The following is a 60,948-nucleotide window of genomic DNA, read 5'->3' on the forward strand; positions in this document are numbered from 1 at the left end:
CACCTTGAGACATAAGATATTAAGTATTATTTACTAGCTACGGTGCCCTTCAGACCGAAACACAGTAATGTTTACACATAACTGCTTCACGGCAGAAATAGGCGCCGTATCCATAATCTAGCCGGCATCCTATGCAAAGGAGCCTCCCACTGGTAAAATTGCTTATTAACTTCTAGATTATCTCTCTAGATTTCCGGTTATCTCATCATTCTTTTCTGTGGTGCTTCTCTTTTGCAAAACGTTTTAGATTCCACTTAATAAAGTACGATTAAATTGAACATTTAAAAGAAAGATATAATAGTAGAGTGAGAATTAGATGAATACAAAGTGAGTTCGTTGTTGCGTCACTGCAAATTAGGTTAGCCAGCTATGGCCGTGTGAACGCGTTATGCAAATCCAGTTATCTGTTCCAGCGTCCAGTTAATTCAGTTCTTTCCCCTTTAGTTCGCGTCATACAGCTGCAGGCAAACAACGCTCTTTTGCATTTTTATGAAATATTTCGCTTTTCCTTTGTCAGTATTATGAAGTAACATTTTTTCAACGTCATGTGTAGAATTATAAACGGCATTTATTTTCTAAAAAATTGATTACTTTAGAATTCTGTTTGATGTCATTTCTAATATACTAGACACTACTACCGATTCGGAAACAAATGGCGCTCGGAAATAAAATAATCATAATCTAGTCCCAGGCTGTCGGATCACTTAGATATTCAGATGTGAAGTAGTAGGATTTACGACAGAGCCTTTTTTTAATAAAACATTTAAATTTATTTTTAGATAATGCCTGAACAGTAGCTGGGGCATTATTACAAAAGTGTATACATTTACCCTTAAAGCTATTATGTATCTTATGAAGCCTACTAGAATTAGTCTCAGGCAATCCATTATTTATTTATTAGCAAGACTAAAAATATACCCACAGACTTTATTACAATGCAAAAAAACAAAAAAAAAAACAAAAACTGGCTCCATGGGCTGAATTTCCATGAGACCGAGAATTTTACACAATAAAACAACTTAATATATATAAACAAATCATAATAACATATCTAAACACACATACACACACACACACACATTCTTAGAAGTTATATTTTTATTTTATTTTATCTGATTTTGATAATTTGATTGACTATATAGGTAATGATATCCTGTACCGAGAAGTCTCTGACAGCTGAAGTTCATACTAGTTTAGCTGTCTTTGCTCCCTGTTTTGTATGTAAATAATTAATAATATAATTTAGAACTATTTGTAACTTGTAACTACTAACTATTATTAATTATTGTAATGTTTGGGAAATAAAGTTATTATTATTATTTCTAGTGTTATATATATATGTCAATAATGTATGTCTTTTTTATTATATGTGAGCGTTAATTTGTATTTGTAAACTTACCATTGAAAATGACTAAATATGTTGAAAGTTATAACAGTCATTTATGTACTTATAAGTATTTTGTCTTCAAATGTATTACTGCCACCGATTTGCAAAAGAATGTCTCTCAGAGAGAGGATACTCGTTCAGTAAATAATCAAATTGTTAATAGTGTTGATTTGTTGTAAATAACTCTGTGTTTAATCGACTTCAAAAAAGGAGGAGGTTCTCAATTCGTATGTTTGTTTTATCTTTGTTACCTCAAAATTTTGGACTGAGTGAACCGATTTCGATAATTTTTTTTTATCAGAAAGGATATACTATTCCAAAAATAACAATAATCGATTGTTTAAAAATACGCTATTTTTTTCATACTTTTTAGTGCACATCATATCTATTGTTTTGGAATAGTGTTTTTGAAGTCGGCTGTTTTTTTGTTATTTTTTTTTTTATAATTTTGTGATTTGGTTTTTTCAGTATTTCTTGAAGTGATCCATATTTGCAGTGGAGTTTGACATCAAAAGCTATCACAGTAATGATTTTTAAAGCAGACATATTCTGAATATCATAGCTTTAAGTACATACACGTATCTGTATTCATACGACTCTTGCCTGGAGCACTTGTAATAAAAAATATATACTGAGACATTGTTAATTTATTTATGCAGCGCTTTGCGAGAGCTCATCGGTATGATGTTTGGTCTAAGTTAATTAGTAATTATCTGTTTTATAATTGGTGTTTTTTTTACTCAATGCAGGCGACGAGTAACGTAGAATCAATGCCTGTCGGGAAAAGTAGCTCTTTAAGTCGTAAAAATACCGTTGTGTTACACCCATATGACAGGCCATGCCTAGCTTAGGGCAAGATACTACAATAACTGGGCAAAAGAGACTTAACATCTTATGTCTCAAGGTGAGGAGCGCAATTATTGTAGGGCCGCTCAGAATTATTAGGTTTTTCAAGAAGATCAATTACCATCAGCTGAATGTTCTGTTCGTCTCATCATAGCGTTAGTGCCTTTGCCATTGTGCATACATAATATGCACTGATATTTCAAACTACCGACAAAACTGGGATGTAAAGATTAATTACTTAGCTCATTTAAAAGAAATATAATGAAATGCCAAAATATTTTCTCCACGATAAAACCACAATTCACAATCTTGTTTTTAAATCGATTGGAAAAATTGATGACAAGTAGTGCCGCGTTCTTAGCCGCGCGTTATCCATTCTCCACCATTCCTTGATGGAATCACTTTTAATTACGTTTTTAATACTGTGTCCATTATTATAAGCAGTATTTTTGAAACTTCCATGATATGTAATAGTAACACTACGAAAAAGAACTGACTATATGTTAATAATTTATTAAGTATTCCACATAACCCAAACTATTTTGTCAAAAAACTTTTTATGTTAACATAAGCTTGGGTTATGTTGCGCGCGCAAACATATTAATTTTGATATCAAATATGCAAAAAAAGTCAAAAAAAGACTGTAATTCAATATATGTAAACATTTTCCAGTATTTATATTAAATCTCTTTTTTTGTGAAAATAAGGAACGAGACGAGCAGGACGTTCAGCTGATGGTAATTGTTACGCCCTGCCCATTACGTTGCAGTGCTGCTCAGGATTCTTGAAAAACCCCAAAAATTCTGAGCAGCACTACAACTGCGCTTGTCACTTTAAGATATAAGATGTTACTTCTCATTTGCCCAGTTATTTCACTAGCTACAGCGCCCTTCAGACCGAAATGTTTACACATTACTGCAGAAATAGGCGCCGTTGTGGTACCCACAATATCCCCAAATAAGCCGGTATCCTGTGCAAAGGAGCATCCTACTGGTGAATATAATCTATATACACTCTATAAAAGAACAAACTTTTTCCCCAACCTATTATATGTACAGATCTTGTGACTTGGGCCACACGTCATCGCTGACTAGTTGAGTCTCTCGTCGCGATGGTACCCACTGTTTACACAGCACTGCACTACGCCGCAGTAGCTGATATTGAACCTCCCTATGCTGCTTTTTTTGTCGCGCTTATCTACGTAATTAAACAACTGACAATGCTTCCATATTATACTAGCTTTTGCAAACGCGATTTTGCTTTGTGAATTATAGAACAAAGGGGAATGATTCTATGAGCATATAAAATACTTCATAGACTTGCCTTTAACTATATATATAAACAATATAATACAAAACATTTGCCCGCAGTGATTTTATATCATACATATAGGCAAAAAAATGAAAATGAAATATTAATTAACCTACTTCATATAAAACAGATATATTTTAAGTATTCATATTAGAAGTTTATAAACATCATCTTTATTTTATGACAATAAGGGACGAGACAAGCAGGACGTCCAGCTGATGTTAATTGATACACCCTGCCCATCACAATGCAGTACCGCTGAGGATTCTCAAAAACCCAATAATTCTGAGCGGCAATACAATCATTGTGTTCGTCACCTTGAGACATAAGATGTTAAGTCTCACTTGCCTGGCCTGTCATATGGGTGCAGCACTTCGATATTTTTAATACGATATACATACTTAAACATCATCATCATCATAGACCGAAAGACGTCCACTGCTGGACAAAGGCCTCCCCCAAAAATTTCCACGACGATCGGTCCTGCGCAGCCCTCATCCAACGTATTCCGGCGATCTTGACCAGATCGTCGGTCCATATTGTGCGGGGGGGCTACCTACACTGCATCTTCCAGTACGTGGTCGCCATTCGAGGACTTAACTGCCCCATCGGCCATATGTCCGTCAAACTATATGCCCTGCCCACTGCCACTTCAGTTTCATACTTATACATACATTAATACTAATAAAAATCCATGACTCCGGAAACAAAGATCTCGTTTTCAGGTGGACTGATCGTGAAAGTGATCTGCTAAGGTCACAAAAATTTAGGTTAAATAAAATAATTATAAAAATGTAACTCTTAGCAAAAACCTTGTATCCTCAACCAAAATAAAAAAAAAGAAATAATAACAAAGTAAATACGCAAGTTGGATAAAACCCTGTAAACTAGAAATATTCTATTGCACCAAATATATTCTCATCTATGCAGTTAGCTGCAATGTAATTTGTCGCCTCAAAGCCAAAATGGACGCAATCAAAAACGATCAGCCTGAAAGCCTTCGTACAAAGTAAGCTGTAATAACTAAATGTAGTGACAAAGACTGTGAATGGAACAAAGTGGCCAATTACCGAACATCCTCTAATGGAGGGAAAGTGGTCGGTTACATTTATTTACCACAGAGACTTCTGTTTTTCACGTAATTATAGTTTAAAATTGTTTGAAATATACTGAATTAAACTAAACTAAGCTTTTCTACCAAATACATCTTTATGCGTTTCTTATGCTTGTTCATCTGATTGTATTAACATTTTGAAATTTTATTGTTATTGGAAAATCAAATCACAGAGTAATTTAATTTAATAGAGATTTCTATATTATCCAATTTGTATAATATTGCGTCAAGGCAGTGTAGTAACAACAAGGCCACAGTATCTCTGGACCTCACTGGAACGTGAAGCCGAAGCGGGGAACGATATTTTCTACTTCTATCCCATGGTGTAAGAAGTCGTCGGTGAAATTCTGTGGATGTGAAAACTACTAGCCAATTGAGGAATTAAAAGAAGAACCTATTTCAGAGATCTTGACTAGATGATCAGTCCATCTTTTGGGGGCCTACCAATATTGCGTCTTCCAGTACGTGGTCGCAATTAGAGAACTTTACTGTCCCAAGGGCCATCTATCATTGCTGCTATGTGCTCTGCCCCCTAGCACTTCACTTTCGCAATCATCCGGGCTTTGTCGTAACCAATGTTTCTCTTACGACCGTTCCCAATATTCACTCTATCTCCGGTTGTGGCTCACCTTATCCGTTCACGCTGTCCGTCAATGGGAGGACGTATAGCTTACCAGCGATAGAAGTTTGTATGGAAATTGCAATTCACGTGTCCCAATATAAGGCGATAGGAATGACTTATCGGGTGTATTGGGACAGCTTCAGATTATTGACAACTGACAGTAAAAGTTACTTATTTGTCTCTATATATAGATAGTATATTGGGAACGACCGTTAGGGATCTTCTCATTTCTGGTTCAATCTGAAATATTGAGTTACTTAATTATTCTCTCCCAGCAAAAGTCGCTCTACTCTAAACAACATTAAATAATATTTCAATACATATAATATTTAGATATCATGTAGTCTATATAAGTATATATTATGTTCTGTTAAAATACCGAAAACGATAAGTTAAACAGCTTATAGTACGTTGTGGTGTGCAGAAACACATGGTGAAATTCGTGAGGCACCGTATTTCACACGTATGTGCAACACGTGTATTTGTGTGTGTGTTGTGGCGGTTGCATATTTGCCACGTAGCGAAATTCGCGTAAGTTGTCTTTTTGCCCAATGACCGCTTTCGGTCTAGAAGGCCTCGATACTGAAGTTGTTTTGAATACATTATTTTTTATAAAAAATTCTAAGGACGAAACATTAAAACTCACAAGTCATCTTTACCGAGAGCCGGCGCTGACAACGTAGAAGAGATTAATTGCAGCAATCGACGGTTTTAATTAGTTCCATAATTAACAGGCGCAAGGCACGCCTTCTACACCAACTAATACAAATTACGTTTTATAAAAATTACTGACGGACTTCGATTTAATTGCAGCCTTGCTACGACAGAAACTTGCTTAAGAATTTCCGAGTTGCAACGGTTAGTTTGATACTATAGTTCAAGCTATGTTAGATGTATAAGTGGCCATCATCTATGCGTATATGATTACTTTTCTAACTTACTTAATCATTAACTTTTCATTTCACTCAAGGATCGAATAAAATGAGATATAAAAATCACCTATCGAAAAAGTAAGCTGAAGTGATGGTGGGCTGGTCACTTTAGCCATGGAACATTTACTTATTTCTTTATTTTTTCATATACACCAAAATTGGAAGTGCCGTTTGGTACACTACGCCCTGACCAAGTTCTGACTCTCATTTTGTTTAAAAGATATTATATTTTGCATGGTATTATAGCTTGTTTCGATAGTTTTCATAATTATTCTCTCATATCATCCGAATTAGAAGCAATCTACTAATGCACGTAAAATAAATGAACTAAAATAGACGCTGCGCGCGCGCCAATATGTCGCCGATGGCATATCGCGACGCGGGGGACCTTGCCGATCGTGGAAGGTTCATAACATTCGTAGAATTTTTCATTCACAGATTCGTTCTTTTGAAGATTTCAAAAGAAAAAAATCATGCTTCCCGATTTATCTTCTTCAACACCGGTAACATTTTTATACGAAGACTATGGCTCTTCTCCATGTTAACATTTTTTTTATTTAATTTTACACTTACCATTCTACACGTAGTCATTTCTGATAATTCGTTAAATAATGCGGAATCCATCAAGTGCAATGGTTTCAACACTTCATCGGCAAAAATGATTATATTTGGCTGATAACAAAACCTAATACAGTACGAATTTGCTGATATTATGTAATTTTTTTGAAGTAAAACTTGTTTAGGCGCGACTTGAGGATAACCCAGATTTATTTTCTAAGTAGGAAGTAACTGAACATTTATTTCAAGTTTCTCAGGAATATTTTTTAAAAATGTGCAAGTGTATTTGTCTATCTATATGTATATAAGAGATTTCCACGTATATAGTCACTCATCACGATATCTCTGGAACCATTAGGGCTTGAAATTTGGTAGGAATATTCTTTTCACCGAGTAGAGGTCAGGTAACAACGGATTTTCCAAAATTCCATCCGCAAGAGTTTTTTTTTATTATGAACAGAACAACGTCTGTCGGGTCAGCTAGTTTATTAATACTTTTGTAATAAATAAATTATTTATCAAGTATTCAGAGAATTTCTGACGTTTGCAACATGCGTAATCAATAACAACGTTATAATGACACGTGCTAATCTAAACTTCAATTTCATATTCTTTAATATTTTAGAAATGAGTGAACATTTTCAAAATTTGAAAGTGGTATTAATTAATTGTATATAGAATACTAGCTGACCCAGCAAACGTTGTATTGCCGATATTAAAATCGCGATACAAAACTAACTGTTGATTGGTATTTTTAATGCTGACTCATAATCAAACCAATTAAAAAAAAAGGTAAACAAAAAAAAATTTTGGCGTGGACCACCCATAATATTAAGGGGGATGAAAAATAGATGTTATTCCGATTCTCAGACCTACCCAATATGCACTCAAAATTTCATGAGAATCGGTCAAGCCGTTTCGAAGGAGTTTAACTACAAACACCGCGACATGAGAATTTTATATGTTAGATAAAATAAAATAATAATCAGTTAAATCAAATGGTTGAAAAGAAAGAACATTTTACTCTTTCATAAATAATAATAAAGATAAGAATAAATGAGAAAAACAAGAACGTGTTTCTTTTTTTATTGTTGAAATAATTTTCTTTCATAATCTTTAGTTATGGTAAAATATAGAAAATCTCACTTATTAAAATAATATAATTACAAAAGATTTTTTTTATTCTAGGAACAGAAAATGTCAACGCTGCACTTAAGATGAGGTTATGTTGAAGACCGTATAACTTGCTTTTCTTTTTGTTAATTTTTTTAGTTTGTTAAGTTAAGAATTTTGTTTTTCTTTTGTTTGAGTGTTAATGAACTAAGATTATAATAGGACTGACACGTACGCACATATAAGAAACTTACATTCTATTACTTATTATTAACTTCGTCGTGGTGACTGTTATATTCCCTGGTAATTCTATTCAAGGGATAGATATACGATGAGGAGAATCAATAATATTATGTATTTATTTAAAGAGGCACATTATAGTTCTAGCAATGTTCTACGAGACTTACCCCCTTATTCATAATGGTCCGCTAACTTTAAACAGCCGCTAAGGAGTGTTTTTTCTCATTCTAACTTAGGTCAATAGAAGAAGACAGAGTGCGAATTAGCAATGCTATAAGTTAGCAGACTATTATGAATAAGGGGGTTAGTGTTAATAACTTTGTTGAAGAACTCTGAAGCCAAATACAAAATGATCGTGTTTCATTCACGATATTTAATTCGTTTCACTAAACCATAATACTTGAAGCTTTTTCGAGGAGAAATATACTTTCTGCGGCGTAATTCGTCACAATCGGTAATTTTACAATACCCTTGAGATGGCTTTGAGATAAAATGTCGCTAACGAGCTGCTTCCTCCCTCTCCCAGTTTTAATCCACGTCAGTCGCAGCTTTGTACAATCCCTGTGTAATTATCCACGGAAAATATTAGCAAAAAGAACGAAAGAATTATTTATAGTCCTGCAGAGATTTTTACACAGTAATAAATACATGAAAAAAAACTTCTATATATAATTTTTATCTAGTGGAGAGATAATAATAGATATAAGACCTCATTTATTTCATAACTTATTATTTTACATTTCAAATGCAAGTTATATTATCTTGCTACTGCGGTGCGTACTCATTCTAATCACCACAAATTTATGGATATTTTATACTATTTTATTAACAGAGAATCTTTGGCTTCTAAAATTATTAAGCATCAAGGAATATTATACGGTGCGACTAGTATACTCTACTTATTTTCATAGCATTATGTCCTATGGTATATTGTTATGGGGCAGTGCAGCCGATATTAATACCAGCATTGTGCTGCAGAAGAGGGCTAATCGCGCTATTTATAACCTAGGTCCTAAAGAATCATTAAGAGATTTTTTTTTAAATAAAGATTTTGACTGTTGCTTCTCAATATATTCTTGATAATGTTCTATATGTTCAAAAGCACATTGAGGAATTTGCTAGAAACTGTGACAATCATAATGTAAACACGAGTAACAAACATAAACTTATGTTATGCCTACTACTCGGCTGAGTCGAGTTAGTGTTTTGTGGGGCGATGTATATGCTTTTACAACAAAATCCCAGAAAATGTTCAAAACAAAAGTATAACCATATTCAAAAGAATTGTTAAAAAACGTTAGTGTAGTAAAGGTAATACTTTACATCCCAGAAAATCATTATAAACTATAACATAAATGACTTTATTAATGATTTATTGATAGTTTGGTAATGGAGCGACCTCCCTCAGGCTATTAAATAATAAGTTTAATTGTACAATATTACTTTGTCAATATATTTTTTGATGAAAAAAAAAAGCCCGCTGAGTTTGATGCGCCCATTCTTCTCAGGTCTGAGGCATTCTCTTTGGAATGGGTGGTAGTTTTTGACTTTCAATAAGTGATGTCACATCCTATTTTGAATAAAAATATATGAATTTGAATGCAACGAATTTTGGTGGATTGTGGAATCATTGGTTAGTTGCTAAATTTAATAGTAGATATCTACACTCGCCACGCGTGACTTTGAGCGGGATAACTTCGTCTAGAACATAACAGACATGCGCGGGCAGACGTCGTTGATAATTACAGTAAGTAAACCTGTTTATAGCATTAAGTTTGATTTTGTTTAGGGCTTGCTACCGACTTAAAACCTATCAATAGGTAGTACATACAAATAATAGTATTTTATTAATATTACAGAATGATATAAGGTCGCATAAGATATGTATTAAACTCAATCTTTATTAAATTATTTTATAATTTTTAATTTTTGAAATTAGTTTTTTTTAATAATATTATTACTTTGACAAACACTTTATAATATTATGCGGCTTTTTGAAGCTCATGTCTTTCCATGTTCAAAATGAACCGAGTTTTTTGAAGCCAATTTGGATTTGCTTTGTAATTAAACGTGCTGAAAGTAATCATTCGAAACGTCCAGCAATTTGATACAAGGCGAACGCTAAGAGAGTGGTGTCGAATGGCGATAGTACGACAAACTGAATTTTGTGGTTGGTTAATGCGCAAATCAAAGTCTACTGGGAGTTAACAAGTTTCAATTTAAGCTATTCCGCAAGCTCCTCAAGAGAGACCTCGATTGAAGATGTAAGTTTCTTCCGTTCACTGCTGAACGATTTTCCGAGAGCTCAGCATGAAAATTAAATAAAATTATTAAAGAACTTCATAATAATTATAATTATTTTTATTAATTACAAGAATTTATTTAGTTTAAGATACATAATTACTTAATTAATGTTATATTCAGTTTTTTTAATCATTATGATAAGAATTTAATTGAAATGCGTTTATATTATAAATGAGATTGATAAGGTGAACGTTAGTTTGTGTCCGATAAACTCAAAAACACCTAATCTAAAAGTTATTAAGCCTATAAATTGCTTTAACAATAAAATAATCCCTGAGATTGTAGTAGTAGGTTAGGATAAGTTTTCGTTTATTTATATGGGGACGAAGCCTGGATATAAATGCAAGCGATGAGCAAAGAGCTGGAAGCATTCAAAGACCACTGCTGCGAATCTAATGAAGAAATCGCGTTTGCAATACCACCGTGCTGAAGTGAATGAGAAAATCCACAGAGTTTTAAATGTGTTAAAAGGAGATATATCGAATATCTGGGCCATATAATGCTTAATTCGAAATATGACCCGCTACACCTCATAATGCAAGGAAAGATAAAAGGTAAACGAAGACCTGGCCGCAGAAGAACATCCTGGCTTAAGAACCTTCACCAGCAGTTCAATAAAAGTACAATATCACTACTGCTTAGGGCAGCGGTGAATAAAATCCAGTTAGCGTTAATGATTGCTCCGATAGGAGATAGCATTCGAAGAAGAAGTATAAGCCTAGCATATGCTTCAATGTAGATCATTCTTGTCCGAATAAAGTTATAAGTAATTTTGTAGCTTATTTTCGTAACACTCGCTTGCTGCATTACTTGACACTGATGCAAATCTGTTCGAAGATCAACAACACTGCAAGTAAAGTAACAACTTTTTTTTTACGGAAGAGATGACTAACGAACGGACGGGTCTTCTGATGTAAAAGCAGCATGTGACTGCAAAAAACAGGCGTATCGAACTTGGGTTGCGACGCTGCGCAAAACGGATCCGAACTGCAAAGTTTTTAAGAGGAAATATAACCGTGTCTCCAGATTTTTTGAGCGGCAAATCGCCCTTGCGAAATCGAAGCACATCGTCAAAATCGGCGAGCAGCTTTCCAGTTACCCGACACGCAAGTTCTGGTCGTTGTCGGAAGCTGCTCTTGGTAACTTCAACCAGCCATCCCTGCCGCCGTTGCACATGAGGAATGACAACCTGGCCCATAAGGCAAAAGAGAAAGCCGATCTCCTGTGCGCTCTTTTTGCCTCCAACTCGACTCTTGATGACAACAGAAGAACACCGCCGACCATCCCGCGGTGTCAGAGCTCTATGCTTGAAGTACAGTTCAGACAGAAAACTGTTAGGCGAGCTCTGTTTTCGTCGGACGTCAGGAAGTCGAGAGGGCTGGATGGCATTTCTCCAATCATGCTTAGAACGTGTGCCGCCGGTGCTAACGCGTTTGTTCCGGCAGTTTAATTCAAAGGGCTTAGTCCCTGACTCATGGAAGTCAGCCCTTGTCCATCCGATCCAAAAAAAAAGGAGACAGTTCGGATCCAGCAAACTACAGGCCTATTGATATTACGTCCCTGCTCTCCAACATCATGGAGAGCATAATTAACCGCCAGCTCTTGGTATACCTAGAGGGTCATCAGTTGATCAACGACCGACTTACGGCTTTCGCCATGGTTGGTCGGCAGGTGATCTTCTGGTATACCTAACACATAGATGAGCGGCGGCTATTGTTATAGCGAAAGCCTGGATATAGCGAAGGCCTTTGATCGTGTATGGCACAAGGCGCTCCTCTTAAAACTTCCATCATTTGGGCTTCCCGAGAGCTTGTGCAAGTGGACCTCCAGCTTCCTCACTGGGCGTAGCATACAGGTCGTTGTCGACGGATATTGCTCGAACCCGAAGCCCGTGAATGCTGGAGTGCCCCAAGGCTGTGTGCTATCTCCTACGCTGTTTTTTCTGCATATCAATGATATGTTGGACACCTCCAACATACATTGCTATGCAGATGACAGCACTGGTGATGCCGTATACACGGGCCATGCAGGTCTCTCTCGGTAAATCGTCGACCAGTGCCGGGAGAAACTTGTGTCTTCTGTCGAGTCCTCTCTCGAGAAGGTCGCGGAATGGGGTAAATTGAACCTTGTCCAATTTAACCCCCAGAAGACTCAAGTTTGCGCGTTTACCACTAAAAAAAACCCCATTTGTCGTATCACCGCTCTTCGCGAACAATTCTCTTAAAGCCGCGCCTAGTATCGGAATACTGGGTCTCGAAATCTCGAGCGATTGCCAATTCCGTGGCCATCTGGAAGGCAAAGCCAAACTGGCTTCGAAGAAGCTAGGTGTCATCAATAGAGCACGGCAATACTTCAAGCCGGCCCACATTCTAGCGCTCTACAAAGCGCAGGTCCGGCCACACATGCAGTATTGCTGTCATCTCTGGTCTGGCACACCCCAGTATCTGCTCGATCCATTTCACCGCGTGCAACGTAGAGCAGCTTGAATTGTCGGGGACTCAGTGCTATGTGAACGGCTGGATCACTTGGCTTTGCGTAGAAACGTCGCTTCATTGTGTGTCTTCTACAGCATTTATCACGGGCAGTGTTCCGAAGAGCTGTTTAACCTGATTCCTGCCGCCGAATTCCACCTTCGCACGACACGCCACAAGTTAGGATATCATCCCCTCCGTCTGGATGTATGGCAGTCCTCCACAGTGCGGTTTTCAAGGAGCTTTCTCCCTCGTACTACAAAGCTGTGGAATGAGCTTCCTTGTGCGGTGTTTCCGGGACGATACGACATGGGTACCTTCAAAAAAAGCGCATACACCTTCCTTAAAGGCCGGCAACGCTCTTGTGATTCCTCTGGTGTTGCAAGAGAATGTGGGCGGCGGTGATCACTTAACACCAGGTGACCCGTACGCTCGTTTGTCCTCCTATTCCATAAAAAAAAGTGATCACCGCCGCCCTCATACTCCTGCAATACCTTCTCTTGTGATACCTCTATCACAAGAGCGTTGCCGCCCATGTCGTATCGTCTTGGTAATAACGCACAAGGGAGGTCATTCCACAGCTCGGTCGTACGTGGAATAAAGCTCCTTGAAGCTCCACATAGCCAGATGGTGGGAATGATATCCTACTTTACTACCTATTCATTTGATGCGTTGCAGTTCCATCTAGCGTCATGTTATATAAGAACACCTTATTATCAACAGTTGCATACAAGACTTTATCTACACTCATAATATGAATCCTCTAAAGATTCTGCAACAGTTACAGAACAGGGTAACATTAATTTTGCCAGTCCTTGTAGTAACCTCATATCATTCATTACTGATTGTATACAAATAAACTTAGTATTAATTAAAGAATTATTAATTGAATCGCTCATTTTTTGTAAAAAAAACAATGAAAATTCGAATAGCGTACTTTTTTTAAACGAAAATTTTCCCTTTTTTGAAATTCATACAGATACCACGCATCGAGCATTAAGAATGTGGCTGTCTGTTGAAACTCTTGCGCATGAAAGGGAACGAAAAAAAACAATGGAGTGTTATTATGATATTCAGTACAACATTACATCATTCGTTTGGATGATATTGTAATGGTTATTAGGACATTGGGTGTTTAAATGTTGGTAATAAGCTCACTGTTTCAGAATCTTTAATAGAGGATTTAAAGCATGGGTGTAGATATTATTTTAGATCGGGTTGAGAATTTAAGTGACGTAGTAACTGCTATAACTTTAACTATACATATTTAATTTGTACCAAAATTTATGGTATAGAGGGATTCGAACTGAATGATCGAAAATTTAACGACGTACTGACATACTATACTACCATGTTACATTATCTGAACAAACATCACTAGAATATTATTGTTAATAAATACGCTACGATTAATTATTTTTTCAGTGTTATAGATTGATGTAAAGTTCAGTATTAAATATGTTGTGTTTTGATGGTGATAGTTATTATTGTAATGATCAAAAATCAATGATAGAATCTGGGTTAAGTAGAAAAAGTGTTTACTTTTCTGGAAGTACTATTATAGCGACATAGAACAACAGAAACTCCAGTACTATTAATAACAAAAGTCAAAGCGTTCCAATGCAAACCTCAAAAACAAAGCAGTGATATCACAAAAATACCTAACGGTAATGAAACTGCAAGCCGTACTGACGCAACAGGATCAGTGCGAGGGGGTGAAAGGGGAACGGGAGGCGCTTCACGTTCCATCTAGGTCTAGAGATAATATGGCCTTGTTATAATTACACTGCCTTGACGCGATATCACACAAATTGGATAATATAGAAATCTCTATTAAATTAAATTACTCTGTGATTTGATTTTCCAATTACATTAAAATTTCAAAATGTCAATACAATTAGATGAACAAGCGTCAGAAACGCATAGAGATGGTTTTGGTAGAATCGCTTATTTTATTTATTTCAGACAATTTTATACTATAATTACGTGAAAATCAGAACTCTCTGTGGTAAATAAATGTAACCGATCACTTTCCCTCCATTAGAGGATGTTCGGTAATTGGCCACTTTGTTCCATTCACAGTCTTTGTCACTACATTTAGTTATTACAGCTTACTTTGTACGACGGCTTTCAGGCTGATCGTTTTTGATTGCGTCCATTTTGGCTTTGAGGCGACAAATTACATTTCAGCTAACTTGCATAGATGAGAATATATTATGTATTATGTGCAATAAAACATTTATAGTTTACAAGGTTTTATCTTACTTAATATGTTAGTATTTTCATTGATTAATGGGAGTGTTTTAGGATACAAGGTTTTTGCTAAGAGTTAATTTTTTATAATTATTTTATTACACCTAAAGTTTCGTGGCCTTTGCAGATCACTTCCACGATCAGTCCCCAAGAAAACGAAATCTTTGTTTCCGACTCATGTATTAACTGTATCGTTGTGTCGTATAATAATAATTATACTTACCGGCGCAAATACTACAACACAGAATAAAAATGAGAATAATTAGTTTTAATAAATATACTATAAAATTTGTTCATAAATCATCAGTTGATTACAATGTGATGTGAAATTATTGTTAAAAACATTAATCGAAAATACGTGCACGTGCACCGATCCCTATAAATACGGCCACACTGTCGACACTTAAGGAATTCAGTTTTAAAGTCAACAATTCTGACATCAGTTATGCTGACCTCACCTTTTTAAAAAAACATTACGAAAGTTCCAACTTCATCATAGCTGCGTTACTACTGAATAATAGTATTTTCATTCTCGTTATCACAGATTTACCAATCGCATCTCATTCTTCACCTTAAAATAATAACAATATCAACTTTTCACGATCACTTGCGAACTCGGTGTAGTAAAGTGGAATTTTGTTTAAATAACGCGCATTTAAACCTCTTAATAAGTTTGTATGTAAAAGTAAAATCTATCAAAGGATTAGTAAAATTAAAAAACTCTATTCTGCTCATATAAATCTCAATAAGCCTAACATGAATTTACTATTCATGTAAATTAAAAATGCATATCGTTTTGCAATAACGCAACGTTGAATAGAAGCAAGCTTTCGGCCGCAACTCACACATCAAATATGAAAAGGCTCCGCGGTAAGTGCTACTCTACGAGGCTGTATTTAATAGCAAAACCTAAATGTAAGCTATCATATTCCAAATTTGAATCGATAATATATTTACGTCAATGGTTTTTTTGTTATTATTATATCTGCAATCAGTCCCCAAACTATGAGACACAATACACAATCTGTGTTGGATTTTCTCGGATTTTGTGGGAAGAGTGGTCCATCGTCCTTTTTTCCCTTTACTTTAAATCCAATTCGCCAGTGCTAATGCGCTTGAGTCGCTTTGAATGCTTTAAAGTTAGAACTCCACTGCCAATGGGTTCGGATGAATTGCTAGGCGTTCTTTGTAATTTGAAGAATATTTTTTGATTTCACGCTTTATTGTTTTAAATTTAAGTTCTTCATTAAGCGCATTGTTTTTTAGGAATCATATGGGGCATTCGATAGATTTCTAAAGATGCCATTTTGGGCTCTCTGTATTATTGAAGTTGAATGCTGATCACCAAAGCTGGATATAAGTCTAGATTATCTTTAGAACTACCTTGTATTTAAGGAGTTTATTGTCTAGACTTAGTAAAGTCCAAAGTCGTCGTACGATTACAATGTTATGTTCTGAACTAAGAATAGCATTCGGTGTATCTATTATTGAGATTTATAAGCATGGAGATTTGTTTCTTGATATTAGCTGTCATTTAAAATCAACTTTATCAATCACTTATGATTTAGTTAAGCTTACATCATTATATTTTTTGTGGTAATAGGTAAGTGAAGGTTTGTAAGTGATACTTTCTTGATTCTTGATTTAACCTAAAATTCTGAACAGCATCGCAATTGCACTCGCCACCTTGAGACATAAGATGTTAAGTCTCATTTGCCCAGTAATTTCACTAGCTACAGCGCCCTGCAGTCCGAAACATAGTAATGTTTACACATTACTGCTTCACGGCAGAAATAGGTGCCATATACGCTCTCTAATGCTAGACCATTTTAGAGGAATCTAAGAGCATCTAGGATATTTTTTTCTGTACATTTATTTTGATGATCTCGGTAAAGATGGCTTATGAGTTTTTATGTTTCGTCCTTAGATTTTTTATAATAACGTCCTTTTACGTTTGTGACGTATACGCATTTGCATAAAAAAATAGAAATACTATTAACATTATATCTGTTTGCTTGCGGTTTAGTTACATTTTATACAAAACCTTTGTCGTGAGCCACTCCGCCTATTCGTGCATGAAAAATCTATTCGATAGTTCTAGAATATAATATCACGTTGAGACAAATGTGTTACTTTATTTTAAACTGTAGTATTCATACATGTGAACCTTCTGTCACATTTGAAACATTAACCTTCTTTCATCTATATTTTATTCAGTTGTAGTCACATTGGATGATTTTTGTTTATATATTTACCACACATTGCAACTATCATTACAGGTATTATCTAATGCGACAGTTACAAGCAAACAAGAATAACAAACACAGCAAACAACAAACAAATCAATCTAAAACTAATCACACAATCAAACATTATATTACAAATAAAACATCACACCAGTAAATACAAAAACCTTGAACATACCCTTGCGAGTTCACGTCACGTACACTCAAAAATGTCCACTTTGTTGTGGAGTTAATTTATATTAACAAAGGCAAAGGGCTCTAGTTAAAGGCGACTTTGCCGACACATTTGTTCTCGCCATCGGAATGGATAGTAGTAGCGGATGGAGGCGCCTCCACACGTACCGGTCCGGCACACGGAGACTCAAGAAGCACAGAACTAATAATATTACTTCTATCATAAATTATTTTGTATTATATTATACATTAGGCACAAGGCAGATCCTTTTCACTTCAACTTATCATGTGTCTGCCGACTGTTTCTTATTTTGACGACCCATATAGCCGAATGGTTAGTGACCCTATACTAAGCTAGAGATCCCGGGTTCAAATCCCGGGTAGGTGCAAACATTTATACGATGAATATGGATGTCTTTCTCCGAGTCATGAATGTTTATATGTATTTATATATGTTTGAGTAAGTATATTGTATTAAATTTATTGTTGTCTTGTACCCGTAGGCTATGTCTAGTTTGGGGCAAGATAATATGTATAAAAATGTGTCAATATTATTATTATTCTATCATTGACGTGGTTCAATTAGTAGATTTTTAACTTTTACATCCAACGGTGTAACAGTCTCATATACGAATTAGATCTCCTAACAGTATGATATTTAAGATATTTTACAATACAAATATCTATAGGTACAACAATGATAACCTAATATTCCTTTGCAGTGACTGACGTGATTGAAAAGAAGGATGGAGGCCCGGATGTCCGCGTCATTAAGCATTGTATCAACGTACAACGGCTCTCAAATTAAATCAAGCTTATTGCTGTGTTTTATTGCGGTCGAAACTCAGTATAATCGTACAAACTGCGTATAAGCAATTATATCCCTTAAAATTGTAGATTAACCTATTTTCTAAGCTCTGACCGCTCACCGCGTCCCCTGTTTTCCTTTTGAGGTGCGTAGCCATAAAAAAAAATGGAATTTACATTGTTCTGTAACGATGATTTAAAAACTATGAAAATTGAGCTGTAGGTTATCTAGCGAAAGACATTCTTGCTTGAGTAAAATTGTAAGCTTAAATGACAATTCAATTGAGTGCCAGCGTGCACTCGCGGCGAGTTCGTTGAAGGTAAAATTTCAAAGCGGTGATTGAGTTATCGCCCGAGGAAATGTTCGCCAATGTTCCGGTACTCGTAACTCAATACACAGACTTTTAGATACATTTGCGCCGGATTGAGTTACTGTCTCTCTTCACAAAGTTATCTGTCTCAAATGGACTGCTTCTAACGAGCATACTCCAATTTTTGAAGTAAAAAACTTCCTTAGACCCTGACCCAATTTTTTTTGGATATTGAATGAGTTCAGTTTACCAGTAAGAGGCTCCTTTGTACAGGAAGCCGGCTAGATTATGGGTGCATTAGATAATGGCGAATATGGCGCCTATTTCTGCCGTGAAGCAGTAACGTGTAAAAATGACTGTGTTTCGGTATGAAGGGCGCCGTGAAATTACTGGGCAAATGAGACTTAACATCTTATGTTTCAAGGTGACAAGCGCAATTGTAGTGCCGCTCAGAAATGTTAGAATTTTCAAGAATCTTGAGCGGCACTGCGTTGTAATGGGTACGCGTATCAATTACTATCACCCGAACGTCCTGCTCGTCTCGTCCTTTATTTTCATAAAAAAAAAACCTCATCACGATTGCCTTACACAAAGTAGGTATGAAGCCGTCGATCAAGACACTTCAACCCTTGGAATCACTCGTTTGTTCGTATACCGTACTATTGATAGATATACCATCACGTCTGGAACTCTCTGAGCACTATTCAAGAAATATATTAAAGTTTCTTTGACAAAGAAGGCTTACTATAAAAATAAAATAAAAATAAAAGCCTTTTTATTTGCTCCTATGAACTAAGTAACATTTTGTTTAGTGGATTAGTAATTATAATGAAATAAAGTAATTTTTGTTAATATTTATTATTAAAGGTAATATTTATTTGATTTCATTCATAGGAACCCCCGTGCGGGTGAAGGCCTCCTCCAGGTTGTGCCATTTATCCCTATCTTGTGCCAATCCGAGCCAGTGTTTGCCTGCGGTCTCGCGTGTGTCATCTGACCAGCGTTTGAGCGGACGACCTAGTTTGCGCTTTCCACTTCCTGGTCCTTTCCACTCTGTGACCACTTTCGTCCAACGCCCATCCTCAAGTCTCGCTACATGACCGGCCCATTTCCATTTTAGTCTTCTGATATGTTGTATAGCATCTCTAAGTTTGGTACGTTTCCGAATTTCTTCATTTCTGATCCTCTCTTTAAGTTTTATCCCTAGGAGACTTCTCTCCAGCGCTCTTTGGCATACCGACAGTCTATTTGCATTAGCTTCTGTTAAAGACCAGGTCTGGCTACCATAGGTTAGTGTAGGCTACCATAGGTAGAATGATAGAGTCCATGAGTCTCCGTTTGAGAACAATAGGTAGCTTAGATTTAAGAAGATTTTTCAGGGACCAGTATCGTTTCCATGCCAGCGCCATTCGTCTATCTATTTCCTCCGAGTCAATCTCTCTGAACGAAACCAGTTTGCCTAAATATATGTACAACGTACTCTATTACTTCGCCTTCGACGCTGAGAGTAGGTTTAGTATGGTTTGTAATGATTTTTGTTTTGTCAAAATTTATTTCGAGACCGACCTTCTCGCTGTGCTGATGTAGTGCTGTCAGCATGTCTTGTAGGTCTCTAGCGGTATTACTTAGAAGAACCAGGTCGTCTGAGAATCTTAAATGGGTTAGTCTTTTATTTCTGATATTGATGCCTCCCCTTTTCCAGTTTATATCGTGAATTATAAGCTCAAGTACTGCAATGAATATTTTTGGCGACAGTGGGTCTCCTTGTCTGGTTCCTCTTTGAATTGCTAACAGTGGGCCCTTTCTGTCTAACCTTATTCTACTTAGACTTACTATAGTAAAGTATATTATATAAAGGATAATGTGGTTATCGTCTGGCTCTGCGCAGACCACATAAAATTGTATAATATTATTTTTACTCAAGACAGATTTAAAAAAATTAAATCAAATCACTTTATTCATGTAGGTCAAAGAAATGAAACTTAAATATGAATTTCAAATGTTTTATTTTCTTTTTAAACTTTTACCCCCACTTCGGAAAGGGTCGAGCTTGATTGAGAAGAAGTGGCAAGAAACAATATAAGCCAGTCCTTAAAATCAACATTTATTACACAAATAAAATTTAAAAAAAAAAATTTACGAACGATGCGGGGTTTGAACCCGCGACCTCTCGCTTTCCATGCAAGCGCTCTTACCAACTGAGCCAATCGTTCGAGTGACGTATCATTGATAAAATCTTGTATGCTTTGTTCCGCCTCTTATGACGTAGTATTTACATTGCCCAAAAAAAGACTTACTAACTCCACCCAACAGAGTAGTAAGCATTAAAAACTGGGATTTCTAAAGTTTTCACAGTATACAAGGCTATATCGACGGTGGAAAAGCAAAATTTATTAAGCGACATGAACGTAACTTTACAGGAGAGCTAAAAGAAATACGTGATTTCAGAAAATAATGGATATAAAAATATCGGTTTATTGGATTAACTTAATTCCAACGAAATATAATTGCTAATAATACCTTTTATTATCTTCATTTAACAGATTAACGTAATGTTGTGTTATAAACGAGTTAGTGTCGCTTAGAAAATTTTGAACAAAAATGAGAAACCGGAAAAAATTACCAACCGACAATAAACAAATGGTTAAATGTAGGGAATATATCGTTGACACTTCTATTTGTGTTTCTTAAGTCCTAATCCTAAGCCTGAATCCAATGTTTTCATGATCTGGGTAAAATTGGTCAAACACCTTCAAATAAGCTGTTAACAACAGGATAAATTTAACCAAGTAACAATGTGTTAGTGTTGACTGAAATATTTTAATTTGGGGCTCGAAAAAAATGAGTACATAAAGCTGAAATTAAGACAAAATAAAGAACACATTTAAAAATCGACTCACTTTTATATTGTAACATAAATAATGTATTTGGTAATAGTTTTCGTAACAAAACAATAATAATAAAAAATCCCTTTCTTAAATTATGGGAAACAAATGGAAATAAGACAAAATCATAATCTGTTAATATTATTAAAAAAAGACAAAAGCTTAACTACAAAAAACCAAAATCAGAACTGAGCTTCGTTTTTACAAACAACCAAATATAGGCTTTATCTACCTATCTAGATTTTACCGAAGATTTATAAATCAATAAGACTATAAGGCTTAAAATTAAATCTATGTACGTAATTCATGAAATAAATAAAACAAAACATACGTAAAACTATATTAAGTAAACACAGCAATCATTAGAATTCTGAACTTCATAGACCCTTTGTATTTTAAAGCCTTCTATTACAAAGTAGTTAAATTATAAAGATATCACTTAATTATAATGAAACTTAACACTATTACTAATTAAATACTCTAACATGATTAGTTACAATTCTTTTTGTAACAAAAATATATGAAAAAATAAAAAGAAATAAAAAATCATTCTTTTCTCTTTAACATTTATTAAGCTATTGAATATATAGGAAATTAAGCTTTTTCGTTATCAGAAATATTTTCAATATCAGATTTAGGCAAAGAGTCTTTTGCCGTTAAAGAATTTGGTAGATTAATGTACTCATGTTGAAAACGAGTGGGAATAACATTGTCTGTACAACGTTTAATTACATCGTCATACTTTACTTTGGCTATTGGGAGATGAGAGCGATAACATGATATCATAGGCGGGACTTTGGTTTTGGACTGAATCTCGATTTCACTCAAATTTACAGATTTGTTCTTTGTGAACTTCACAGATATCTTTGAAGGCTTATTCTTTTTGAAGGTGGCAATTCTTATTTTACTAATTTTTCCTACAAGATTACTTGCAAAATATTTATCAGCTATAGCGTCTCATTTATAAAAGTCTTCACAGCTAAGTTCTTCAACTTCATAATATGGAAACGGCTCTTTCCAAGCAGTGCCAAACACAGTATACCATAATATTATACTTTAAGCTATTTTCGATGACTGCATGAACACTGTCAACTGGCATATACTGTCAAGATTGTTGCATATCTGTAAGTCTGTGTGTCGAGTGTATCATCGCCAAAACGGGTGGTTTTGATTTCGCTTTTGACCTGGGCAGCAGTCGCAGAAAAGGTGTAAGTGTTTTATTGAGCCTCCTTCGTCAACCGATTTTATATATCTGTGCAGGATACTGGCAATTTCATTGGCACCACTTTTTCCGTTACTTACGTCCCAATAAAAACAAAATTCTTTTCGGGTACCGTTTTCGAAGAAACAAAGATTATATACCGCTAGCTTACGAGCATAATATAACAGCATGGATTCGCCATGACTCCTCATGGAGAAGAGATTTAGTAATTAGCCCTTCCAATTCCTTTACCTCTTTCATTAATGCAAGATCAATGATCTTTGTTGATCGCAGAATTTTTCTCTTCATAGCTGTAAATATAAAAAAATACAAAAGACTTTTAAAATCAAACAGAAAATAATTTTTATAACCCTCATGTAGGTGTAAAATTTACTATTACATAATTCATTATCTATTAACTTAGTTACATCGAAAGGTGAAAATAATATTTTAATGAAATTTACTTACTATATAACGCAGTCTGACCGGCGTGAGTGCAGACAGACGTGATAACCAAGCGACGGTTCCTCGCGCACTTAATGTGATTTTGTTCCTACCAGCCCCATTTAGCTTATACCGCGATGATACTAAACGAAAACGCATCCCTTGTAAATATGACAACCGCCGTATTCACATAAAAATCAAATCATCATAAAAATAACCTAAGCGACATCAAAACTCATCATAGAAGCATAAGAGTGAGACTGAGCGATGCAGCTTTTTTTCTGAATCGTTTGATGTATATAACTCAATTTCGCAAAAAGTGTCGCTTAGTAAATTTTGGCTTCCACCGTCAACTCTCCTTATATGCTGTAACATATCATTATTTCTTATCACCTTGCTTACCTCACTACGTGACTGTGGTCTGTGACATTCTATGTCCCAGTTTAACATGAGCTCTTGACATGAGAAGAGGTCTGCACTTTAGTGAAATGAAACTCATTGTTTTTAACAAGCCTGTTTCATGAGATTTATGCATTGTGAAATAATTTATTTTAATGTGTTAAGACTTTATATTTTTACTAGAAAACAGGCCAGGTTTATTACTTTAGTGTTGGTAGCTATGACTAGGCTACGTCTTACACTCGCGATTTGTTTGTCACATTGTGTTAGTGTGTGTGTATTTAACAAGCATTTATAAAGAAGATTTATGCTTTGTAAAATAATATACTTATTTGTATTTAGACTAGTCAATTAGTATTCAAATGGTCGTTTATGAATTTAACTTTAACAAATTTACTATTTTATGTATTTTATCAAAATATAACTTTTATTTTTTTTATTTTTTTTCTTTAATCAATATCTTATTTTAATCTATTTAAAACAAAAGATATATATTATCTTACTGGAGAAGCCAGATTTCATATCATCTATCTATCCTAGGCCAAATCGGCTTATCCAATGTAAGCAAACCTACTTATGAACCCAATTTACGTAACCAAACATAAGGTAATCTGACATCACATAAGTGAAACTAATTATGTTTATTTTGCTTAATTTGTTTGTTCTTACTCGTATAGAATAAACTGTTTTGGCTTAGGACAATTAGGACTATTTACTATTAGTTGTTCAAAAAAAAAAAAAAAAAACAAGTAGATATGCAGAAATACTTAGTCTGGCCATAAATACCGTTACAATTAAAAATAGACAAAATAATATTTGAATTTGTAATCTGCTATTTTTTTAATGATTGCTCAGTGAGTTTTCTCATTTTAGCGCCAATATCGTGGTAGTTTCTTGCTATCACTGCTTTGTTTTTGAAGTTTTCTTTGTTACGATTTATCTTTTGTTGTTAATAGTCCTGTGGTTTTTATTATTTTATGACGCTAAAATCGTTCTGTGAGATAAAAAAAATCTCTTTGAACTTAAACTAGATGCTTTCATTGATTTTTCATTAGTTATTTATGCAACTGTTGTGTAATAAGGGGTATTAAAACACGAACGTGGGTTGATGGTATGATAATAGTATCACATGAGTGTTTTAATACCTAATTATCAACAGTTGCATACAAGACTTTATCTACACCCATAATATGAATCCTCTAAAAGATTCTGAAACAGTTAGCCTACTGCTAACATTAAAACAGCCAGTCCAAGTAGTAACCTAATATCATCCATTACTGATTATATACAAATAAACTAAGTATTAATGAAATAATTATTTATTTTAGTAGTAATTTACATTTTGTATAATGCAATAAATAAAATACACTTTAATATTAAGTTCTTTTGCAGCGTTTAAAATATCCGGCGGTGTACTGTAAAAACTTGAATCGCTGATTTTTTCAAGAAAAATGGCGGGGATTCGAATAACCTATATTTTTTTTACAGCGCCCGACGTTCTGGTAGTGAGGAACGCGCGTAAACGAAAACGTTCTTTTTTTATAATTCATACAGATACCACGCATCGAGCAATAAGAATGTGGCTGTCTGTTGAAAGTCTTTGCGCATGAAGGGATCGAAAAAAAACAAAAGAGTGTTGTTATGAAATTCAGTACAACATTACAACACCCTTTTGGGTGATTTAATGGTTATTAGAACATTGGGTGTTTTAATGTTGGCAATAAGCTAACTGTTTCAGAATCTTTAATAGAGGATTTAAAGCATGGGTGTAGATAAAATAATAATCAGCATACATATATATAACACACATCAATCAATAATAATATAGAAAAAAGAAATCGTAGTTTATTTATTAATAATAATAATAGGATATTATTTTGTGATACTTATTTTGCACTCCGTCACAAAACGACATTGTGACGTCATCGACGCTGACGTCGATGACGTCACAATAAACGTCTGGACCTGAGTCCAGACACAATATAACCGAGTATTATGTACGTATTTCTATAATCAACGTCGTTAAAATACATTTTTATTTCATTTAAGTCTGCGCGGCGTTTTGTCAACGCCTGACAATCGGAATTGTTACAATTCCTACGAGAAGGCTTTGTGAAAAAATGTCGCTAACGAGCATCCCTCGTTTAATCTACACCCACCCGTTTCCATTCGAAGCACTTTAAAACCCATTTACGATTTTACGCGTGAAGGGATTATTTGTCAAGAAAAATGGAGAAAACAAATAGTCTTATTAAAAAATCTTGTTTGTGACGGATTAAATATTGTTTATTATCAGTTTTATTTTTTGTAAGAAAAATAATCATTTTCTTTGTACTTAAGGAAAACACAAGATATAATTTAAGTTATTAATATACTTGAACAGATATTCAGGGAATATATAAAAATTTTGTTATGTTTTTAAAGTGATAACCCTCACTTCTGGGATTAATAATCTCTCGGGACTCGAACCTACGACCTCTCGCGTTCCGTGCGAGTGCTCTTCCAACTGAGTTAACCGTTCGAATGACATATCGTCATAAAATCATGTATGCTTTGTTCAACTCTCAGGTTGTGGCTTCATCTACAGGATCTACTTTACAGTTGATAACCTGCTTAAGCCTTTAAACGAAAATAATCCTCAGGGCTGTGTGATATCTCTAATGATATTTCTTCTGTATATCAATGTTGCACACAAAGAAAACCATATGCATGCTTCTGAAATATGCACAGGAGCCTCAAAATTGGCATTGGCCAACACCGCGATTATATGCAAGGCAAACACGATTGAAGCAACTCGATTTAACATATTATGACTCAAGGTGAAGAGCGTAGTTGTAGTGCCGCTAAGAATATTTGGGTCTTTCAAGAATCCTGAACAGCACTACATTGTACTGGACAGGGCGTATCAATTACCATCAGCTGAACGTCCTGCTCGTCTCGTCCCGTATTTAAAAAAAAATGTGATCTCTTTACTAAGACAATGTTTGACGCTGGTGCCACAGACTATCCTTAAGGCTGGTTACCAACTGTAAAAACTGTAAAACTTATGGGTATTTTGGTGTTTTTTTCTCACTGTCTATAAAAAATAGAAATGTAAAGATAAAATGAGTTTTCTTCTCATATTCTGTAGATAAGTATTTAATATTTTTTGTAAATATATAAGCTTTATATAAACCGTTATAATGACGTGGTTTCAAATATGCGCTATTTTGGCGATTTCTTGGGACAACGGCCTTAAAAGGCACATTTGTACCTCAGATTCACCACGTGATAGCTGTTTTTTTGATATCGATCACTGTGTAAGCGGCTAAAACCCTGTGCACAAGATTAAATACTATTTGCGATATGTAGGACGTCCAGTGCTCCACAAGGATAATAACTTATAAAGAAATTGTATAAGAGACCAAATTCCGCTGAGTTTATTAAGATTGGCATGTCATGGCTTAAAAAAAAGCATCGACCTTTAAGGCCATCAAAACTTTTCTGTTTGCTCTTGTTTTACATGAAATTATGAGTGGCAGTTATAATTTAATATCAAGTCGAAAGTCAAAATATAACAATATTTTTTGGTCTTATTATGGCTTGTTTCAATAGCTTTCAAATACATTCACTGAAATCATCCTAATTATAAGCAATCTGTTAATACGCGTAAAATAATACGCATTGACAGATTACCGCGCGCCGAGTTTCCCGGAACGGAAAGGTTAAGAATAAAAAATAGATTTTCAAAAAGCATCCAACAATGGTATTACAATATCTCTTTTTTTTGCTTCTCGAATAATTTATCTGGGGACAAATGTAGGTCATTTGGATAGTTGATAGATAGTAGAAGTTTGCTTTAATTAATATTATGTAAAAAGTTATGACGAGTGACTTGGCAACCAAAAATTGTAAGATTCTCAATTGAAATTCTTTCAAATTTGTCTTGCTGATTTTTCATATTATGCACTAATGTATTGTGTAAAGTAATTCACAAGTTTTGTTATGATTTTTTACTCTAACATAAATGTCGTATGGGTTTAAAGACCACGGTTATAGCTTTTGGTGTAACTGACTCGTTTTTGAACTTATTTCGTTAGCGATGCAAATGGAATTTATCAAAAGAAAACCAAATTTTAATCTCAATAAACAGTAATAGTTATCTAATTTATTTTATGCTTTATAAGTTTGAAAATTATAGTATACTTAAAAAAAAAAAACAATTTCATATAAATTACTCAGAATACGCGTAAAGTTGACATTTGAAATTAATAAATATACTATACATTTATAGTAGTTTTTTAATAAAAATGACGTTCAACTGATGGTAATGTGTCGCTCAGGATTCTTGAAAAACCCAAAAATTCTGAGTGGCACTACTACGACAGTGTCAACTTGAGACATTTTCACTAGCTATGGCGCCCTTCAGACTGAAACACAGTAATATTTACACATTATTGCTTCACGGCATAAAAAGGACACCGTTGTGGTACCTATAATCTAGTCGGCATCCTGTGCAATGGAGCCTCCCACTGGTAGTATGAAAATAGACTGCAAATACCTAGAAATAAAAAGGAATTTAAGTTATATATTCGTAACCGTAATTTGCACTAGGCTCAGTTAAGGTCTTTATAAAGAGCAAGTATTCACATGCCATTGAATCTGAACCAAATACGTTCAATTGTGGCTTTTCCTACAACATCCAATATTTTCCGATATCGTACAGCTTCCTCGTTACCGGAGCAACGAATTCATTTTAATTTTACTCGAATTTGTGACTTCTGAATTCTATCTGGAATACGAAAAAACTCATTGTTATTGGACGAGTTTGTCGTTTTCAAGTATTTTCTGTATTTTTTGCAAAATATAACATATATTCTCTCGATTTCATTTCGTGAATGAGATTTCTATGTGTGTGTATTATTTAGTTAGGGATATTTTAATTTGTTGGTGCTTAAGAACTCTTTGGTTTCAGAAAACCTTACAAAGGACAAAATTTGTCAAATATTAATTTAAAACATAAAGTAAAAAAAATGTAAGAAAAACAAGTTTTATTGCACGAGCTTAAATCTAATGCCTGACTACTGGGCCATCCTGACTTTGAAAGGTGAAGTAGTAGTAGGTTAAGTTTATGATTCATCATTACTACCTACTCCTCGGACTGCTGTAATGCGACATGCGATGGATGGACGGAAAAAATTGAGACGTTGTTTTTATTTTTAATGAAAATAAGGGACGAGCAGGACGTTCAGCTGATGGTAATTGATACGGTATGCCCATTACAATGCAGTGCCGCTCAAGATGATTGAAAAACTCAATAATCCTAGGCGGTACTACAACTACGCTCGTCACCTTGAGATATGAAATGTTAAGTCTCATTTGCCGTTGCAGTAATTTCATAATAATGACTTACTGCCGTAAGCAGCAATGTGTAAGTCATTATTGTGAGTCATGAGTGTGTGCAAATAGGCGCCGGTGTGGTACCTATAATCTAGCCGGCATCCGGTGCAAAGGAGCCTCCCATTGGTCAAGGTGTGGTAAAAGTTTCACTTTAAAATCAATAATTATGTAACTGTTTGTAATTTCTCCCATTAAATCTAAGTACTGAATAAATCACATTGATAAATGAAACAGAACGTAAGTTATTAACAATATTTTGTCGAGCTGGCGTTGTACAAAGTTCAGACGAACGTCGCTAATTAGAAGTGAAGTACAAAGGGTGCCCGCTATCTTTGTTTGCACTTCGCGATACTTTTTTAAATATAGCTGCGGTTTTGTTTTAGATATAATGCGGTTGCTGCGGTAATTTCTTTATTCATTCTGTTTTTATTTAACTATTAAAAATTAAAGTAATCATATTATTCACTATGAGTAATTATTCACTTCGATAATGCCCAAGAGGTCTATTGCTGTAACAGTATTTTATTTGCTATTAAGATTACGTTTAAATTTTTAATCGTTAATAAATCGTGCAACTCCTATTTCGATGAGATGGAAAGTTGTTCTGCCGCTCTTGCATAAACACAAGAATCATAGGAGCTTTGCTAAAATTTTATAATATGTACTTGATTTTAACTAATTCTTAAAATAATGATTTATATTTCTATTTGGACACAACAAAGTAAGTTTATTAGTTTTTTATGTAAATTGAGTTCAACTTACACATAACATGCATCTGTGTCATTACTTCAGTTCAACCCGTATCAGTTAGTTATTGTTAATCTGTTGATAAAACAGAAAAAGTAATTGAATCATTAAACGAGTGTCGCCATTCTACAAATATTATGTCTATGGTTCACATATCTCATCTGACAGTTGTTTGTGTCGACATTTTGATTTATCTATCAAACGTCAAAAACTAATCTGACAACCTTCAATCGTCGTTTCAAGTTTTCGACGTTGGTTTTCAAACTTGATCGAGTGAAGTTTTTATTAATTACTTCCGTAACTTATCCTCTCAATTTTCGAATCTTTAATAGCCCTGCAACATGTACAATAAGTGCTGTGTTGTGACCTGTGCTAGTAGACAAAAAGACGTCTGTTTTCATATGTTTCCAAAAAGTGACTCAAGAAATGGTTACAGAGCATTAACTGTGAAGCTTGAGATTCCAGGAACTTCGTAGGCAGTTTGTGTGCCAAAACCTTTTTAAAAAAAGATTTCTCGCCTCTACATTTGATAGAACTCGCGCTACGAACGACGCTTCTACCGTGATACCGGTTTCGATCATTATATTTAGTATACTGTTTTCGTGTTGGCTGTCCGAGCTTAATAATGGTAAGACTCCTCCGCCTATTCGTATTTTGTAGGTGCTGCTGCCATATGTTCTACACGTTGTGTATTGGGTTTTTAGATGTTAGGTAATCATATTTTAAGAATCTCCAAGCGCTATTTCTCAAATGGAACGTGCCGTCCTTTGGCGTATGCTGTTTTTCGTATATCAATTCTATAGAGTTTGTTGCGTTGTAGAATATTTTTGCACTTGCGATTAATGCCCGCAAGTATGAGTATTTTTCGATACTTTGTTTTTATTGTGTATTTGTCGCCGTATCGAATATTCCGTTATGATACCAGTATTCCATTCTGTTATCTATAAATTTTCCTTGGCACGCTGCGCTTTGCGATTCTCCCGCTAATAACCTGTGCTGACCTTGTACTGCTAAATCTTCCAATTTTTTTCCGTATAACACTTGTGGCGTTATGTTTTCTCCTAATTTTATCATTCCAATTCTACCCATGTCTTCCCAAATGCCTATTGTTGTTTGTGAATTAGCGTTTGCATATTGCACTGATCCTGATGATGCTACGAACGGCGTGCGATTACCCGAGATGAATATTTTTATGTATGTGCTTTTCACCGCCGCCGAGTGGTTTGTTTCTATTATGTCGTCGTATTCTATTATGCTAGCGCTGCGACTTTTGCTGCTGCGTTGTATTTCGATTCCAGTGTGTATTTGTAAACTTGTTGTAGGAATCTTTCGTCTGCCTTTTGTATTTTTTTTGTTGCTCACTTTTTTGTTTTTTCTTCACTTTCACCTTTATTTATTCGTTTTTCGTATTCGATTTTTACGTAATTGTGTGTCTCGTCGTGTTCTTGTGCTATTCTATTCAAGTCGTTCGATGGATCGCCTAATTCGAGGTCATTGCCCGGTCCCAAGTATTTGCATCCAGGTACCGTGTAACCGGTTTGACTTGTTACTTCTTGTCCCTCCGCCGACATACTGACGCGTTATTGGCTCCTTATTCTATTTATAACCTCGCCTGACCTTTGCAACTATGTAACCCCCTCATGCTATTTAATTATTTATAACCTCGCCTGACATTTGCAACAATTTATTTGTAACTGTCTCTTTTTTTTATGCTATCCTGGTACCTGGGGGTTGTTAATGCGTTAATGTTGGGGATAATTAAATTCAGTTTGCGTTAATTACTTATTTATTATCATATCTTACATCTAGTACATTTATTTTATTAGTGAAGTATTATTTTAGTGTTATTTATAATTACTTATTTCTATATTATTATTAATTTAAATATTCCCGATTTTCGGAATCTGGGGTGTTGTCCAATCTGTCGGCGTATTTTTTCCAGAATTCTTCCCATATGAATGGGTTTAGTTTGAATCGCTCCGTTTGTTTCGTGAAGTTGAATTGTGTTGTTCTCGTTTCTTTTGCTTCGCTTGTATCTGGTACTGTTAAATACGAATCGATTGGGTAGTTGTTCGCTGTGTATGGTAAACAATTTGTTACGTCGTGTCTGTTTTTATACTTTACGTCTGTTGACATTGGTTGTCCTCCCGCCAGCAACTTCCATTGTTCGAATTGCTTGTCTGTTAGTTTACATTCGTCCATAAAACATGCGTTAGTGTGTATTAGACTGCACAAATTGAATGAAGATGATGGAGTGAGTCCCGTTAGTCTCGTATAGTTATAGTGCATCTCCACTAGACTCTCCATTACCATTGTTTTTCCAGTACTTGGAGGACCGAAGAAGAACAAGTTATTTTTCTTATGAGTTTTTCCGTATAGATGGTCCCTTGTTGCTTTTGCGAATATATAGCAGTTTATATCGTTTGAGTCCAGTGATTGTTCCAGCTCTTCTACTCCATCGTATCTTGTTCCGAAATCGTTTGCCTTTGGGTCCCTCTGCTGTGATTACTCCTTGGATCTTTCCACTCGTTGTCGTGTATTTTCCTGAAATACCAGTGTCTTGGAAATTGATATAGCTGTTTTAACTCGTTCGTTAAAGTTGCGGTTAAATTGGACTGCAATCCCTTCAAGCGTTCCGCATAACAGTCTTGTTGCTTTCCCTTCATCGAAAGCAAAAATCCATTTAAGACAACAAAGAAACACGTCATTGCACGTTAAATAAAAAAAGACACTGATTAAAAACTCACAGCAGCTGCAAAGGAGACACTGAGGGGGGCGGTGTCCTCGGAGGATACTGGTTTGGCGGAGCGAGGCCGCATGGTGAAAGTTGTCCGGGACACCAGGAGGAGGTCGCCAATATCCTACTTTGTTTAGCGATCGCGAGATAACCAGTCGTATTCCTCAAACTACGGTTACCAACCCCAATACAACTGGTATGTATTAAAATATATTTATAAAATAATATGTTTGCACTGTTGATTGTGGGTTTCAAGAGAAACTCTTCTCACTGAGTATGTTTCACGAATGTTGTATTTAAATAAAATATATACTTAGTCAGATTTGAATACTTAAAAGTTGGTATATTATTTTTCTCATTTTGCTAACATTAATCTGAGCTATATTTAAAATTTTAATAATCATATGAATTTTGGAAAATTTATTACAAAACAAGTCTTACTAAAAGCAAGTTAATAAAAATATAGATATGTGATTTTTACTATTACAAATGTTTAAGTAAATAACTCTTTGTTTTCAGTTCCTGCCATCAGTGATCATGGTTATTGTAGAAAAAGGTGTCACGTCGATAACACATATTGAAAACTAGAGGTCATGCAGAACCACACAAAATATCATGGTGACATTGGTATGTTTCCACTTTGAATAATATAATAGTAATTGTCAAAAGAATTATAATAAAAATTATATTAGAAAAATATTATAATAGTAAATAGGTGGAAATTTGCAACTGAGTTGACCTGACATGGTAAGAAGTTAAAAGTTAGCCAATCACTTTAGAAATTCAAAATATTTTTAGTTCATGCATTTAATATTTCTTATAATTAACAACATGATAGTTCCACATAACATTTTCTATAAAGCACAACATATGAAGCCATTGTCATTTTAATTTGCTTGACAGCAATCTATGAGATATGTCTGTATTGTGACATGAAGGTCTACCTTCAATTTTTAATTAGCGATTCATTTCTGATGCAGTTTAGGTATCAAAACTGAATTGCTAAAATTTGTACCATGACGTGTCTATAACTGAATGGTGTTTGAGTTGCTTATGAAAGAAGCAACGAAAGAAATTCGTCTGTGGTCCACAGTGTGAGAAAGAGTTAGAGAGACACTGTAGTCTGTAAGGTTAATTTAAATTTAATGTTTCCTTGTTAGTACTGCAATATGCTTTCATTACAGATGTAATATCATCATTGCAACCAGAAAACATACCATCTACATCAGATTATAGAAATGATGCTAGAGAAATGCCTATAGGTTGGTAAATATGTATTGAATGAATATCTATTGTTTGTATTAACATTTATTTAAAGAACATATCTTTACATATGAAACTTAAAATTTTGTCTTTCGAAATTTAGACCTGTATTGTTCTCATCTCTTAGAGGCACCTCATTAGTAAGTGTTGAAGATCTACATGAATTTGAAATTACAAACATATTTTATTCTTCAGATGACGCTGTGCATCACACTCCATCAAGGAAGAGAAGACCACATGTCATTTTAAAGAAAATCACCTCATTGTGCAAGTCTTTATCGTGAATTTACCAAATCACGAAAGCAGCTTAACTTTGATTTAAGAGCTAAAAGTGCATTTTCACAAGAGAAATCATTTATAAAGCTTACAGAGAAAATGAACCCTATGGCAAAGAAATTTTTGTGGATGCAGATTAAACAGGCTTACAATAAGTTTAAAACGAAAGAGAAATAAAATAAGATGACATGATATGTTTTTTTCTAAACCTTTCCCTTTTTAGTATTATTAATTCGAATTAATTTCCTCAAAATTAATATTGCAGGCTGTATAACTACCACGCCTTGGCCAATAACCCCGTGTTTAAATTTAAAAAAAAACTAAGCTGTCATTTATGATATGTGAGATTTATCAAGGCTAATATTGCTCTGTGAGATTGCCCTGTCTGATGCGTTAGCATTATAATAGTCTGTGGAATTGCGTTACACCGAATACTTTTATGCGATGGTCTTATTCCATTGACCACTGATGAATAATTATTAAATGAATATGCGTGCGATTATACCAGTACTCGGTGACAATTGGTTATTAACTGGCGCGAGAGGCAATTGGCATTAGATTAGCCAATCAGATACCAATGCGTCTGTTGTCTATAGGTATCTCTCTATTTCTACAAGAGCTATCTGCACTACAGTTAGCCATAACAAATAATTACAACATAGAGAATAGACAATTGCGGCGCAACCACTTGTGAATCAATGAGCTTTCTTTTTGTTGTTATTTTGGATCCGGTAAAGTATTTATTTTTATATCCATTCCATAATAAATATTTCGATAAGTAAATGTTTCAAAATCTAGGATTGTTTTTTAAAAATAAAAAAAAAACTTTAAATTAAATTCAGTAAAATGCAATTAGCTATTAGTGTAATTATCGATTACTTGAATAATTATTACATTATAATAATATTTCTGTGTCGAAGTAAATAAAAAAAAATTAACAAAGAAATATATTGTTATGTTCATAGACACTCTCCTTTATCCTCTTTTGCGTCATGCAGTCGTGTTAGGCCCGGTATCCACCAAAGCGGAGAGGAGAGGAGATTTATTTTGATAACCAATCAAAGTTCGTTATTTACACATCTCCTCTCCGCTTAGTTTTGGTGGAAATGGATCAAGCGGAGAGGAGAGGAGATGTCCCATTTTTCTATAGAATTATGTGCCGCGTCGAGCGATCAAGCGGCGTGGCTGAGCGGAGATGCTCAGATGATGATTACTTGACTTATTTCGAGCTCTCACAGCTCACATCTCCTCTCCACTTTAGTGGATACCGGGCCTAAGACAGTAAAATCTGAAAAAAGAGTTACTGGTTGGGATGAAAAGAAATAATTAACTTTGTGCGGCGCATTCTCTAAAAATGTTTTCGATAATCAAACTACGAAAAACTTCACGCAAAACCATATTACCGCCATGTTGGTATTAATAATTATGTGTTAACTAACTTCTGCGGTGGTCGCTTACGCTAATGGTATTCAATTTGAGCGACATAATAATAATGCGGTTATCAATTAATGTTTCGATATCCAAATCTGGGCACATACAAAATTACAAATATTTTTGTTTCTGGCAATAATAATATTTCTGGTATTTCTTAATATATCATCAACATTAGCAAAAGAAAGTAGATATCTGTTGATGGAATAACTATATATAATTGTGAGTTTTATTAGTCATAAGCATTTAAGTAGAGATGTGCCGACTATCGTAGTCGGCAACTAGTCGTTTATACGGCAAAAAACGCCGACTATCCGGTTTCTTACCTTGTATGTATTTGTTAATAAAATGTATGTAGGGGGCATTACAATAAATAAAACTTTGTTTGTTTATTAATATTTTTATTTTATAATCAGTGTATATGTCGCAGGGGTATAAAAGCAGTGATTTGGTCAAATCTCGGAGGATATTAAAATAGCAACAAGGTTTTATCATTTCTCGAAACAAATCTAGTGATTTGACCAAATGCCAGAGTTGGTTCCATGAAATGACAAAATATATTTTCATTGGTATTTAAAAGGTTTATTTGGTCAGACTTAGACATAATTTAGTATCGTGTCGCAGGTGGAGGGGGGTGAGAGGGGAAGGGGGAGGGAGAGAGATGTCCTCTGCCCCCTGGCTCACTCCCCCACTCCCATGAAAAGGTATTTTTTTTTATGGAATAGGAGGACAAACGAGCGAACGGGTCACCTGGTGTTAAGTGATCACCGCCGCACACATTCTTTTGCAACACCAGAGGAATCACAAGAGCGTTGCCGGCCTTTAAGGAAGGTGTACGCGCTTTTTTTGAAGGTACCCATGTCGTATCGTCCCGGAAACACCGCACAAGGAAGCTCATTCCACAGCTTTGTAGTACGAGGGAGAAAGCTTCTTGAAAACCGCACTGTGGAGGACCACCACACATCCAGATGGTGGGGATGATATCCTAACTTGTGGCGTGTCGTGCGAAGGTGAAATTCGGCGGCAGAAATCAGGTTAAACAGCTCTTCGCAACACTCCCCGTGAGCACTGAGTCCCCGACAATTCGAGCTGCTCTACGTTGCACGCGGTCAAATGGATCGAGCAGATACTGGGGTACACCAGACCAGAGATGACAGCAATACTCCATGTGTGGCCGGACCTGCGCTTTGTAGAGCGCTAGAATGTGGGCCGGCTTGAAGTATTGCCGTGCTCTATTGATGACGCCCAGCTTCTTTGAAGCCAATTTGGCTTTGCCCTCCAGATGGCCACGGATTTGGCAATCGCTCGAGATTTCGAGACCCAGTATTCCGATACTAGGCGCGGCTTTAAGAGAAGTGTTTTCGAAGAGCGGTGATACGACAAATAGGGTTTTTTTAGTGGTAAACGCGCAAACTTGAGTCTTCTGGGGGTTAAATTGGACAAGGTTCAATTTACCCCATTCCGCGACCTTCTCGAGAGAGGACTCGATAGAAGACACAAGTTTCTCCCGGCACTGGTCGACGATTTCCCGAGAGAGACCTGCATGGCCCGTGTATACGGCATCACCAGTGCTCCATCTGCATAGCAATGCATGTTGGAGGTGTCCAACATATCATTGATATGCAGAAGAAACAGCGTAGGAGATAGCACACAGCCTTGGGGCACTCCAGCATTCACGGGCTTCGGGTTCGAGCAATATCCGTCGACAACGACCTGTATGGTACGCCCAGTGAGGAAGCTGGAGGTCCACTTGCACAAGCTCTCGGGAAGCCCAAATGATGGAAGTTTTGAGAGGAGCGCCTTGTGCCATACACGATCAAAGGCCTTCGCTATATCCAGGCTAACTGCCAGGCCTTCCCCCTTGCTTTCAATAGCCGCCGCCCATCTAAGTGTTAGGTATACCAGAAGATCACCTGCCGACCGTCCATGGCGAAAGCCGTACTGTCGGTCGTTGATCAACTGGTGACCCTCTAGGTATACTAAAAGCTGGCGGCTAATTATGCTCTCCATGATTTTGGAGAGCAGGGAGGTGATAGCAATAGGCCTGTAGTTCGCCGGATCCGAACTGTCTCCTTTTTTTTGGATCGGATGGACAAGGGCTGACTTCCATGAGTCAGGGACTACGCCTTTGGAATAAAAGTGCCGGAATAAACGCGTTAGCACCGGCGTCAACTCAGGGGCACACGTTCTGAGCACGATTGGAGAAATGCCATCCGGCCCGCTCGACTTCCTGACGTCCAACGAAAATAGAGCTCGCCTAACAGTTTTCTGTCTGAACTGTACTTCAGGCATAGAGCTCTGACACCGCGGATGGTCGGCGGTGTTTTACCGTTGTCGTCAAGAGTTGAGTTGGAGTCGACCGTTCATGGCGAAAGCCGTACTGTCGGTCGTTGATCAACTAGTGACCCTCTAGGTATACTAAAAGCTGGCGGATAATTATGCTCTCCATGGTTTTGGAGAGCAGGGAGGTGATAGCAATAGGCCTGTAGTTCGCCGGATCCGAACTGTCTCCTTTTTTTTGGTAACACACCATTCTCTTGAAAATCAAATTAATGTAACCTAACCTCAAAACAGATAAAAGTTTCTCTAAAGGCCAAGTAGAAGCCCTGCTTCGCGGGGCCCTTGGCGGGCTTGGTCCGCGGGCTTCCACGTAACCTATCCGAGTCGGGGTATGACACAAGTCTGATGCTCGCTTCGCTAGCTTTTACATATTAAGTTCTTCTAGTCGCGTCACTCATTATCATTTCACGGAACTAACCCTGGCATTTGATCAAATCACCAGATTTGTATAGAGAAATCATAAAATCTTGTTGTTCTTTACTCCATGATTTGATCAAATCATTTGGGAAAAATTGACCAAATCTTTATTATTATCATTTCCCTGCACACATATACAAATACATTCGAAATGTAACGCAAACTTTTCTTTGGTAATCAGTTTCCAAAGTTAAATTATACTTGTTAAAAAAAAATATATATTCGGCTTGGCAGACTAGTCGGCATCTTTACAAACGACTAATCGGCTAGTCGGCTAGTCCGCCATAGTCATAATCGGGGCACAGCTCTTGGTTTAAGGTAATGTAATTTTTCAGGAGATTGTACAAGGCTTTTGATCCAACGGTAAATCTTTTAAGCAGCGGGTATCGAGTTCTCTGGAAATATATTACACAATTTTTCTATGATAGGTGTCCCTTCTGTTGCTCCAATATTTTGGCTTTGGTAAAATTAATTTTGACGATACGTAAAATATTCACATATTGGCAAGTAATACGGCCTGCCAATTACAATGCAGTGCCACTAAGGCACTTATTGGTTTGCACCAGCTAACGGTTAATATTTTTTAAACTAAAAAAAAAGATTTGCCTCTATTACATTTAAATATTGATAATAGTTTTCATATTAAATTTAGGAAAATTTGTATCACTATCACAACATATCTATATAATATAAAATAAAGTCCTCCGCCGCGTCTGTCTGTTCGCGATTAACTCAAAATCTCCTGCATTGATTTTAATGTTGTTTTCACTAATGGATTGCGTGGTTCTCAAGAAAGATCTTACTATACAAATTGTTAAGTTTTTGTATACCTATTTGAATACATTATCGAAATTTGTTTGAGCTGTCGGAAAAATATATGCAATCTGGGAGGTTTCTACGAAAACTCTATGTAAGCCCTTTGAGATATAAAAAAATATTGTATAGTGGAATTGTGTATCTTATATAGAGATCTACAAAAATTCCGCGCCGGCATATGTCTATCTCTTGGACTACTATACAGCGATATATTTAATTCTTCTTAGTGATTTCTAATTTACTTAAAAAACTTAATGTTCATGACTTATACGTCAAAAGCATCCAAAGTAGGTAGGCAAAGTAGTATGTGTAGGATTTACGAGCGAGCCATATAAAGTTTAAACTAACGGATCAATAAACAAACTTCGGGAATATTCACACCAACTCTCGTCTGTACACTGCAGTAAGCCGTATCCATCTCAACGTCGATACAAACTACATTACTTCACAACTAGTTAACTTTCCACTCGACTGACCACTAACTTACTCCAAGAGTCTAGAAGTTTCGAAACTCATTTTGGATGCGGCATCCTTTGACATCTTGATTATGTTCTTGTAATATCTGTTATCCAATACAAATAGGACTAATTTAGATTTAGTTTACCATTGGGAGGCTCCTTTGCACAGGATGTCGGCTAGATTATGGGTACCACAAGGGCACCTATTTCTGCCGTGAAGCAGTAATGTGTAAGAATTACTGTGTTTCGGTCTGAAGTGCGCCGTAGCTAGTGAAATTACTGGGTAAATGAGACTTAACCTTATATCTCAAGGTGACGAGCGCAGTTGTAGTGCCGCTCAGAATTTCTGGGTCTTTCAAGAATCCTGAGCAGCACGGCAATGGGCAGGGCGTATCAATTACCATCAGCTGAACGTCCGGCTCGTCTCGTCCCTTATTTTCATAAAAAAAAAAGATTCTATTGGCTTCTTGGTAAAAATTCTAAGCGCTCTCTGGATAATAAGATCTTAATTTATAAATCACTGCTAGGTTTCAGCATTTGGAAATACGGGTTACAACTGTAAAATAAAGTAAAGTAAAGTCAAAATGTAACTCAGTTTCTATGATCCAGAGGAATTAAAATTATAAACTTAAACATACATCAAATTTTTTATTGGCTTATAAAAGTCACGGAACTACATGAAAACCTAAATATCAATACAGTCAAGGAAGAAATTATTCACACGAGCAAGCCATCCGAACCCATTCTTACCAGTTTGCACAGGATGCCGGCTAGATTATGGGTACCACAATGGCGCCTATTTCTGCCATGAGGCAGTAATGTATAAGCATTACTGTGTTTCGGTCTGAAGGGCGCTGTAGCTAGTGAAATTACTGGGCAAATGAGACTTAAAAACTTATGTCACAAGGTGACGAGCGCAGTTGTAGTGCCACTCAGAATTTTTGGCTCTTTCAAGAATCCTGAGCGGCACTGCATTGTTATGGGTAGGGCGTATCAATTACCATAAGCTGAACGTCCTGCTTGTCTCGTCCCTTCCCCCAAACCCCAAAAATTCTGAGCGGCACTACAATTGTGCTCGTCACCTTTAGACATAAGATGTTAATCCTCATTTGCCCAGTAATTTCACTAGCTACGGCGCCCTTCAGACCGAAACACAGTAATGCTTACACATGCCTCATGGCAGAAATAGGCACCGTTGTGGTATCCATAATCTAACCGGCTTCCTGTGCAAAGGAACCTCCCACTGATGTAATATTAGTGTCAAGTGCCAATGTGTCAACAGTTTCTTGCCGCAGTTCCGCAGTTCCGCCACGACCACGATTCATGCAATTGTATCGAAATATCGGCAACAAATTAATAAAATATATATCGTGAGTACCCGTCATAATAATCACAATATTTGACATAACCTTATTACTACGTAATGCTAACGTTATTTTAAAGTGAAACTTTTATTACATCTTCTCAAACATTTTCGTCTGTGTGTTGCATGTCGCGTGACGGTCGGGCGGCGCTTAAAGTTCGCATATTGGATGCAATTGCGTTCGGGTGGAAGAGTAGGTTCAAACCCCACACACTTGATAAAGTTTTTTTTTATGAAAATGTAAAGCATAATATATAAATTTGTTTTCTTTTCTATGCTGATGATACCTATGTTATTTTGTGAAAAAAAGTTTCACTTGCACGGTGGTTTCCTAAAATCACACAATTGCTTTTTTTTCTTTATTATGATTGTTTTTCAATCTTTTGCCTTTATAGAAAGTTCAGACGAACTCCGCTAATTAGAAGTGAAGCACAAAGGACTTTGTGATACATTTTTGCAAACATCCTTTGCTGATGCGGTTTTGGTTTCGGGCATAATACGTTCACTGCAATGATGTTGTATTTCAAACCAATTTTATGTAACTATTCTTTATTTTTACTGTAAATAGAATTTATACATTTGCTTAGGACTGAGTCTCCATAAACGGCCAGGAAATTAATTTATTACGTAATAAGTTTTTTTTTTATGAAAATAAGGGACGAGGCGACCAGTTCGTTTAGTTGATGGTAATTGACACGCCCTGCCCATTACAATGCAATGCCGCTTAGGATTCTTGACAAGCCCCATAAATTCTGAGCGCCACTACAATTGCGCTCGTCACCTTGAGACATGAGATGTTATGTCTTATTTGCCCAGTAATTTCACTAGCTACGGCGCCCTTCAGACCGAAACACAGCAATGTTTACACATTACCACTTCACAGCAGAAATAGTCGCCGCCGTTGTGGCACCGGAATCCTGTGCAAAGGAGCCACCCACTGGCAAAAAAGTAATGTAATAAGTTTATTAATAATTTGTTAAAGATATATCTTATTGAGTTAGGTATATGTCGTAGGTATATTGTCAAAGCCGTGATATTACAATTTCACTAGTGATATTATAATAAAACGGTAGATTGTCAATCGACTTCATTTTTTACAATTTAATGACCAGGTTTTAGTGACATTAACTGTCACTAGAAAATATTGAATTTAAATTGTTACAATTGAAGTAGATTGACAATCTACTTCGGCTACTTTGCACAGAATGCCGGCTAGGTTATGGGTACCACAACGACGCCTATTTCTGCCGTGGAGCAGTAATGTGTAACCATAATTGTGTTTCGGTCAGCTCCGTAGCTACTGAAATTACTGGGCAAATGAGACTAAACATCTTATGTCGCTCAGAACGTTTGGGTTTTTTCAAGAATCTTGTGCGGCATTGTAATGGGCAAGGCGTTTGAATAACCGTCAGCTGAACGTCTTTTTTTTATGGAATAGGAGGACAAATGAGCGTACGGGTCACCTGGTGTTAAGTGATCACCGCCGCCCACAATCTTGCAACACCAGAGGAATCACAAGAGCGTTGCCGGCCTTTAAGGAAGGTCCTGCTCGTCTCGTCCCTTATTTTCATATAACAAGGAGCACTTTGTGTCCTACGGGTAAAATAAACATCTTTGACTCAAAAATAAATTAAACTAAGATAGGAATTAGCGATTAGGAGGACAAACTTCTCTCCGTCAACGAGTGTAATTCCCAACAAATGATACCAATTAGTTGTCGCACAAAAATGTCCTCTCAGAACATATTATATCTCAGGTAAGTGTTCTGTCCGTTTAATTACAGAATATCCGTCATAGCCGCACGTCCTCTCTCAATAGATTAGTTTTCTTTTTGCTTTTCCTTATAATTAAGGTAAGTATTTTAGACTAGCATAAGATATAAGAAGTGTGGCTTTACGAAATCTTATTTATTTTAACGTCCACGTCAATGATTTGTAAATAAATTGAGGATAAAATATTTAACAAATTTGAGTTCTGACCGGTTTAATACTCACGTGTGAATAAGGCCTTATGTTTACAAACCAAAATGGTTTAATAAATGCATGAATGACCCTAGGACGTTTTCCAGTTACAAAGCACAATTTATTGTGACTAATTGACTTTTTATAAAATATAAGATCCCGTATCGTTAATAAGTTTTGTTTTCAAATTTAATTTGTGTTACTGTTATTATGTAATGTTATTTTTGTTATAATAATTATTGTATTTAAATCCTGTCACGAAATATTTATATTTTTTTGTATTTTCCACATTTCCTTATTTGCCGTTCAATTTCGTACCACTAGTTTTAATATGAGATACGAAATAGCTGCAACGTCAGTCGTTCAATGCTTTTATTTGAATTCCGAACGGGTTCAGAAGTCACAAAATTCTTACAAATTTTAAATGGAATCCCATCTCCGGGAACGAGGACACTATTATACATTGGAAAATATTGGATATTCTCGATACAGGTACAATTGAACGACTCTTCATTCAGATTCGATGGCATACGCTTTTTAACTACAAAATTTGATCTGATCATCAATGCAGAAACCTGTATTCAAATTGGAATTTGAAGGTTCGATAACTTTTAGACTCTATTTGATGCAGAAATTTGCTGTAAGCTCAGTGTTTCTATAAATGTCCCATTTAAGAGGGTAGTGCTAAAATTTAAAATTGTTTCACTCCCAATGATTTTCAGTCATCTCGATTTCGTCAATCGTCGCTAGACAAATCATCTGATTGTTATTTGACAATCACAATTCTTTATATCTAAAGTAACCGTTAAATTATTTAATTCAACGTAATACGACCAAAAATAGAGTTCTTAAAGAAACCGTCTGAACTATTTGTACACTTACACACACGCGGAGATGTAATCGCTAGACTAGTTGACTCTCAGCACGGTGTCTTAGATCTGATCAGTTTGCCCGCCACGTACCAGTTTCAAGACCGACATCACTCTTGTGCTGCCTCTGGACGTGTTACAAGTTGCGAGCCACTCTGATCAGCTCTTGTTCTTCTTATGACAGCAAGAACCCCTAAGCTTGACTACGACTAGCTATTGGGTGAATTTTGAAAAAATAAGAGAACGAATGAGCCAACCGTTTCTGAAGAATTCTGAATTGCGAAGTAATGCATATCATAAAAATAAGCTGTCATCAAAAGAACATATTAATGAAACTCCAAATAAATCAGTTGAAGATAATAATGAATCTAAAAAAAGATATGATGTTAAGTTAATACACATAAGAAGAAGCGAATAAACTTACTAACAAAACAAGTTTAATAAAAATTAATAAAAAGGTGCTTCCCTTCAAGTATTTTTTTTATGACAGTAAGGGACGAGATGAGCAGGACGTTCAGCTGATGCTAATTGATACGCCCTACTCATTACAATGCAGTGCCAATCAGGATTCTTGAGAATCCCAACAATTCTGAGCGGCACTACAATTATTGCGCTCGTCACCTTAAGACATAAGATGTTAAGTCTCATTTGCCCAGTAATTTCATTAGCTTCGGCGCCCCTTCAGACCCAAACACAATAATAAACAGGCGCCGTTGTGGTAACCATAATCTAGCCGGCATCCTGTGCAAAGGAGCCTCTTGAATAAAGCAATAAAAATAGCATATAATTAAAAAAAAACTTAATATTTAACGTAAATACGTAAAAAAGTAGTTCTTAATAGGACAATTTGTTAAAACCGTGTTATTTTCTTACTTAGAGAATTCTTCGTCTTCGTCATAAATTCTATAAAAACGGCCGATTCGAATAATTTATAGTGAAATTTACAGATACATAATTTATCTTAATTATCAAAGCATATTAATGATTATTTAAATTATTTATGATTTCCAAATTTTACTTTATTTTCCTGGCTGTATTCAGTTAATTTTAAGAAACTTTATTCAAAGATGCTCATAAATAATTATATTATTAAATTCACATAGAGAAATAACACAATTATTTGTTATTAAAACAAAACCTTATAAAACAACACAACATAAGATATTTTTTTTTTATAATTTATTTACGCCGTAAAATAATTTTATTCTTAGAATCGTGTAAAAAGGATTTCTGATTTTTCCATTATAATTCGCCTTGCATCAGGAAAATGTTGTAGTATGTCCTTCCATGAATCCAAGCACAGAGTTAATATTGAAACCTAAAAAAACATGAATACTTTTTTAGTAAGATTATCATTATGTGAGACATGTTGCGTCCTAAGGGATACAACCTAATTAGGCAAACACCCCCTGAGAAATACCACTGTCCTTAAACTCATTTCAAACCGACGCGAAATAGGAGCTATGCTTCTGTGATTCGTTTGGTCCGTGGGCAAATCCCAAAGAGGATAATGCGGGGAACTCTGTTCACGACTTCAGAATATTCAAATTTTAATATTTTCATTCAATATAGGATGTGACATCACTTATTTTAAGTCAAAAACTACCACCCATTCCAAAAAGAATGCCTCAGATCTGAAAAGAATGGGCGCAACAAGCTCAGCGGGCTTTTCCTTTTCATCAAAAAATATGTTTACAAAGTAATATTATACAATTAAATTTATTACTTAATATAGGCGGTCGCTCCATTCCCAATCTGTGGAATCATTAAGAAAGTCATTTATGTTATAGTAACCTTTACCACACAAACTTCTCAATAGCATATTATTGTCTGACTCAACTGGTTATTGCGCCGAAGCAAATTCCTGACGTGGAAGATCAAAATTTCACTGTTGGACCCTCTGTCGACCTCACGGCCTTGTTTTCGTTGACCCTCCTATGGGGTCGTCGGATCACTGCATGCTCCGGAGTACCGTGTTGATCACGTGCCTACTACAAAAAAAGCGCGTACACCTTCCTTAAAGGCCGGCAACGCTCCTGTGATTCCTCTGGTGTTGCAAGAGATTGTGGGCGGCGCTGATCACTTAACAACAGGTGACCCGTACGCTCGTTTGTCCTCCTATTCCATAAAAAAAAAACAGCGCCGCATTTTGGTTGCCACTACGCGTGGCACTATAGGTCAGCAGTGTGATGAGATGCAGTATTTTTTTGCATCCTACCCGTGGAGGCAAATCTGTTTTTCGCTGGACAATCCAGATGCCGCCGCTAACGACGTGTGAAGTGACTAATCTTGAAAAAGCCTTGCCCAATATTTGTCAATAAAAATAAGCATGGCATGGCATGGTAGTGGGCAGGGCACATAGTTCGACGGACAGTTGGGGCAGTAAAGTCCTTGAATGGCGAACGTTCCGGAAGACGCAGTATTGGTAGGCCCCCCACAAGATGGACCGACGATCTGGTCAAGATCGCCGGAATACTTTGTATGAGGGTAGCGCAGGACCGATCGTCTCGGAAATCTTTGGGTGAGGCCTTTGTCCAGCAGTAGACATTATCCGGCTTATGATGATGATGATAATTGTCTCAGGAGCTTATACCTTCGTCTCAGCTCTGTACGAGAAGCAGTGTTCGATGCCTTTGCTAAGTCCTTGCAGAATGCCGAAGACATCCCCAGTAGTTAACAACTCATGAGTGGTTTCAGTGAGATCAGCTCTTACTGACAGTACTGCGACGGTGCCACTGGAAATCCATTGCATTCGAGCTTCACTGTCGCCTGCTACCACTATGTAGTTGCCTGTACAACAGTTATTTTAATTATTTTTCGACTGTTTGGCGACATTTTCTTTACAGATCTCAACAAGGATCACTTTTCCCTTTTAGATTTGAAAGAAGAGTTCGATGATTTCAATCAATACACATATGTACATACAAAAGTGGAATTCTGTATACCATGATAACATTACTAATATATACATTTAGTAATTTTTGAATATGAAAATAAGGGATGAGACGATAATCATATGACAGTTGTTTCCACACCTTAAAATATATTAATTCGACTTTATCCAAAATTTATATCCAGACAGGAGTTGATTCCTTAAACACTAACTTACAAGAAATAAGTTAGTAAAATTGTTAACATTATAAAGATATTTTTTTATGATTTTTTATGACACTAAGGGGCAAGACGCCTTGCCCATTACAATGCAGTGCCTCTTAGAATTCTTGATAAACCCAAAAATTCTGAGAGGCACTACAACTGTGCTCGCCACCTTGAGATATAAGATGTTAAGTCTCATTTGCCCAATAATTTCAGTAGCTGCGGCGCGCTTCAGACCGAAACACAGTAATGTTTACACATTACACACACAGGCGCATATACGGACTTAAGTATACCGCAGAGTTCTGAATTTCAATTGTACTAGTATACAAAATACTAAAATGGCTCAAATGTCGATCACGTACCGGAAGACGCAGTGTTTGTAGGCCATAAGATAGACCGACGATCTGGTCAAGATTGCCTAAATACGTCGGATCAGGGCAGCACAGGACCGATCGTCGTGGAGATCTTTGGGAGAGGCCTTTGTCCAGGAGTGGACATTGTTATTGTTACGATTGTGAAATTTTAATTTTACCCGGAAAATAAGAAGTATAGTCCAGACGCACAGTAAGTTGTCGCAGGAACGGTTCCCCTGTGTCAGCAAAAATGTAGCAATTTCTTAAATGCTGTCCAAACATGGCTGACATTAAGTCACACTTCAAAACATACGGAGACTGCTTGATAAGTTCTGGTAACTGTAATAATAACCATGACCAGAGAAAAAAATCAATATCAGGATAGCATAGGATTCAAACTTAAGGATAAGATAAAACTTTCCCATAACTTATGATTCATAAAGTAAAGATTAATAATTAAATTTGGCATTCTTAGAACTACTGACAAATAATATATCCAACTTTTATTACTGTCTAAACTCTAAATAAACATATTTAGTAATTTTAAATAATTGTATTTATACAAAGCCAATCCAGTATATATTTGTATTAAAATACTGAAATGTAATTAATTTTATATTATAATATATGTATGGAATTTCCACCTATATATTGCCTCATCGCGATATCTCTGGAATCATAAGGCATAGATACTTGAAATTTGATAGGAATATTCCTTTCGCCGAGTAATAGTTTTTTTAAGCATTTTTTATTATGAACAGAACAACGTCTGTCGGATCAGCTAGTATAATATAAAATATCGAAATGTTTCTGTTTGGTAACAAAATATCAATTTTAAATTACCTGCCTTCCACGCTCATGTACCCAAAGCTGTCGGGTGTACGAGGAAAACTTGTTCATTTGATACGCTGCAACAAAATATAAAGATTATTGGAACGCTCATTGGAAGATAAATAATTGCACAATATTATTTAAAATAAGACAATCAGTTTTTGAAAGGTGGTTCAGTGATAAAAAGTTGCAGAAGAGATCAAGTTAATATTACGTGGTTGCGTATAGGTCACACTAATATAAAACACAAAGCTGTAAACCAAAATGCCGATGTGGGGAGGATTAAACTGTATCACACCTACTAGAAGATTGTCAGTCATACCGGTCAGAAAAATCATTATGTAAACTTCCCGACAACCTAAAAGATTATTTAGATCAAGTAAGTTGGTGTAAATCTGTAAAATTTCTTAAGTTAATTAAAATGTACAACAATGTATAAAAGTTAGCTGGAGCCGTTGATGACCTTTATTGTTATAAAGCAACTTAAAATAAACTAATAAAAAAATATTCAACTCGATACCTTAATTGCATTGAATAAATATTTAAGGCGTACCATACTGTGTTAAAGTATGAAATAGCCGATTAATACTGAAAAATTGAAATTTGTTTTTTTTTTAATTTAAAATATTAATTTAATCATAATAATTTCCATTATTATCTATACATTGCTGCCCAATGGCATTGAATAGGAAGGTCATTTATGCCTTTGCCATAGAACTGTGGTGATCTAGTTTCGATAAACTATGTGATAGCATTTTGTACTGCTTCCTGACAAGAAAACTTTTTATCACGTATAAAATTGTCCAAATCACGAAAAAAATGGTAGTCCGTTGGAGCAAGGTCGGGTGAATACGGAGGGTGACGAATGGTTTCTAATTGCAGTTCCTGTAGAGTTATACCGGTTTCTCGCAAAAATTCAACAAAAAACGCAACATTGATATTGCGAGCTGTTTCTGCCGCGTTAGTTCCGCTTCGGAACTCGTAATACAAAATCACTCAATCAATTTTCGAAGTATCCATCATTCTTCTCTTAGCTGAATGTAGCACATTTTTAAAAGAAGAACTACATAGATACCACCTGAATAAAGTTTCACTTAAAAATCTCAAACCATGAAGGTTCTATATCAATTCGAAGTACATATTACAATAAAACGGCAATTTCATACTTTAACACCTATTACTTTACCGCTAAGTGCTACTTCACTGCAATCATTGAAGTTCCTAACACCATGATATTGTTGACCATCCTAATCTCATCGTGAGAATAAAACATTTTCGACATGAGGGTCCGTAGCTACTACGTAAGTCAGTACTGGCTAGGAGCCGATCTAATTCCTAGCCAACAGATATGTTTGAAGCGTTTAAGCAAAAAGCAATCATATAGCGTGAGCTCATAATGTCAAGAAAATGACATAATAATCAATTTATATGATTGCAATCTAAGATCTGGAATAAGTACACTATCAGGTTGGTAACTAAGATATTGACGGAGCTGTTGAGATTATCAATGTCTTGAAGTTTGACAACTCTCGATATATTAAGCTTCATTCAAAAAGGATTCTTTAACGGCATTATATGTATGAGGCAGCCAACTAACTCAGTCACTTCCATTTTTCTTAGCCATTCGATTAACAGATTTGCCTTTAACTAATAGGTACGTTAAAGTCGCAGCCATTTGGTTAAAGTTTCGAGTCATTTGAATGGTTAGCTCGCTCCTTAATTAAATGCTGGCTTTAAAATATAATTTAAAATTTACTAGTTACTGCTACTCCAGGACTCAATAATGTTGGGGCTACTGAAAACCATTGCTACATTGGCGCCACGCCATTGCAGCTTATTACTGAGTTAGCTCCATTTGGTGACATTCACTGCCGCACAGTACCTTTTTCGTTTTTAGCTATAAACTGTATTTAATTGGTTTTATTTGTTAGTTCTAAGAATTTATTACTCATCCTCGTATGATATTTCATAATTTTGTGGTGGTGGCTTGTTATCAATAAATTGTTATTCTATTCTAGTATACGGTTTTCAACTTAGCTAAATGTTGTATTAAACAATTGGGCTAGTAGTTTTGCAGCCATTTCGTTAAATACTGACATTTAACGAACGAGCTAGCAATTTATTGATGGTGTGATTCAACTTAATAACTGAACGTATACATTCTTATACAACATAATTTCAGATATGTAAAAATATCAAACCATTAAAAGTATTATCCAACTAGTATTTTGGTTACAAGTCTTCTGACCTTGTATAACAAAAAACAGAAAAAAAATATTCAAACTCGATTTGATTTTTTGGTGTTTTGGTCCCGAGAAATCAGAATAAATAACGTATAAAAAGATTTATGTGAATCCAAATGTAATGTAGTCTTGGTTTTCATTTTAATTTTGCTTTGTATTTTAATTTTCATTCCTCTCCTCCTAAGAAGGAAGAAGACTTCTTCTTGTTCTTCATCAGACGGAAGACGTCCACTGCTGGACAAAGGCCTCGCCCAAAGATTTCCACGACGTTCGGTCCTACGTTGCCCTCATCCAACGTATTCCGGTGATCTTATCCAGATCGTCGGTCCATCTTGTGGGGGGCCTACCAACACTGCGTCTTCCGGTACGTGGTCGCCATTTGAGGACTTTACTGCCCCATTGGCCATCTGTCCATCGAACTATGTGCCCTGTCCACTGCCACTTCAGTTTCGCAATCACTTGGACTATGTCGGTAACTTTGGTTCTCTTACGGATCTCCTCATTTTTGATTCGAAATCGCAGGGAAACTCCGAGCATAGCCCACTCCTTTGCCCTCTGAGCGACCATGAGCTCTCTCATAAGGCACATAGTTAGCGACCACGTCTGAGTACCGTAAGTCATCACTGGCAACACACACTGATTGAAAACCTTCGCCTTCACACAGTTCTCTCCACTTTTCGAAAATCAAAGGTCATTATAGATTTCTACAAATAACTAGTTGAACTTACTTGACAAGCCCTGATTTTTCAAAACATCCATAAGTTCTTTGGTATATTTTTCATAATTATTCAAAGTATACTTTATGGAATACGCAATTTGTATAGATGTTGCTACGACCGTCGATGCAAGTAACTTGCCACATACAAGACAAATACTTAGAATCGTCATGGAAACAGTTTGATCTAAGACAAATTCATCACCACCCGTTGTTGTTAGCTCGGAAACAATGACGTATAATGATGACGTGTAGTCCCAAAGCCTCTGTGGCGAATCTCTGAAAAGTTTCAGATACAGTCAGCATTGTGGTCAAAATTGTTCTCAATGCATGCACGATATTATGTTATTTGATCTGCCAGCACTACATTAATGTTCGATCTACCCTGACGACATTACTTGATGCAGTATTCAAATGAGACAGTACACTTATTATATTATAACATTTCCAGCACTACACAGGAACTCTCCAACATTAAATCAATTAATATGTAAATACGTTATTTTTAAGGTTTCTTTACTTTGGTTGTTTTTGTGAAATAAATGTTTTTCTTTCTTTCTTAATACCTGATGTTAAGTGATCACCGCCGCCTACATTCTCTTACTACACCAGGAGGACATAGGAGCGTTGCCGTCCTTTAAGAAAAGTGTTCGCGCTTTTTTTGAAGGCACTCATGTCGTATCGTCCTGGAGACACTGCACAAGGAAGCTCATTCCAAGAAGATATAATCATTTTACAACTTACTCAACCAGGAGATGTGTTTTAATAGTCCTTATAATACTTATGGGTGAGGTAGCCATTAAAGACATCAGCCATACACATGTGAATGTGTGAGTCAAAAGCGCGACGACCAATACTGTCATAGCCGCCTGGAAGAGAAAATATACAAATAAAAATATTTTATTTTGTCTCAAAAGAAAACGTATTATACAAAAAACCATGTACAAGTTACTACATACCCATAACACCTACTGAACAACATTATAACAATAAATAAATAAACATTAATCACAACCATTAGATACAAACATTAAGAAGAAGCCTACATACTTAAGTTTGGTAAGTGTATCTAGACAAGTAGGTACGAAGTTTATATTGCTAGGACTTCTTAAATAAACTAGGCACATTTTTTTTATGATAATAAGGGACGAGACGAGCAGGACGTTCAGCTGATGGTAATTGATACGCCATGCCCATTACAATGCAGTGCCGCTCAGGATTCTCAAAAAACCCAAAAATTCTGAGCGGCACTACAATTGCGCTCGTCACCTTGAGACATAAGATGTTAAGCCTCATTTGCCCAGTAATTTCACTAGCTACGGCGCCCTTCAGACCGAAACACAGTAATGCTTACACATTACTGCTTCACGGCAGAAATAGGCGCCGTTGTGGTACCCATAATCTAGCCGGCTTCCTGAGCAAAGGAGCCTCCCACTGGTAAACATACAGACAGTAGGTTTATGTGAATGAGACATAAAAGCTGGTGCCTGTCCAGAAATTTGCTGGAGTGTAGGTATGTAGTCTACATTATGACAACAATCTACTTGTACATGGATGAGCTCTAACTCCTAACTAAGTTTCCCAGTGTTTAGGATATTAGCACTCCCCGTGTATCAATATAGTTTATAATATACAACAACATAAAATGAAAGAATCACGCTTGTCTCTCAAAGGAGTAAGCAGACGAATAAACCGATTCCTTCCACTTACCTCTCAATAATATTGTTTGGATAAAATCCGTTTTTTTATTGGAAACGAATGTGAAAAGAAGATTAAGATTCACTCGATTGTAAGAGATACACATTACCCATTACGAAGCAGATGCCGCTTAGGATACTAACTACAAAATAAAGCACAATTGGACGCATCTGTTTGGACATAAGATGTTAATTCTCATCATACTAGTGATTTCACTAGATACTTGACGGAAGCAAACAATGCCAATTGATAGCCATCTAGCCGACATCATGTGCAAATATTACTGTGTTTCATTTTGAAGGGCGCCGTAGTTAGTTACATTCAAAGCCAAAGTGAACCACTCTTGTATCGTCACTATAAATATTTATTGTAAATAATTGGATCCACCATAATTTGTCCGGAAAACTCAACTACAAAGCCACTCTTAGGTACAGTATATTTAAATCATCAATCTTAAGAACTTGAATTCATTGTTTGTGTAAGGTTGCTTTGTGAACATGATTGTCGTGATTACTGTCATAATTAGTAGTCGCATAAGTTAATTCAATCTAACAGGGTGACTAAGCACCACAAGAAACACAAGTTCACGAGATGACGCATGGACCTGCCTACGTTTCCGTCGCACATATGAAGGACGGAGACGACCCAGCACACGACGCTGTCATTACTGGGCTTTATATCTCAAAGTGTCGAGCATGATTACGATCCCTTGAGATACTTGAGCATTACTGCACTTAAGTGTGCAGGAACAAGAACGACATACTCGTTTCGTCACTGTTTCTCCTAAAAATAATAGTAAATAAAACAAAAATTAAACTTTTTGTATCCAATAAGAAGAGATATAGTACCTGCAGCGTAGTGAGATTATTGGTGAGTTCAGCAGATGTCTTCCTGTAAAACTCGATCAGATATTTGAGACGGAGCAGCTTGTTGATGCGGAAGTAGTGCATGGCAACCAATGGATTTCTGTATAAATATTTACTTTTTTAACTAGATGTATGAAAAAAAATAACAAACTCATAAGAGTAGTAAATTTTTGAATGAAATTAGACCTAGCTACTTGGTCTGCATTACTAAAAATATTGATAATTTTGGGGAGCTATTGTTTTTATACAATCTTTGTGCTAGTTATGTAGTTAAGTGCGCAGTACAAGTCGAAAAAAGGTCTCATCTCTCTCTCTCTCAGGACGCTGGACCCACGCTATTCTTTTTACATAATATCAGACATAATGAAATGGACCAACAGGCAGACCTCAATCGGCCTCCTCAAGCAGTTTAGTCTTTCAAGAAAGTGTTGCTGGCGGTGATCGCTTATTATCAAGTGACCTGTACGCTTGATTGTACTTTATTCCACAAAGAAACTAGAAAGTTCTAGAAGTCTCTAGTAAAATATTAAAAAACACCAGGTTTCAAGAGCTGCGTTGCCAGCGTATGCTCTAATATTGAAGGCACTAAGTCGTATCACGTCGGTAAAACTACAGCTGGTAATTGATTCCACCAATTATTTCGATGTGAATACTTTATACTCAGCAATTTATTTCTTGGGATTTGAAAGAGACTGAGCTGTCACGCTCGGCTGTCTCACACTCGATCGTTCAAAGTCAGCTCAAATCGAATAAAGCTAAACTTCCGATCATTGGTTTAGTCTCCGCTGCGCTCCAACTAGATAGCGCGGGTCTATCGAACAATATGTGACGTTGACGTGCCATAACATGTTCTGTAAAACTTTGCTAATAAGTGAAACTAAAATGTCGAGTTGCATAGTAAACATTTGTAAAAAGAATACTTCAAGAATTAAAAAAGACTCTATCACGTATCAGTAAGTATTTTGGATTTTATTAATTTCAATGTAAAATAACACGAGGCGTTTATATGAGTTACAAAGTTTGGAAGATGCCATTGAATGTCAAAATGCCACGCACAAAAGCATCTTTACAAATAGCCAATACATACTACAATATAAAGTTGCCGTAATAGAAAAGCTATAGTTTTAGATAGTACGGTATCTAGTTGGAGCGCAGCGAAGACCAATCCTTATTCTAAGGTCTTTATATAATAGTAAAGTGACCATCGAATTCAATAAAATGCATATTTTTATTCAAAGCAGCATTCAAAAGTCTGATCTGAGAAGAACGAGCGTATGAACCTGAGCAAGCCTACTTTCTTGATAAAATTTTGTTACAATAATGTTTACTGATAAAACAGCCCGGTGGCGATCACTCCATTCCCAAAATTTAATATCATAAAGCATCGAATGCCTTTCTCATAACTTAATACTTTATGTTATATATGCAGCAGTAAATTATTTAAAATAGTTGGCAAGACTCACGTGAAACAGAAGCCAAACAATTCAAGCGGCAAGTTAGCGAACAGATCGGTCCAAACCCACAATTTATGTTTGTAATAACGCTTTCGACATCTCACTGCATTCATTACAAGCTCTCCATTTCTGCTTACGAAGCCCTGATAAATGTTTCAGTGAATTAGTTACTAGCTTAATCAGACCACGCTTCACTATGGCTTTATCGTTCAAAATTGACAGACTGCCAATATAGACTTTCAACCCCTAATTCCACCCTCTAATGCGAATATAAACGTTTTAATTTCTATTCTTGGGCAACTATCTGAAATTTCTTGTTGTTTGTGTCACTGAACATCTCTTACGGCCGTTCCCAATATACTATCTACAGATAGAGATAAATTAAATTAACTACCTTCTACTATCAGTAATTAGCTATCAATAATCTGAAGCTGTCCCAATATATCCGATAAGTCATTCTTATCGCTTTATTTTGGCACGCGTGAATTGCAATTTCTATACAAAGTTCTATCGCTGGTAAGCTATACGTCCTCCCATTGACGGACAGCGTGTACGGATAAGGTGAGTTACCGCCGATTAGTTTATTGGGACAGAAAAGTCAACGATTATTACGATTTTTATCTCAAGTAAAAGATAGACTGATCATTGGAAATGGCCGTTAGACAGCTAAGTCAATTATAGTAAACTTTTTGTGGAATTATATTTATGTGGGTCATGCTCACTAAATGGCATTGCTTGCGGCGGCGACATTTGCAGGGTCATCTCCTTCCCTCAAATATGTGCGAAGAGAACAATGGCTATTCCATGCGTCAACTCGTGAACGGGTGCTGCTTGTAGTGCCAGGTCCAACTGTTCTATTTAATGCATCTGTGTATTTGTTGGATGTAATTATTAACTGTGACAACAATCACGACCATCATGTTCACGAAGCGTCCTTACACAAACAATGAGTTCAAGCTCTAAAGGTTGATTGATGCATTCAATATACGATAATTTAAATTTATTTATTTAATCCTTTATTACATTTCATATGATGCAGCACCTTACAAATTAATTTGTTATGTAAATTACAGCCATTGTAAAATACTCTATTTGATTGAAAAGAGTGGCCGTTGAGTTTCTTATATTATGTTCTTCTCACGAGCTCAACATTTTACGAACATAATACAGTAAAATTCAGTAATTTATAAAAATTATAGTAACGATTGAAAAGCGCTTAGTTTAAGCCTATTTCAATAAAGTTTATTTGACTTTGAAAAATTAAATCATGTAGATGACACTGCCTTCGAATTCTAGAAATTTCCCAAAAATATTTTTTCGATATAAAATTTATTCGCGACTTTTCAAATCAACATAATACTTTTATTTAAGAAGAAATAATTTAAAAGACAAATAGAAAATAATTTTACCTGATGCATAGACAAGTAGATTTTTATGTAGAAAAATATGTCGAAGAACGATTGTAGCCAAACGATTATATTACAGTCGTTCAATGTTATCACTTCGTAGAGTGTGAGTATGTAACTCAAAGTCGCCATAATACTGGTTAAGTATCCAAAACTCTAAAATTATAAATAGTAAATAGTTTTTTAGTTATTTTAACCAAAACAATACATTTCACCATTACTCCGAGGCTGGCCAAGGACCGACCGCCGGAATACATTGGATGAGGGCAGCGCAGGACCGATCGTTGTGGAAATGTGGAAATTTGAGAAGGCCTTTCTCCAGCAGTGGACGTCTGGCTGATGATGATGATAACTATGAGAAAGTGAAGCTAGGGTATCCGTTGGCCGAAATAGCTCCTAGCACTTGGGTTTCCAGTAGTCCAATTGTTCTTTTTTTGTAACTTTTCCGCACTTCTGAACCCCACGGGCCAAGCATAACAATACCAATCGCGACAAATATATAAGTGCACTACTTGGTGGTCGCTGGATTTTTTAATCCTGTTATCGTGAAATCTGTCTCTATTGTGAATGATGCATGTGTTGTACGCAAAATCTCTCGTAGTATTTAATAAAAAATCATTATTATTAATCTTTTTTTTTATTACTTTTTTACTTACGCGAGTATGTTGGTAGTATACCTTGCATTCAAACCTTTAATTTGTACAGATCGTTTGGTTATAATGATTTACAAACGAGGCCTTTGTATTACTTTGTCTACTGTCTATGGCTGACATCATTACAGCACTCCTGCTGGCTTCCATTTTTAAATTCTGCTTCACCTCGTGGCAGAAACTTAGCACTTACGAAGGTGACTATGGGTAAGCTAAGACTTTGAAAATGGACTTTTATGTCAACATTATTGAGTATGTATTTTATTAATTTGTCATTTGTTTTACGGTGTGGCGACAAATTGAAAATTGTTCATGTCATGTCAGCAGTTAATTCAACAAGAAAGTTATGAAAGACTACGATTGGCCTTCATCTCGTGTCTCTGTTAACAACTGGTTTAATGAACTTAAACGTGGTTGCATTATTCTCACCAATGATCTGAGTGAGAGAAGAGTGACCTATCAATTTCGACCAAGCTTAGGCATTGGTCAGTCACAAAATCCTCCATGCAAATTTATCGGTCAGGAAGCTTCGTGCCCGGTGAATACCTCTGCTACTTACTGTGTCACCCGTCGTATAGCCCCTACATTGCACCTTGTCATTTAAGGCAACTGTGGATGCGCTACAAAAGGCCATCAAAGAAATTCTCAAGGACGAGTGGGCAATGTGGTTTAAGTGGTTCATCGAAAGTCGATATATCGACGTGAACGTATATTGAAAAGATATACTTAAACTAATAAATTGTTAATGTAATCAATTTTTGATTTAATTTTTGCAAGAACTTTCAGTGTGGTATTTTATGTCAGTATGTTACAACAGCACTCATCACTTGGTAATGGCATAAAACTTAAGTGGCTGAAAGTTGTGATTCACAACATAATAGTCATTTTATGACCTAAATGAATAAAGCAATTTTAATTTATGCTCAAATTTAGGAACTTTACGGGATTCGATGCCATAGCTTCATAGATAACGCTGCCGGGACTTTTAACTCACTGGATGTTGCAGCTAAGCTAACCGGCTTTGAATAATTTTAATCTATTCAACGGCTAATTCATCACCAACTTCATACGATTGCTTATTATATTGCATATCCTGCTGACCTGAAAGAGTCTCGATCCAGGTTTCAATAAATTATTTACATCCATATAGCTCTGATATGTTCCTACGCTGGTTCCCGACTTTGCTTGGCTTACATCACCCGTTGATTGTGAACCACGAACAGAATTATGACCTATAAATTGACATGATATGAAAGATCAATACAAATTGGCGTTGAACTGACCACTATAAAACATGCAATGGTTATTCAAAAACAGGAATTGTATTCATTACTATATTTTTACGCACCGACTATTCTCTCTTGCAATACCAGAACACAAGCGTTCTTGGCGCGCTTGTTTCGCTTTTTTGAAGGTACCCATGTCATATCATCCTGAAAATATCACGCAAAGATGCTCAATCCACAATAAAACAGCATTGTGGAAGAACGGCACCTGATGGCAAACAGCTCTTCCAATTAATTCTGATGATAAATGCGGTCTTTGCCTTCCAGATGACCGTTTATTTGAGCATCGCTTGAATCCGGTTACTAGGTGATGCATTTAGCAAGAGTTTTGCCAAAGAAATGACAAATAGGGGTACAAATGGTTAAACGTCTTAATCTTGATTTACTTCACTGAGTTAAGGAGTTCATTTGGACAAATTCTTTTGCCCTATTCTACGACATCCTCCTGAGTGGATTCGATAGAAGATACAAGTTTCTTCTGGCAGTGGTCAACGATTACCTGAGAGATCGCTGCATGACTTTTCAGCACTGGATAGGAATGACCAGGAATGACAATGCATGATATTATGATGATAAATTAGTATAATAAGTCATGACATCAGAAGTGTCCCCATTAAAGTGCCAACTTACACTTAACACAGCTTGGAGGTGATCTTTGGAAATCTTATTCTCTTTAGCGCTAAATATTTATGAGGATTGTTATTTTTGCTTCACACAACCACACAGCCGGTCCAGGGTTCGAGTCTCCTTTGGAGACGCCCCGCGACTGTTGTTTCGTAGTTTTTGCGGCCTCCACGGACCACTATATGACGCTGTCAAAGCCTTCAAGGGTGACAGCATAGAGGAGGTTCCAGGGTTGGAGTCTCCTTAGGAGACGCCCCGCGACTGTTGTTCCGTAGTTTTTGCGGCCTCCACGGACCACTATATGACGCTGTAAAAGCCTTCAAGGGTGACAGCATAGATAAGGTTTTTAGTCGGTAGGTCCCTAGGTACCCTAGTTCGACACATGGGCCCAGTTTCGGAGTCTTCAATACGTAAATATATTTACTTCCTCTCCAAAAAAAAAAAAATTGTAATTGGGAATAGTAATAATTATATGTACCTGATGGCGGCAGATAAAGTCTACTAGAGCCACTCCGGGAATCGAATTCTGAATCTTCCGATAGAATATCATCGTCTGTTCCACCTATAATAAGTTATCTATCTATGTAGTACTATAATACATAGTTGGACGGACAGTAGGCCGTTGGGGCAGTTAAGTCCTCGAATGGCGACCACGTACCGGAAGACGTAGTGTAGGCTCGCTACAAGATGGACCGACGATCTAGTCAAGATCACCAGAATACGTTGGATGAGGGCAGCGCAGGACCGATCGTCGTGGAAATCTTTGGGGGAGGCCTTTGTCCAGCAGTGGACGTCTTCCGGCTGATGATAATAATATAGCACTATAAAAATCTATGACATCTGTATTTCATTAGTTTTTCCATTTCTATTATATTTGAACATTTTTCCTGTCGGTCTGTTAGTGTGTACGTCCCCATCACTAAAGAACGATAAAATAATGGATTATAAATGGATAGTCTATATAATAATGATGACGATATTCTGCCCGTGACTTCGTCTGTATAGAATATATTGTAACCCGTGTTATATCCCACATATCCTACCCAAGATGAATGTAATATTGCATCACAGACAGTTAGAAATATTTAGCTTGTGCCAATGAAGCCATTTCATACTATAACCCACATGACACGGTTAACAATTACAAATGAGATCCACTTTTCCTTGCATAAAAACCTTGTTCTATATTATTTAATTACAAATGTAAAGTTGTTAGACCTTTCCCTATACTTGCAGTATAAGACAGTGTTACTTGTTTAAAATTCAGACTTCTAGGTAAGTCAACGGAAAATACCCTATAAATTTTGATTCTCTTAGGAGTGTCGAAATACCTATACGTTTATTGCGGCATAAACTCGTTCCCGAAATAAAATGTCTTGACAGACAGACGGACGTCGAACAACAAAGTGAACCTATAAGAGATTCCTTTTTTACTTTTGAGGCATGGTACCCTAAAATATACAAAGAGTATGCGTATATAATAGCTATACCAGATGATTCGTCATCACCGACATCCATAGTAATCGGCAAAATATAATTCCGTGAGAACTCGAACGCTTTCTTGAGCGGTGTCTCTATCTTCGGATAATACTTGACTAAACTGAAGAACGTCTGTGACGGTATCACCAGCAGATCCAGGCTCCGACTTGCATATATCGCAACTTCTGCACACGACATGGGCTGCTGAAAGATATACCTGCACATTATTAACTTTTTTTATGGAAGACAAAAATTAACGAGCGTAGGGGTCACCTGATGTTAAGTGATGCATCATCATCATCATCAGCCGGAAGACGTCCACTTCTGGACAAAAGTCTCTCCCAAAGATTTCTACGACGATCGGTCCTGCGCTGCCCTCATCCAACGTATTCCGGCGATCTTGACCAGATCGTCTGTCCAGCTTGTCATGTCCACTCATCGTGGTTGCCATTCGAGGACTTTACTGCCTTTAAGTAAGGTTCACCCGTTTTTATTGAAGGTGTAGTAACGTCCCAGAAACACCGCACATCCTTCCATCCGCAGCTCCTTACACAGCTTGTTTGTACGTG

The 60,948-nt window shown here is 36.2% G+C and overlaps 1 protein-coding gene, 1 long non-coding RNA gene and 1 other non-coding gene across 3 annotated transcripts; 1 reads left to right on the forward strand and 2 right to left on the reverse strand.

The window, feature by feature from the left end:
- Window positions 1-20,828: 20,828 nt before the first annotated feature.
- Window positions 20,829-20,902, reverse strand: Trnas-gga (transfer RNA serine (anticodon GGA)). Its single transcript has one exon. It is a non-coding gene; the product is annotated as a tRNA-Ser (tRNA).
- Window positions 20,903-32,518: 11,616 nt separating this feature from the next.
- LOC126969614 (uncharacterized) lies at window positions 32,519-34,212 on the forward strand. Its single transcript, XR_007730427.1, has 4 exons — window positions 32,519-32,677; window positions 33,001-33,108; window positions 33,666-33,743; window positions 33,940-34,212. It is a non-coding gene; the product is annotated as an uncharacterized LOC126969614 (long non-coding RNA).
- Window positions 34,213-44,858: 10,646 nt separating this feature from the next.
- On the reverse strand, window positions 44,859-60,578 carry LOC126969547 (cGMP-gated cation channel alpha-1-like). The gene is made up of 12 exons (XM_050815047.1): window positions 60,391-60,578; window positions 59,379-59,462; window positions 58,092-58,222; window positions 56,344-56,496; window positions 54,944-55,077; window positions 53,463-53,580; window positions 51,661-51,785; window positions 50,930-51,195; window positions 47,971-48,035; window positions 47,307-47,466; window positions 46,269-46,465; window positions 44,859-44,993 (listed from the first exon to the last, which is right to left on the reverse strand). The coding sequence occupies exons 1-12, from the start codon at window positions 60,575-60,577 to the stop codon at window positions 44,883-44,885; spliced, it is 1,731 nt and encodes a 576-aa protein (XP_050671004.1). The 5' UTR covers window position 60,578; the 3' UTR covers window positions 44,859-44,882.
- Window positions 60,579-60,948: the final 370 nt, after the last annotated feature.

Source organism: Leptidea sinapis, chromosome 18, assembly GCF_905404315.1.
Source record: "Leptidea sinapis chromosome 18, ilLepSina1.1, whole genome shotgun sequence".
Classification (NCBI taxonomy): Eukaryota; Metazoa; Arthropoda; class Insecta; order Lepidoptera; family Pieridae; genus Leptidea; species Leptidea sinapis.

What these genes read in the sequence shown, in the direction of transcription:
- LOC126969547 (XM_050815047.1), bottom strand. Translation starts at nt 60,577, where the DNA reads ATGTCGTGTGCAGAAGTTGCGATATATGCAAGTCGGAGCCTGGATCTG. An exon ending in ATAATCTCACTACGCTGCAG is followed by an intron (nt 51,786 to 53,462) that starts GTACTATATCTC and finishes TTTCTCTTCCAG; the next exon opens with GCGGCTATGACAGTATTGGT. An exon ending in AAAACACATCTCCTGGTTGA is followed by an intron (nt 51,196 to 51,660) that starts GTAAGTTGTAAA and finishes GAAACTTTTCAG; the next exon opens with AGATTCGCCACAGAGGCTTT.